Genomic DNA, 65,499 nt, shown 5'->3' on the forward strand with positions numbered 1-65,499 from the left:
CACACATTTTACATCTTTTCTGTAGGCAGGGAGATGTGCCATTTTCTGTTGGTTCACTTAGGGAGCTTCGGACAATTAGTTGCTGATGGTTTGGTGGTGGTCTGTATGCCAGGAGGGGAGGTTCAAGAAATACATTTCTCAGTGTTTGGTCGTTGTTTAGCATTGGCGGAAGTTCTTTTATAATTTTTTGAAGTGTTTCAAGATGTGGGTTGTAGGTGACAACAAGGGGGATGCGGTTCTTGTTGTCTTTGTTTTTATTTTCCAGAAGGTTGTCTCTGGGTATGGCAGTAGCTCTTCTTATTTGGGTGTCTGTTGTTTTGGGGGTGTCACCTTGTCTGATGAAATCTTGTCTGAGCTCCTGCAGTTGTTTATCCTGGTCTGTCGGGTCTGAGCAAATACGATTGTACTGTATTTCTTGGCTGAAAATAATGGAGAGCCTTATATGCTTGGGGTGGAAGCTGTCACTTCTTAGGTAGGTCCGTCTGTCTGCTGGTTTGTGAAAAACATGTTACAAGTCTTTCAGTTGAATGGTGGTGTCAAGGAAGCTGACTTCTGTTTTTGAGTAATTCACCTTCAGCTTTATGTTGGGGTGAAAAGAATTTTATTCGCTATGAAAATGGAGGAGGTCCTTCTCACTGGCAGTCCAGATTATGAAGATGTCATCTATGTAACGGAGATACAACATTGGTTTTAAGATGCACATTGACATGAAATCTTCCTCCACTTTTGCCATAAATAGGTTTGCATAGTGAGGTGCAAACCGACAGCCCATTGCAGTCCCCATTTGTTGCAAGCAGCAATCTTGTCCAAAAGAGAATAGATTACATGTCAGAGTGAATTTTATCATTTCTTTTACTGACTTTGTGGGTAAATCATGCTGTCTCAGGTACGTTCCACATGCCAATATGCCATCATCATGGGGGATGATTGTGTAAAGTGCCTCAACATCCATTGTGGCCAGTAAGGTTCCCTCAGATAAGGGGCCTAAAGCAGAAGTCAGTGGTGTCCTGGATGGTGCTGGTTGTGTTGCAGGTGAGGGGTTTAAGGATGTGCTTGACCCAACCTGAAACATTTTCTGTTAGGGAGCCAATTCCAGAGATTAGAGGCCTTTTTGGGTTCCCTTCTTTGTGGATTTTAGGAAGCATGTAGAAGTAACCCGTTTTGGGGTTCTTAGGAATTAAACTGTTTACATGAAAGCTACTTACTGTCTTTTTTAGTTCCCTTTCGTAGAGATCTGTTGTGTCTTCTTGCTGATTGTAATAATGCATAGTAATGGACAATTGTCTTTGTGCTTCCTGTATGTAGTCTGACGTGTTCGTGATGACTAAAGAACCCCCTTTGTCTGCTGGTTTGATCAGGATTTCTGTATTTTCCCTTAGTGAATGTATGGCTTTCCACTCATCCCCAGTAATGTTTTCTATCCGATTTTGCTGCCTGTTTAAGATCCCTGTTTTCACTTTCTGTCAGAAGCAGTCTATAGAATTATCCAGGGTGGATTTTTTACCAGCTTCTGGTGTCCATGTGGATTTATTGGTGGGGTTGTTGTAACTGCTTGTTGTTGGTTCTGGTGTGTTACTGTTTACTTTCTTGTGGAAAAATTCTTTTAGTCTGAGTTTTCTGAAGAATTCTTCCATATCACTGCAGAGTCCATGTTTATAAAACTGATGTCTTGATTTAAAAATGAGTCATTCAGTTTCTTTACTTATTAAGAGGTTGAGTTCTAAATGCAGAGCCTATCTTTTCATATGAAGTGCCTCACTTGGACACCTGGCATGTCCTTCATCTATTCTGGTAATTTCACCGATTAGCTCTGATACCTTCATGGTTTCCAATTTACTTCTGCGGGAAAGATATGAGATAATCTGTCTTCTTTTGAAAGCCTTCAGAGTTTCCCAGAGTGTTCCTGCAGAAACCTCCAAGGATGTATTTGTCTCTAAAAAAGAATTGATTTGTTTGGATATAAATTCTATTCATCTATTTCTATATAGAGTGTTTGCACTGGAGTCCATGGAAAGACCCCATGAATACATTTTCTTAGATGAAGCAGGATTCAATCTGACAAAAAAACAGATGGATAGGCAGGAACATAATTGGTCAACATGCCCTTGTGGAAGTCCCTGGCCGGTGTGGTGGCAGCCATAAGTAACTGGGGGGGTTCTCCATCGTCATGCAAACCTGGGGTCATATAACACCACACATCCCCTTACATGTCTGGGTGGTCTACAGGATATTATGGCTGTGCATGAGCAGCTGTATCAGCAAGCAGTGCATCCTGTATATGTCGTAGTTTGGGACAATGTGAGCTTTCTCAATGCTATCCTGATACAGGAGTTGTTCACCTTATAGCCCCCTTCATAAATCCAATACAGGAGTTCTTCTCTGCATGGTGGTGGAAGGTCTAAGACCGACAGCCCTACAACAGGGAAACTTTATTGGAGGCAATGGAACATGCCTGTGATGATATAATTGTGTCTTGTCAAGGCTGGATTTGGCACACCACAGGGTTTTTTCTCCCATTTCCTGGAAAGGGAATATATTGCCTGTGACATGGATGAAGTCCTCTGGCTGGGTCACACACAAAGACATGATGTTGGAGAATGAATTTCAGTGGCAGTGATTGCACAGTAATGTGCTTGTCCTTTTGATTTTTTCTACTTTTTGTTATGAAAGTGCTGAATGTAGATATAACTTTGCCTACGATCATTTTATGCTAAATGTATTTACAATAAACATTCTCTGTTACCTACATACCCTGGATGATGTGTCCTACATTATTTTGTGTAGTGTCTGTGGTGAATATATTTCTAACCAGTGACGGCACACTGCATGATAACGTGCAGTGAATACACTTGACTTGAGTATTCCTAGTTTTCATTTTTTTTCTCTGCACGTTTAGCACTCGTTTGCTCAGAGGTTGATGCACTTGGTGCTTCCTGAGCAGCTGTTCTTCTCTCAATGCTAGCGGCCTGCTTCTTCTCTACTTTTTTTAGCATCTTTTCACGTTAAAACTGATTAAGTCAGTGTTTGTGTTGCAATGACTTAGTATGTTTTTAGTTTTTCATTTAAGCTGGCACTCAAGTCTTCAATCTGCCTCAAGAATGATTTAAGATATGAAGAGGTAGGGGAAGTGACGGCGAAGGTGGGAGGAATGAGAATGTTACCCGTACGCGTGCACCACAAGCTAGCCCTACTGGCCACTGCTGAGAATTGATTTTACAATAAAATAAAAATAAAAAGAGGAATAACTTTGGAAGTCAATCATCATCCCGATAGCGGATAGTAGATGTCACGTAGTATGTGTACGAAATTCCAGGTCAATGGGTCAAACAGTTTGTGAGCTGCAGGTGATTTAAAAACCTGAATAGACAAACAAACAGCCATGGTATGCTGCTGCTGGAGTATGTGAATTTCCCTTTGGGATTAATAAAGTATCTATCTATCTATCTATCTATCTATCTATCTATCTATCTATCTATCTATCTATCTATCTATCTATCTATCTATCTATCTAAGAAGATTGCTGTGTGTATGATCTGGACAAATTGTTTGGTTTTGAAAACAGGATTACTGGTTTTGAGGTAAACATTTGGTTCTGATAGCAAAGTCTGGAGTTTTTTGAATGCAGTTTGAATTTTCAGATTTGTGTTTAAGGTTTTAAAAAAATGGGTGGAGGTTTCAAGAAATGTTTTAGCAATTGGGAAAAACAGCTCTTTTAGTACTCGGCCAGGTCACGAGATGGCAGCAGCGCACCTCCGCCGCGTAACCGCAGGTGAGGCGGACACAACAGAGATGCTCAAGGGGTGTCAGGTGCATCCAGCCACAAGTAGGCGCTTCATATCTCAGCTGTCAGACTGTTAAACCTGAAGAGCAGGAGGCGGCGATGAGGACAACGACATGAACTCTTGGTGGTCTGCAAAGATTATCTGATCTTCGCCTCACTTTCTTTGTGTTGCGTGCCCAAGTACCCCTCACTGTGGATGCGGCCGGAGCCGGGGTCGTGTCTATATGCGCACACACATGAATGACATGTGTTGATGATAGATATACACACGTACTGTATGTATAAATATATGTGTGTTTATCTATGGTGTTTATTCTCACAGCCTAAGTCGATATTGACAGACCCGAGTGCTTAAGGACATGACTAAGGGGTGGAGTAAATGTCGATCAAAGCCAACATTAGTGAATCATGTTCTTGCTATCACACCCGCCTACTGTGCTCCAGTCTCGCATTAGCCATTTCGAATAATCTGCAGGTAATATGACCACCGGTGGGGTTCACAACCTCACATGCTGTCGTAACTCTATTATAAATGAATGAATGAATGAATGAATAAATTCATGCAAAAGGTGGCGGCGTGGTCACACTCTGAGTTCGTGACGCAAGTTTGTTTGTATTTGTGTCTTTCAACTTAGTGAAAAGTTAAGCAAAATGACACATTTTATTGGCTAACTAAAAAGATTACAATATGCAAGCTTTCGAGGCAACTCAGGCCCCTTCTTCAGGCGAGATGTATAATCGAAGTCACCTGCGATCTCTATCAATTATGTAATAAGGTTTCTCTTCTAAGATGGATGGAATCCTTTTTGGGAAGAAAAAGAACTGGATGGAAGCAGATTTCTGTTCCAAATACAAGCTGTATTCTCTGCAGCTGCTAGCACACGGTCAGGCCAAAACAACACAATACCAATCTTACTTCCTCTCACATAACGTCCCAGATCTTGAATGCTTGACTTTATAAACACTACTTCCTAACACATTACAACTTAATAGAGAAATGAACATTGGAGATCTAAATGTAGGTATATTCCTATTCCCATTCTAATATAATAAACATTTACTTCTCTAATTGAATGCTTAAGTGACAACATAACTTTACATTACTCCCTCCCTCAGGAAAGAAACGTCCACGTTTCTGGCCTTGTAAATCTACAACTTAGAAAATACATCAACAAGTTAACAATGTAATATTTTAACACATTACAAAGTCTTTAAAACGTTTTGGTAGGATAGTAGGACAACAAAGTCGTTGCTGAGTTGGCTCATGTGGAACATCTTTAACAGGAGAAAGTTCTTCCTGATTTGTCCCAGATTCCAGCTGAACAGCAGGATTAGTATTTGTGTCGTGTCCAAATGGAGTCAAGTTCTCTTTACCCAACTGATCCTCAGCTTCCTGTTACATCTGAGTAGCTGGTACAAAGGGGAGCAAGCCAGATAGTGCAGTCAGTTTAGGTAACTTTCCATGAGGTGGTCTTGGAATGAGTGGTATAGTGGGTGAGGTGGTGGGGAGTGGAGAAGTATATCTCTTCAGATGATTATAATGGACAACTTGTAACTTGGTAGGTTCAAAAGGGCACCTTATACGATAAGTTACACCCGAGGCATCCCCAGAAGAACCTATGCGCTCCACAATTTCAAATGGTCCTTTCCAGTGAGGGGACAGTTTCTGACGTGTAGAAGTAGGGTCATGCAGCCAAACAAGATCTCCTGGGGAGTATGGCTCATGTCTGACAAGGCGATCATGAAAATGCTTCTGTTGTTTGTGAGCCAACTGGTTATTCCTAGCAACAGTCTGGAAAGCCACTTGGAATTTATTGCTCAGTTGGTTAACATAGTCCACAGGGGTCCCGGAAGCAATTGTAGTGGTTGTTGAACCCGATGAAAATAGAAGGTCAGCAGGCGTTCGAGCTTCTCTACCATGCAAAAGAAAGAAAGGCGTATACCCTGTGCTAGAGTGTGTGCTGGTGTTGTATGCAAATGCCACCGGGTTCAAAAATTCATCCTATTCCCCTGAATGTTGCAGTAGGGTTCGTTTCAACTGTTCAATTAGAGTCCTGTTGAATTGCTCTACTAGGCCGTCCCCCTGTGGATGTTAAGGGCTGGTTTTGACTTTTTTTACACCTAGTAATTGACAAAGATAATGAATCAAATCGGATTCAAACTGCCGACCTTGATCTGTCAGCAAACGTTCTGGAAAACCATGTTGAGTGATAAAGTTCTCAAAAAACATTGAGCAACTGTAGTGGCACGTTGATCCTGTAAAGCATAGAGGTTTACAAACTTTGTGAAACAGTCTTGTATAACAAAAACATATCTATTACCATGTGAGGTGAGTGGCAGTTCCAAAATGTCTGCTGCAACAATTTCAAAGGGTTTTGTAGAGGTCACTGTTTGGAGGGGTGCGCAGTGGTGAGGGACAGGTGTTCAGCATGCTGCACAACTTGGACACTGCTCACACCATTTTCGGATGTCACGAGCCATATAAGGCCAGTAACAAAAACGATTTGCTCTGTGTAAGGTTTTGTCAATGGCGAAATGTCCAGATACTTTGTTTTCATGTACAAATTCCAGAGCTTCTGGTACAAGTGATGGGGGGACGACTACTTGATATACTGGATCTGTGGCAGGAGAAAGGTATACTTTACGGCAGAGCAGGTTATTATGGATAGTGAGGCGATGAAATTCTTGCCAAAGTTTCTTTAGTACAGGTACAGCCTGTTTGATCTGCCAGTAAGGAGGCTGATGGCCAACAGTTATCCATTTAATAACCTCTGATAGCATAGGATCACTTTGCTGATGTTCATAAATGGTGTGTCCATTAGTGGCTAGGGTACAAGAAAACTCTGAAAATGAGTCAGACTGTGATCCAGGTGGCAGAGTTGTAGAATGGCCAGGATCCGTCAAAGGAAGATGGTAACTACATCCACAAATCGAATGGTGTAAATCAGCATCTGTATTATGGTGAGACGGGTCAATAGCAGATGACAGAAAGGCACCTGCATTTGCCAAATCTGTATCTATACAAGTGACCGGCCGCCGAGAAAGTGCATCAGCATTCTTATGAGCATTACCCTCTCGGTGTACTACAACCCAGTCAAAAGTTCAAGAGCCCATCGAGCATGTCGGCCTGTCCTGTCCCCATCAATGGGTATTTGCCTCAAGCCAAGTAGATGTGGTCCGTTATGATTTTAAATGGCAGTTTGTAAAGGTAGTGACGGAACTGTCGTACAGCCCAGACGATGGCCCACAGCTCTCTGTCATATGCAGACCACTTTTTCTCATTTTTTGTTAACACATGGCTGGCATAGGCCACAACACGCTCTTGCTTATCACTGATCTGTGCCAGCACCAATTGCAGTCCCAGATGCATCTGTGTAAAGCAGAAAAGGTTCTGAAAAATCAGGGAATGCAACAATAGGAGGATTAGACAAAACATTCTTTAAATAACAAAAAGCTTCTTCACAGGCAGGTGTCCATGTGAACACAGCATATTTTTCAGTAAGAGCATGGAGTGGTGCAGCATGGTGTGCAAAGTTTTGTATAAACTTCCTATAATAGGAACAGAGCCCAAGAAATGCACGTACCTCAGTCTGTGAACCAGGAGTAGGCCAGTCTCGGGTCAGGCTCAATGCCCTGTCGGGATATAATGTGGCTCAAAAATGTAACGTGATCTCTAGCAAAACTGCATTTGGAAGGGTTTAGCTTAAGTCCACTCTTGTAGAACCTAGATAAGATCTCCTCCAAGTGTTTCAGGTGGTCATCAAAGGAACGAGTGAAAATTAAAATGTCATCCAAGTACACTAAGCAGGTCTCCCATGGAAGATCACGCAGCACCATCTCCATCAGCCTCTGAAATGTTGCTGAAGCATTGGTCAGTCCCATGGGCATCACTTTGAAATGGTATAGTGCACATCCTGTTGTAAATGCAGTTTTCCCCCGGTCACATTCCTCCACTTCTATCTGCCAGTAACCTTGCTGCATGTCCAGGGTGGAGAACCATGCTGAACCTGCTAAGGCATCTAAAGCATCATCAACTCTGGGTAAAGGATGTGAGTCTTTAATTGTGACTGCATTGAACTTACGGTAATCAAGGCAGAAACGCCAGGACCCATCTTTTTTCCGCACGAGTACCGCTGGTGCTGCCCAAGGACTGAAGCTTTCTTCAATAACATCTACTCCTAAAAGTTTGTTAACCTGTAGTTGTATTTCAGCCCTTTGGTCAGGTGTCACACGGTAACCTCGTGTTTAACAGGTGGGGCATCTCCTGTGCGAATGCGATGGGTAATGATGTTTGTACATCCCTGGTCCTCTGGGCCTTTGCTGAAAACCCCTGCATACTTTTGTAGTAACATCTCAAGGGACTGTGCTTAAGTATCCGTCAATATTGCTCGGTCCAATTGCACTGGAGGTAAAGTTGTTGCAGGAGCAGGCAAAGTGGTACAACAGGAAGCCATCAGTGGTAGGGGTTCAATAGCAGGCACAGATAAGAATTCCCCTAAATGTTGGCCTGCATGTAATTCCAAGTCTTCATTAGAAGGGATAAGCACTCGTACAATAGTAAGTCCATTCTGTACCTGACTGAGAGTGCGAGCTACAACAACATCACAGTTAGTTTGAGGTTCTAACACACCAAAGTAGTTGTCAGGAACTGAAGAAGGTAATGTGGATGTGCCCACACTGGCAGTCATGATAATTTCACTCCCTGCTGGAACAACCACTGTGCTGAGCACTGAAACATTGCAGCAAGTAATGACTTCCTGTTGTTTTTGACAAAATGGAACTTCCCAGTCCCACAGTGACAATTTGCCCTCTGCAAGGTCCACCACAGCATGATGCCTTTGTAGAAAGTCCCAACCTATAATAACTGGCTGGTGGCCACCTCATACTACATGAAAGTCATGTTGTAAAAGTTCTTTTCCAATGCGAATGCCAAGTGTCAGACTCCCCAAAATGTCCAAACTTTGTCCATTAATAGCTCGAGCTAGCATTAGATGACTTTAAAGGTCGCTGTTTCAAAGATGTGTGAGACATGCGAAAGTTCTCACTAATTAAGGAAATTGATGAGCCAGTGTCCACTAGAGCTAACACTTCAAGTCCCTCCACCACAGCCAGCACATTAGCTGTGAGGGATAGTGGAATAGCTTCTTGTGTATTATTAACATTACTGCTATTTGGCTTGTGCGCAGCATGAGGGGCTGCTATTGTCAAAGCTAATGTGTGCCCCTCAACACTAGCTACTGATCGTTTCCCGACCTCAGAGAATGAGAAGTAGGGGAAGATGGTCTTTGTGTGGGAGAAAAACAATGAACAGAGCGTGACTGGGGTCTTGTAGAACTAACTCCCCTATGTCTTCTCATCATTGGGCTAGGACTGCAGTGCCTGTACTCACCACAGCTTGATCGTTTAGCATAGTATCGCTCTTTAGGCCGCTGTTTGAATTCTGGTGACACAGAACGAGAGTCAGGACTAATCGAAAATTTCTCATCATCATAACCTGTATATAATTGTGAAGCGACAGTGTGGAAACGGTGTGGACTCCTAGAGTAATGCTGGAGCTGTCTATCAGGTAAATGATGGAATGGATGTTGATAAGAGTTATCCAGAGTTGAAACAGAATGGTCTCCCTTGTTACGAGTGGGTTTCAAGTAGAGAGGATGATGTCCTTCAGGAGTAAATCCTAACTGTCTGGCAAGCAGATGATTAGATTCCTGTAGCTGGTTTAGATGTGTTTGTAAAGAGTCCACCTTCAATGTTAGATTTTCCATAGCACGCCACAGATGGTGGTCACTGTTTTTAGTGGTATTCACCATAGAAACAGATGGCTCAACAGTGGTAGTAGTACTAGGGGAGGAATACGCTGGCTGAGATGCAGAAGTGGAGGTCATATTTAGTAATTCTCTGGCTCTCTCACAATGACTAGCCACTGTAAGGGCCTCTTCAATATTTTTTGCACCCATTCCATGAATTCCATGCAACATGGGGTCTAAACCAGCAACAAAGCGATGAAATTTCTCACCATTTTGTGCATTAGTGTCATAATCTAGAAATGCCTCAAGAACAAGACGTGTTATTTCAGCTCCATAAACTTCTAAACTTTCATTAGGTTTTCGTGGACGAGCATTAATGTAGGTCTGAAAGAAAGGCAGGAATTGTTTAAACCCAAAAACTTCCTTCAGCTTAGCTGAAACTGCAGTGTAATCTTGTTGTAAAGCTGTGGGGAGACTATCCCAATACAAAAAGTCTGTTTCTGATAAACGTGTGGGAAGTAGAGCTGCTAACACTGTGTCACACACGTGTGAATAGGAGGACGTTGTGTGGACCAAGTAATAGTAATTCCACGCCAGGCCAGGGGAGGGCGGGGTGCAATAAACCTTCTCTTGCTATCTCTGCAGACCAGCCGCGGAAAGCCTATCTGAATCAGGAACATCACTTCCAGTTCCAGCGCCCAGAAGAACGTCACTTCCAGTTCCGGCACCCAGAAGATTGTCACTTCCTGTCCCGATTCCCAGACTGATGTCAGAGAGACATCACTTCCGGTCAACCAACATCACTTCCTGTTAATGTCACTTCCTGTTTGATCATTTATAACCGCCATCTTTGCAACCCTTGAGCAGTTCTGTTTTGGACTCCGTACTGATTACATCAGTGCTGAAACTTAAAAGACTCCTTTGCAGCTAGGAATATTATATGGGTGGCTGCCCCAAACCTTTTATACGTGTGTCGAGTGGCTTCATTTTACAGTGGCGTAGTCGGCAGGATGATAACCTCCAGGAGAGAAAGGAGGATAAACCTCAACCTAGGCTCGACACACACTCTTATACCAACAGCCTGTCAGATGGGTAAGTACCGCTCCCGAGTTGCCGAGTGGGTGTCAGTTGGGGCGTGTTGGAGAAAGCTTGACTATGCTTCGACCCATCATCCTTTTAAAGGTCTGGGGAAAAATAGTCCCGGGAACCACAGACTAGAGCCAAGTGCGTCAGGGGACGCCTTGGGTTCTTATTTTGGCCACCTGGGTGTGGGACTGCCTCATCATATCCCACAAAGGGCAAGCCCTTTAAAGGTGGGGAAAACCCAGGCTGGCAGGTGAAAAACATAATGGCCTGGACCTATAACCCAGCTAAGGCAACCAGGAAACAGGCCGTGGCTTTATGGGCTAAGGTGGTTGGGTGGCTAAAACCCCATAAAAAGTCCAGCCACCAAATAGCGGAGCAGGTGGCCTGCGCTTTGTTGCTCCGAAGCCTACCCGAAAAATTCGCCCAGCCGGCCTGGGAATATAATAATATTATCTCATTAATTGAGATGATAGACCTCATAAAGGCAGAAACCACCTTAGGAAGGTCAGAATGGAACTCGGGTGAACCCGGGCGTGCTTGCGTCCCTAACACAGAGTCCCGCGGCTGTAATCCGAAGCATATTCGAGTGGAATCTGATACGCGCCGGCAGGCCCTGCGAAGCAGCAAAGGGGTCTGCGGAGTAATGTGGGAGGAGGCACGGTGCGCTCTCGCTAATCCACTGGCTTGTTCGCATACGGAGAAGTACTAGTGAATGGTATTAAAGTAATCGCTCTATTCGATACCGGCAGTAACATTTCCATTGTTGCTCGCCATTTGATATTACCGCGACAATGGTGTAAAAATAAGACCTGCATTACCTGTATCCACGGGGATGTTCGGTATTATCGATCCGCCAACTGCTTCATCTGTCGGGACGGCAATTTAAAGAAGTTAATGGTGGCTGTGATGGATAATCCTCCTTTTCCCGTGATACTAGGGAGAGATTGGGTCAAAATAAATAGCGGTAATTCAGGCGCTTCTCCCCGATCACTAGGTCTAGTCACGACGCTGATTCTGCGCCTCAACTTCCTCCACGCCGTGTTTACAGCCGGCAGAGGAGCGGACTTTGGCCTCTGGTGATGACGACGAAACGCCAGGGACGTCGCAACCCGAGACGTCATCAGTAAGCGCTACGACGGCTCGGGATGAAAACACGCCCCTTGAGGTCGAATCCAATCCTCTCTCACGTCTGCAGTTTCAATTCAGACAGACGCCGGCTTCATTTAAAAGGGAGCAATGGAATGATGACTCCCTTAAATTTGCAAAGAATGCAGTCGTTCTGATAGACGGCCAACGCACCTCGCATCCAATGCCACAGGGTCCTCACTTTGTGCTTAATAATGATCTGTTATACCGGGTAGCAGAACATGAGGGGCAGATGAGGTCACTGTTGTTAGTACGCGGACTTACGGCGAGAGGTCTGTGAACTAGCACATACCCATCTGCTGGGAGCCCATTTGGGTCCCGAAAAACACTAGAGAGAATTAAACTCCGATTTTTGGCCCGGAATTAACGAGGAGGTTAGCCGCTTTTGTACATCCTGTCCAGAGTGTCAATTGAGGCAAATTCCTAGGAGGGACCGTGCTCCTCTAATTCCCTTACCCTTAATAGACATCCCTTTTGAACGGATTGGGGTCGACCTGGTGGGACCCTTAGAACCCTCAGCCAGAGGTCATAAGTATATAATGGTCCTGGTAGATTATGCTACCCGGTTTCCAGAGGCTGTTCCGCTGCGCTCAGCTACTACAAAAGCTACCGCACGGGAACTAGTGGGAGTATTTGCGCGTTTGGGATCCCTAAAGAAATCCTGACGGATCAAGGGACTCCTTTTACCTCGCAGACGTTCAGGGAGACTGCCAAGCTACTTCAAATAAAACATTTAAAGACCACGGTATATCATCCTCAAACCGATGGTCTTGTAGAGAGGTTTAATCAGACTCTCAAACAGATGTTGCGTAAAGTAGTCAATGAGGATGGAAGGAACTGGGATCAGCTCCTCCCCCTTGTCCTTTTTGCATATCGGGAAGTTCCACAAGCCTCCACGGGGTCCCACCATTTGAATTGCTATATGGACGACAGCCCCGGGGCATATTAGACGTTTTAAAAGAAGGATGGGAGGAAGAGGCCCTCCCATCAACAAATATATTGGAATATATCGCACAGTTACGCGATAGATTTGAAAAAATTAGACCCATATTAAAAACGCATATGGAAAAGGCGCAAGCAGCTCAGGCCCGATGCTATAACCGGGGTACGTCTCTGCGGGAGTTCCACCCGGGAGACCGTGTCATGGTTTTGGTTCCTACCTCTCATTCCAAATTACTGGCTCATTGGCAGGGCCCCTATGAAATTAAGGAGAGGAAAGGGCTGGTCGACTATTTGGTGAAACAACCAAATCGTCGACCCAGCGAGCGGATTTATCATGTCAATCTGCTGAAACCGTGGAAGGACAGGGATTCTGAACCCTCCTCCGGACAGCCCCGCTCTCTCTTTGCTCATCAATTACACCTTAATTTCTGAACTAATTTGACTCGCCAACAATGTCAGGAGCTCGAAGCAGTTATCCTGTCTGTCCCTGAGGTAGTTAGTGAAAAACCAGGTCGGACCTCCCTGATTGCGCATGACATTGTGACGAAACCTGGGGTTATAGTCCGAGAACGCCCATACAGAATTCCCGAGGCAAAAAAGGCTGAAGTGGAGTTGGAGATCAGACGAATGCTGGAGCTAGGTGTGATTGAGGAAAGTTATAGTCCCTGGTCCAGTCCTATCGTTATGGTCGGTAAGCCCGATGGAAGTTGGAGGTTTTGCAATGACTTCCGTCGGCTTAACCAAGTCTCCCAATTTGACGCCTATCTGATGCCGCGAGTGGATGACCTCCTCGAGCGGCTAGGACATGCCAAATTTTTGACTACTCTAGATATGACTAAAGGGTACTGGCAGGTTCCCTTAACGGACTCCGCTAAGGAAAAAACAGCATTCAGCACCCCTAGTGGTCACTGGCAATATCGTGTCCTCCCATTTGGATTACATGGGGCACCTGCGACCTTCCAACGTCTGGTGGATAAAGTGCTCCGTCCTCATAATTCATATAGTGCTGCCTACTTGGATGACGTTGTCATCTATTCCAACACCTGGGAGGAACACATACTGCAGGTTGAAGCTGTATTGCGGACACTAGCAGAAGCTGGACTTCGTATCAACCCGAAAAATGTTATTTTGGGTTGGTCGAAGCCAAATATTTAGGCTATCTAGTGGGCCGGGGTATGGTGAGACCACAGTGTTCTAAAATTGATGCCATTGCAAATTGGCCCCGTCCGATAACCAAGAGGCAAATTCAAGCATTTCTCGGTTTAGCGGGTTACTATCGCCGGTTTGTACCCCGATTTTCCGAGAGAGCTACACCCTTGACAAACCTCACAAAGAAGGGTCGACCTAATCATGTGGTATGGGATGAGGAATCAGAGGCTGCATTCAGTGACTTGAAACTGGCCCTTACGTCAGCTCCTATATTAAAGGCACCAGATTTTTCTTTACCTTTTATTCTCCAGACGGACGCTTCGGACACAGGTCTTGGAGCCGTGCTGAGCCAGAGCGTCGATGGAGTTGAACACCCCATTATGTACCTGAGCCGGAAACTGTTGGATCGGGAAACTAGATATGCGGCAGTGGAGTGGGAGGCTTTGGCTATTAAATGGGCGATTACTCAGCTGAGATACTACCTCTTGGGACGTGAATTCACTCTTGTGACGGACCATGCACCCTTACAGTGGATGGCCTTGCACAGGGAGTCCAATCCGCGGGTCACGAGGTGGTTTTTAGATCTACAGCCGTATAAGTATTCGGTCGTTTATCGCCGTGGTGTTCTGCAAGCCAATGCCGATGCCCTTTCCAGATGCCACGACTTCTCGGACCGGTACGCCCGACCCGACGGGTCTGGGCTGAGGGGGGGGCCATGTCACACACGTGTGAATAGGAGGACGTTGTGTGGACCAAGTAATAGTAATTCCACGCCAGGCCAGGGAGGGCGGGGTGCAATAAACCTTCTCTTGCTATCTCTGCAGACCAGCCGCAGGAAAGCCTATCTGAATCAGGAACATCACTTCCAGTTCCGGCGCCCAGAAGAACGTCACTTCCAGTTCCGCGCCAGGAAAACGTCACTTCCAGTTCCGGCGCCCAGAAGATTGTCACTTCCTGTCCCGATTCCCAGACTGATGTCAGAGAGACATCACTTCCGGTCAACCAACATCACTTCCTGTTAATGTCACTTCCTGTTTGATCATTTATAACCGCCATCTTTGCAACCCTTGAGCAGTTCTGTTTTGGACTCCGTACTGATTACATCAGTGCTGAAACTTAAAAGACTCCTTTGCAGCTAGGAATATTATATGGGTGGCTGCCCCAAACCTTTTATACGTGTGTCGAGTGGCTTCATTTTACAACTGGTTTTAACTCAGAAGCAGCCAAAGGGTGCAGTGCTGCCACAGCCACTTCAAACTGCCGAGCCCAACTTGCAAAAGATTTAGACCCATCACCTTTAAAAACAGGGGGCAATGTAATAGGGAACAAATGGGAACTGTGTGGTCGCTGTGCTTCAGTCATTCTCCAAAAGTCACTTAAAATATCCCCTGAGTTTGCTGAATCCGCTCCTATAGACATCTTAATGAGCACAAGGTGTCTTAAACAGAGCTTCACAAAGGGGGAAAAAAAACTTAAACTTGAAAGTCCATACGTGCCAGGTAACAGAACAGAAAAAAAAATTATGTTGCCTCTTACCAGTGTTCACAAATAACAGAAGTCCGTAGGAATACAATCTGTAAGAGACGTTAGTTGTCAGAAAAACCCGTCCTCCGTGCAAATCATCCACCAGAAAGAAACAGAAGAAAGAAAAAAAAAAACAAGAATTGCCACACCGCTGGTCACCAAATAATATAAATAATCGAAGTCACCTGCGATCTCTATCAATTATGTAATAAGGTTTCTCTTCTAAGATGGATGGAATCCTTTTTGAGAAGAAAAAGAACTGGATGGAGGCAGATTTCTGTTCCACATACAAGCTGTATTCTCTGCAGCTGCTAGCACATGATCAGGCCAAAACAACACAATACCAATCTTACTTCCTCTCACATAACCTCCCAGATCTTGAATGCTTAACTTTATAAACACTACTTCCTAACACATTACAACTTAATAGAGAAATGAACATTGGAGATCTAAATGTAGGTATATTCCTATTCCCATTCTAATATAATAAACATTTACTTCTCTAATTGAATGCTTAAGTGACAACATAACTTTACAATACCATAAAGAGAAACTCAGATTCTTGCCTCGTGATTGCAGGAAGTCATATTAATATTGTCTTTTAGGGTTACAGGGTAAATCAACGTTACTAGTTTTTCAACGAAAGAGATGCGACAGAAGACGGACGCGAATGCTGGGGGCGTGGTGTGGAACGGTGAGTCTGCGACCTGCAGCCGGATACAATTGTATGACAGGGCCAGGCCGCTTCGCGGCTTGTTTCAAATGCGCCCATCAGCTGATTTTGAGGCACGCTAGCGTCATGACGTCATTAATATCTGCGCAGTCAGCAGCCGATTTGGTCATCCCGTCTGCAGCAATATCTACGGCACTTGGAACAAATGGTTTGCTGACTGCGCAAATATTAATGACGTCATGACGCTAGCGTGCCTCAAAATCAGGGGAGGGGGTGCATTTCAAATAAGCCTCAGAGCAGCGCTTCGAAACCTCGTCTAGTCAGTATCCAGAAGCACATCACTAGTTTGCTTTTATGAGACCCTCGCGCTCCGACTTCTTCACGGCCATAAGATCAAGCAAAGGTGCGGAAGGTGAGACAAAGTCGAACTTGGCAATCGCGTACGGGTGGGAATGCCAGCAGTGAGGAAGACCGCGACATGCTGCGAGACTTTAAATTTGAGGAGGTCCCCTGACGCCGCGTGGTTCGCTTTTAAGTGTTGGGGATTGAGCGCTACATGGAGTAGGAGGTGGCATAGCAAATCGCACCTTCACGAGTTTATTGTGGATGACGGGGTTCGTGCACTTTTAGCTGCTGCTACGTTAATTTATTTTCCGGTCGGTGTCCCGTGAAATGTAATGCTACATCTGACTTGGCGGATGCGCGTTAAGTCGGGATTGCTTCTGTTCTCTAGTGATGGGCCGCTCGATACTCCGGTTTCGACACTGTGTCGAGCTATTGAAGCACTGGAGATCGAAGCACCGCTTCGAGGCTTGCTTCAAATGCGCTAGTGATGTGTCGTTCGCGAACGAGCCTGCTCTAGGAGCCGATGCTTTGAAGCGAACGAGAGGAGCCGATGCCCGTCGAGTAGAGCCGAAGCTTCAGCCGCAGCCGCTCCTGCTCAGCTCTGCTGAAAATCCATTCGGCAGGGTCGGGACTTTATTTATATGGGCACACAGAACATTGGCTCATAATGCCGGCTCGTTCACAAACGACACATCGGACTAGGATCGTACCACTATGTGAAAGAAGGAAGGGGGCAGATGCTCCGAAGACAGCGAGTGTTGGTACACTGTCGCTCTGTGTACCTGTCGATGCGACAGACGAGGAGCCAGATTTAAATGCAAGCGCATCGTGAAGAAAAAAGAAGAGTAAAGAAATGAGTGAAAGCCGAAAAAGAAGCAGCATCTGGCTGCATTTAAGTGATATTGGAGACTGCAAAGCTAAGTGCAGAATTTGCAATATGAAAATATCCGTTAGAGCAGCAGGGTCAACAACAAACCTGCACAGACATAGACTATAAGATCCACCCACCCATCCGTGCAACTGGAGGAGAGCGTGCCCTCTCTCCTGCCATCCACCGACCCTGGAAAAGAGACAAGTACTTCTGCTGCAGCATCCACTGTCTTACCGAAAACTGCAGGTATAACACGGTCTTCAGTTCAAACCAAAATAAGCACATTTATTCCAAAACAAATGACGCCAGACAAACAAATAAGTGCCGATGAGGAGCTGGCTAAAATGATAGCAAGCGACTTTCAACCATTTTCCATTGTGGAGGACATTGGATTTAAAACTTCTGTACAGGCCTTAAGCCCCATGTATGTTCCTGGCCTAAAAACCTTTATTCAAAGAGTCAAAGTGTTGTGTTGTTGTTGAGATTACCCTTTATTTGTTTGCTGTGGCTTTGTGTTAAGTTGATCATTTAAAGCTTTTATTAAAATGTTAAACAATAGTAACGGTGTATTTTTGTAATGGAAAAAATGCATAAAAATACGCAATGTCTGAAAACAATGAATAAGAAATTGCTTATACACAAACCATTCATAATTGCTTAATTAGGCTAAAATATAATCATCCAAGTGATACTAAACGAAGAGCCATTTGGGAGCCGTAAGAGCCGGCTCTTTAAAGGGAGCCGATCCAAAAGAGCCGGAGTTCCCATCACTAAAATGCGCCAGTCACGTGATTTTGAGCACGCTAGCGTAATGACGTCATTGATTTCTGCGCAGTCAGCAGTCGATTTGGTCAGCCACTAGTCTGCTGAAGTGCTTTGGCTCAAAGCGAAAAAGCGGTTGTCTGTGCTATATTGATAAAATACGCTAACCGAGTTCAAATCCTAGTTGGGGCTCGCATATATTGAAAAAAGGATTTTGTATAAAACAGTTAAGTAGTACTTGTTTGAAAGTTAACAAATATATTTTGGAGACATTATGAACGATTTACATGGGGCACCTTTTTCCTCGGTGTTGAATCGTGTCCACCAAGAATCTGTAACAAATCGATGAGCATATTTTGCGTAAGGTAGCACGTATTGTAACAATCCAGAATCTATTCTACCCCATGTCGATTATATCAGAGAGGCTAAGAAACGCTTCAGTAAAGCCGACGTGGTCATTACACCAGTATATGCGCAAGACATTCCTCATTAAACGTTTTTACTATTCAGTGATTCCCAGATCTGTAGTTGATTTGTATTATTGATTTCCAAAAAGCAATGTGAGTAAAAGCGAGCTCTGCAGAACTAATCACAACTGTCTTTAAAACAGAATCAGCGCCATCAACAGTGTCTTCTGCAATTTTAGGAAAGCCTCGGGATTTCTGCGTTAATGAGACAAAAAATTATAAAGAAACTTTGCGAATTCATCCAGAGGTGAACGTAAAGATCACTCAAGTACTGAGAAGAAGGAGCAGCTGGATAAGCACATCTGGAGCCAAACTTTCAAAAAAGCATCTGACTTTGTCAGCAACATCCTTTCTTTGTGAATTCATCTTATCAAAGGCTGCGCGGGGTAAATAAGTAATCTTCCGAAGTGCAGCACAACAAAGTAAATAATTGACGTAAATAGAATTACTGAAAGACTAAGCTTTTGTCGTTTCTGTTTTCTTAAACCATCTTTCAGTTACACAATCCCCCGCAGTCACTGTCACATTCAATGTTCTCTGCTCCTTAACCTGTCTTGTTACCCAAAGCATCAACACTCAGTTTCATTCAAGGCATCCTTCCTTTCATAGACATAAAATAAAACACATTTCCTCTACATGTCCAATAATAATAGTAAACTTGCAGGAATGAGAAAAAGCACAAGATGGGAATATTTATGACAAGAGCCTGGACATCAGGATGAGAATGTGCCTTGTCACCCATTACGTGAGCTCGTCTGCCATCCCTCGGTTACACTGGCACACGTTACACTCGGGGGCAAATGCAATGGAGAATACCGACAATGTACACCTTCAGAAGTGGAATAAATCGACTGTAAAAGTAGAACATTCCAGATAAACGATGAATTTTGTTAATCATAAACAATGCAACGTAACTATTATATGTGTTGTTACTTTTTATTTATACTCACCAAACGTTACATTTCTACATTGGAAATGAATCAGAATGTAGTTTAAGTTAATTTGTTTTGGTTTCAAAACATGTTTTTTTCATATTTTTGATTCTTGTTTTCTTTTTTTCACATCTTCGCGCCCCCCTTTTTGTTACTTCGCGCCTCACAGGTTGAGAACCACTGCCTTATTCAATGGAGGGGTTCATGGACGTCAAATGGCAGTGAATAAAAATGGATTAATGTAAATACGTGAGCTGCCATCCGCAATTAGACATCGCATTTTGATGATTCCCGAACAGATCTCTTATGCGATCCTTCCACAGTATCTCTCAGAATTATTTAGTTCAAATTGGTTATAAAGATTTCAGTTCTGATCATTTTTTTATTATTATTGTTAATTTTGATGAGTCTTTAAGTTTGATCGAACTCGGGCTAGCACTACGCTCTGAATTTGAAAAGCAACCACCTTAGTTAGTTGAGCCATTGACGGCGTCATTTCTTTGTAGCTAATTCGTTACTTTCGTGCTCCACAAAATATTGTAAAGTATTAATAAATGAAATATTTCAATACTTGATCGAATAATAACAACTGATTTAAGGATTTCACCTTTTCTTTCTCAAATGTGCTTACCTATACCATGGCAATGTACAGGGATAAACCTTTATGTTCCGTCTACTCCGTTTTAATTAAGTCAAACCAAAGAAAACATTTCAGGCTATTAAATGTGATCTCAATAAAAGATGAGGGTTAATTCTAATACTAATAACAGGAGCGATTATAATGATACAGTGCAAAAGTAAATACTAATTGAAAGAGCCGGGAATCCATGCGTGAGGCGTCTTATTTTGTTTAACTCTTGCTGTTGTATAGTGCATTCTGCTTGTCGGCGTTAGTTATATATATATATATTTTATTAGACATCATGAAGTTGCTGTAGAACCCTTCTCTTCGTTGTCAGTCTGTATCAGCGAAAAAATAAAAGCAATAAGAGTTATAACAAACGTCATTGAAGTGGATCATGAGTTTGTTAAATGTTAATGGAAATGGCCAGGAGGGGTCACTAGAGAGGTGAGTGTCAAATGCTTCGAAGCTTCGATACGATTTCCGACACAATTGCTTCAAACGTTTTGATGCTTCATGAGGCTTCACTCCGCCCATCACTACTTGGCGGAGGCGCGTTAACTCAGGATTGCTTCTTCTCTCTTCGCGCTCGTGCACTTTTCCGCGCCGTTTCTCCTTTTGATTTCGCGCATGCTCCGAACTGTGCTGTCCGTCGGGCACGCGCTTGTTCAGCCGCATGGCCCCGTCGTTCATTTCTGATTTTTCTCGAGCTCTGCGTGTTCTTTGTGTTTTTTCCTTTTTCCTCTAAAGCCGTCATCGGCAAACTTTATTAAAGTGGCGTCGCACGATGTAACTTTACAGGGCGCGTTCAGGTTTCATTGCAAGCAGTTTGTCTCATACTGAGACCTACTAGAAATAATTAAAAACATTTTTTTTCTGTTTTCTTCTTGGGAAAGATACTCGTGCTGTTTCACTGTAACAGGGAGACTTTGATTGTTAAATGGGCAATAAAAAATACAAACATTACACAAGCTAGTGCTGCTGGAGGGATACCGTAAAAACTACAGCTGGCATGGCATTACGAGTACATTTTTCTGATATTTGAAGCGGTATTGTTTTATCTAATGTCTTTTATCCTTTACAACTACTTTAAGTATTTCTGTACACTTTTATATTTTAGTTTACTAGAGATGGTCGTCTTACATGAAGAACGGGACTCAAGCCAATCGGGGCTGAGCTCATTAGAGTCGCGACTTCACTATTATGGGCTGGAGCTAAACTGTCTCTCCTCACTGTTTAAAGTGGCAGTGCAGCTTCAGCACTCCGCGAAGATCAGCAAAGTCAATGGAGGCTCTGATCGGGGCGCTCGAGAGACTGAGTGAGGAGTCTGAGTGTCTGGGCTTGTGAGTGTCCTGGATAAAAACCAAGATCCAGGCCTTTAATGACCTCTTGGGCTAGGCCATCAGTAGTGTGTCTGTTTGCGGTGAGAGTGTTGACCTCGTTGAGAGGCTTACTTACATTGGCAGTGACATTCATGTCTGTGGTGAATCTTCCTGTGAAGTCAGTAGACGGATTGGGAGAGCATGGGCGGTCATGAGGTCGCTGGAAAGGGGTGTGTGGCACTTCTGATATCTATGCAAAAGGACGAAGGTCCAAGTCTTTACAACAACAACAACAACATTTATTTCTATAGCACATTTTCATACAAACAGTAGCTCAAAGTGCTTTACATAATAAGGAATAGAAAAATAAAAGACACAGTAAGAAAACAAAATAAATCAACATTAATTAACATCGAATAAGAGGGATTCCAGACCATGAGACCGCCCAGTCCCCTCTGGGCATTCTACCTAACATAAATGAAACAGTCCTCTTTGGATTTAGGGTTCTCACGGAAGGGCTTGATGATGATGGTCACGTAGACTTCTGCCTTTTAATCCGTCCATCAATGTTGGTGCATCATGATGCTTTGAGTAGGTGGAGGTGGCGCAGGCCGCCACCACAAAGAAACCGGTAAAAGAAACAGAAGAGAGAGTAGGGGTCAGTACGGATTTTAGAGCCACCATGAGTAGTTATTTTGAGGAAATTGAACATATAGAGTATCAGGATTAAGTTAAATTGAAGTTATAGAAAGGCCGTGTTACAGTAATGTGTTTTCAGCAGTGTGTTAAAGTGCTCTACTGTATCAGCCTGGCGAATTCCTATTGGCAGGCTATTCCAGATTTTAGGTGCATAACAGCAGAAGGCCGCCTCACCACTTCTTATAAGTTTAGCTTTTGGAATTCTAAGGAGACACTCATTTGATGATCTAAGATTACGATTTGGAATATAACGTGTCAGACATTCCGATATATACGATGGGGCGAGATTATTTAAGGCTTTATAAACCATAAGCAGAATTTTAAAGTCAATCCTGAATGACACAGGTAACCAGCGTAGTGACATTAAAACTGGAGAAATGTGTTCGGATTTTCTTTTCCTAGTTAGGATTCTAGCAGCTGCATTCTGCACTCGTTGCAAATGATTTATGTCTTTTTTGGGTAGTCCTGAGAGGAGTGCGTTACAGTAATCTAGTCGACTGAAAACAAAAACGTGAATTAATTTCTCAGCATCTTTCAATGATATAAGCGGTCTAACTTTACTTATGTTTCTTAAGTGAAAAAATGCTGTCCTAGTGATCTGATTAATATGCGATTTAAAATTCAGATTACAGTCAACAATCACCCCTAAGCTTTTTACCTCCGTCTTGACTTTTGATCCTAATTGTAATGAAGAATTATGTTGGTTCGGATTAAATTACAACCACTGCACACATCCGGTCAGGGATGAATGAAGATGTCCAAATTCTATTTATTAATTTCTTCCAAACTTATACAATGTGAAGATATGGTCTAAATAAATAATAATAAACATAAATTAGCTATCCCACTTTCTTTCCTTTCAGTTTGTCAATGTTAACATTAGTCATTTAACAGGTACTTCATTTATCCAGTAGATGGCGTACTACACCCCAGATAACATCAATATCAGAAATTACTAGAACGTTAAACAAAGCATTTACTCAACTTAAAAAGTAATTATTCTTAATAGATATACATATTATATACGAGGAAACGATAATATCGCAATTCCATAACAAACAATGTGAGAAACTCCATATAGCGTCTGTTCAACTATACTTTAACTTCTTCAAACGTCAATATTTAGAAACAGTACTATATATATATATACATATATATATATATATATATATATATATATATATATAAATATATATCAAATTACAAATGTAAACATATAAACAATATACTTTAAGGATAAACGAATTCCACTTACTTTATAATCAATTACGCAAACTTTCACATTTAAACGAAGCTCCTACTCTACTGCTCAGACGCCACCAAACTAATCTAAATGTTCAAAGTGAAGCCCCGTGATTGGCCAAGTTCCAACTCACCACGGGCCAACCACAACAACCAATAAACCAAGGCGGAAGACAACTAATTAAGGGGGTACAACACATAAATAATATATTGCCTTTTCAACAGCGCCCCAAATTTGTTATTCAAATTTGTTACATAGGAAAAGGCTATAATGAAACACCATCCATCCGTTTACGAATCAATTCTTTGGAACGGCTGGAAGTTGAATAAGATGAGTGACTGGTCTGATATATGATTTATCGTTTACTTGCACTTCAGCAGTCCTGACTGTCCCATCAGTTCCTGGTATTATACGGACCACTTTGCCAACAGGCCAAAAGGCCCTGGGAAATTGTTTATCCCAAATCATAACAACCGAACCTAATGGTAAATTTTCCCTTTTACTTTGCCATTTCTCTCGTGATTGTAAGTTGGGCAAGTAATTTTTAATGAAGTGAGACCAAAACTGATCCGCAAGGATTTGGCTGTGCCTCCATCGCTTACGAGTTAAAAGTTCAGACTCTGGGTAAACAACCTGAGGTAGTGCTGAGTCCGCCGCCCCATTAGGAGATAATTTGGTGTTACGGGATCCAAATCAGTAATATCTGATGAAGTATAGCCAAGTGGTTTTGAGTTTATAATTCCCTCAATTTCAATTAATACAGTCCTGAACACTTCTTCAGTAACTGTTTGAGTCCCAAGTGTTACTCTTAGCTGCTTTAATAGATCTGATTTCTCGCTCCCACACACCTCCAAGTGTGGAGCTCCAGGAGGGTTGAAATTGAATTTAATTCTTTGTTTTGCCAAAAGATCTTGAAGATCAGGGCACATTTCTTTAAATGTATCACTTAGCTCTGACTCTCCTCCACGGAAATTGGTTCCACAGTCTGAAATCAGCTCAGAAGGTTTTCCCTTCCGTGATATAAATCTTCTTAATGCCATTAAAAATGAATCTTTCTCCATAGTAGATAGAACGTCAATATGAACTGCTCTTGTTGTTAAACATTTGAATAAAATACCCCACCTTTTCTCATTTCTACGACCTATCTTAACTAAAAATGGTCCAAAACAGTCAACACCTGTAGAGAAAAATGGTGGTTTGAAAAGTTGTAATCTACAAGGAGGAAGATCTGCCATCTGAGGGGTTTGTGGTTTTGCTCTCCATTTCTGACATTCTATACATTTACGCTGGTGTTGTTTTACAGCCTCTCTGCCCCTGATTATCCAGTAATGCCTACGTAATTCTGAGAATACTCTTTCTTGACCAGGGTGTTTTAATTTTTCATCAAATTCAGCTATTATTAATTTGGTAACTGGATGTTTAGAATCTAATATTATAGGGTGTATAGCTTCAATATTCAATTGCTCACTCTGGCAGACGCCACCCACTCGAATAAGTTTAATATCAGAATCATACTCTGGAGCTAATTTTATGAGGCGGCTACTTGGTAGCACAGGTTTACCCGACTGTAGTAGGCCGAATTCCTCTGGGAAGCTGTCTCTTTGACTCTGATGTAGTATTGTCAGCTCGGCATCTCTGTAATTGTCAGCTGATGGGGCATTCGTAAGGCCCGCCGCCCCATGATGGGATATTGTTGTCTCTTCAACTAATTCTTGGAATGTATGACACTCCTCAGCCTTAGGAATGGAATTAACAGTTGTTGAAGTGAATCCACAGAAATCAGTTTTCTTCATTTCAGTGTCATCTGCAACACTTGCTGTATCAGGCAGAATGGGCCATCTGTCAGGTGGATGAGCTAGGAATGCGGGACCCTGATTCCAGCGATTCTTTCCTGCAAGTGCCTGAAGTGATCTCCCACGTGTAATGTCATCTGCTGGGTTGTTTTCAGACTCCACATATCGCCATTTTCGCACGTCTGTGAGTTCCTGGATTTCAGCTACCCTTGTTCCAACAAATACCTTGTATCTGTATGACTCAGACTGAATCCAATTCAATACTGTTGTTGAGTCGGTCCACATTACAACATGATGTACTGTATATGATAGTTCCCTGGTCAGCAGTTTCGCAAGTTGAGCACCAGTGAGTGCAGCGCAGAGCTCAAGCCTGGGAATGGACTGCTGCTTTTTTGGAGCTACTCTTGATCTTGCTGTCAGAAAAGCAATCTCCACGTTACCTTCATTATTTTCTGTCCTCAGATATGCAACTGACCCATATGCTTGACTAGAGGCATCACAGAAAATGTGAATATCTCTAGTAGCAACAGGAGTGTCCATTCCTGGGCTCACATAACACCGTGGAAAGCTTATGTCTGGGAGAAACTGTAATTCTCTTTCCCACATACACCAAGCTTGAAGGAGGCCCTCTGGTAAATTAGGATCATCCCAATCTCGTTGTTTATCCCACAGGCTGTACAATTAATTTGGCCCGAGTTGTAAATGGTACAATATATCCAATTGGGTCGTACTGCTTTGAGGACTCTATAAATGTGCCTCATTGTAGGTACTGTACTCTCTATTGTTCTACACCTGTAACTAATGTTGTCTCCTTTACAATCCCATACTAATCCAAGTGTTGATTCTTGCTGATCAAACTGCTTGTGATTAAGCCAAAGATCACTGTTACAAGCTCTAGCTTCAACTGGTAAATGGGCTATAACTTCAGGCACATTACTTGCCCACTGCCTTAGTTCAAAACCTCCCAGTGACAGCACACTTCTTAATTTGTCAACCAATTCCTTTGAGTTCTCCAATGATGCTGAACTATATAGGCAGTTGTCGACATAAAAATTATTTTCTACACATTTACTTTGGTCTTCTTCAGGAGAACTGTGATTTCTGATATGCCGCTGTAAAGCATAAATTGCACAACAAGGGCTACATGTCGCTCCAAATGGCAAAACTTGCCACTCTAAAACAGTGGGTGGCTCGTCTACCTTTAAATCTCGCCATAAAAATCTAAGAAGTGGTCTGTCTTCAGGGAGCAGACGAACTTGATGGAACATACCTTTAATATCACTGCTAATTGCCACGGTGTGTTCTCTGAATCGCAGTAACACTCCCAGTAAGGTAGGGCCCAGAGTGGGTCCTGGTAGCAGAAAATCATTCAAATTCTGACCTTGGCATTTAAAGGAACAGTTAAACACAATTCTGTTTTTCCATTGTGTTCTACCATATGGTGTGGAATATACCAGGTCTCCTTGGCTTCTTCAACACTATCATTTCTTAATCTGGCAACATAGCCTGCCTTTTCCAATTTCTCAATTTCAATAGCGTATGTCTTTGCTTTCTGTTCATCTTTAGCTAATCTCCTTTCTGTACCTCTTAGCAGAGAAATCACTGCTTCTTTAGGTGCCTGCAACTGAGGCATATTCTCAACCCGAAGCAGAGGAGTAGCATACCGCATAACTCCATCCACATTAACTCTCACAGTTTTCTCCTCTAATAAATGTATTGCCCTTTCGTCTTGTTTTGATCTGCTCACCTGTTTTCACTTCGTAAGGTAAAACATCCAACTGCCAGAGCCTCTCAATCTGTTGAATCAGATAAGCATCAGAAGCCAATACTGAAGTGAAATGACAAACCATTACCTGTTCAGACATCTGCTGCTTCAGTGCTCGGCATGGTCCCTGAAGTGTCCATCCAAGTCTGGTTCTTACGGCAGCAGGTCCTCCAGGGAGACCTAAGCGAATTGGTTCAATTGGGGTGATGAGGTGAGGGTAGTCAGATCCTATGAGGAGAAGTGGCTGTGCATTTTCAAATGACTGAAGAGGAAGACCTTGCAAGTGTGGATATTTACTTTGTAATATGGCAATAGAATATGAATGTTCTGCTAATCCCAGGTGATTTGCAGTAAAGGCTCCACAAATCTGAAATTTCTTATTTGGCTGGAAAGCGGGAGATACAGAAAAAGATACTGATTGTCCCTTTAGCACTTTAAGGTCTTGTCTTACTGTTCGAAGTGTAAGATCTTGGGATCACCATTCAATTGAAGATAATCTGCTGCGCTTGGAGCAGAATAGTTCTTTCGAACCATCATCCAATATAGCGTATGTTTCTAGTGCTTTGTCACCACTTCGTAAAACAACTTTGCTTACTTTAAGAAGAACCCTTTTTGAGGAGGTAGGCTTGTCAACATAGAGTACTTCACTTGTGGAGCTGGCTGGCTCTTTATTCTCCATTCGTGGCTTAACATTCACTTTACCATTACAAGTTTTGCACGTAATTCTCATCCTGCACTGGGCAGCTTGATGATTTCTTCCACATTTCCAACATTTCTTATTAGATCGAATCCAATTCTCCTTTGTTAACTGACTGAAATTGGTGCATTGGTTAAGAGAATGCTTATTATTGTTGCAATAAGCACAATACATTTTAGGTCTCTCAGTAAATGTGGATGATTCAAATGGTTTCTGAGCCTCTACAGGGGGAATGGGAACGGCAGCAGGTGAATCTATACTAAGGAGAACAGTTGAGGCCTTAGGTGGGGGCTGCCTATGTGGACGGCCTTCCCTTTGCTCTCTTCGTTGACTGGTATGTGCCTTGGTTCCAGTACTGGTTATTTCTATTTCACCTTCTTGCACTTGAACCTCAAACTCAAGCCAATTTGAGAAATCATAGAGTGTTGGAACATTAATGTACCTTGACAAGATATAGCGACGGAAGTTAGCTTTCAAATCGTGAGGTAGCTTGGAGGAAAGTCGACTTACGTGTGAGCCACAATGCAGTTCAATTCTGCCCTTTTCACCTAGTTGGTCAAGCATCCCCACTAAAGCACGGATCTGCAAGGCAAATCTACGGAAGGACACAGTATCACCAGTTCTGATATTTGCACCATCCATTAGTTCAGCTATTCGTTTTAACGCCAGTTTATGAGGCTGACCATATTGTGCAGTTAAGGAAGCCATAGTATCACTATAAGGATATGGAGAGTTGCTATAAGAATCTGCAATTAATAGTGCATCCTCCAATTTAAGGTGATCCATAAGGATTTGATACTTAAAACGTTCAGTAGCATCACTTGGGAGGAGATTCTCGAGAGCTATCTTCATTCTAGAGAATTCTCTTGGATCCTCATGGACGAAGTAAGGTATCGTAGGTTTTGGTCCTCTGTAGCTTTTCTCTTGAGATTGACGTATTAGTGAAGAATAAGGATTTCGATACTGGCCTTCAGCTGGTGGCACTGAATATGTCTCATTCTGAGCGTTTTGATACTGTTGTGCAGGTGGATAGATAGTGGGGCATAATGGATTGAATTTATTCTGCATCGTGTCCTGTCTGACAAATCGTACTGAAACATTCTCTGGACTACTTTGTCTTATAAGATCAGTGCCTAAAGGGGTTTGTACTCTTTGGATTAATGGAGGATCTCCAAAGAATTTTAAATCTTCTGACCGGTATCCACGGTCACCTGCAATGTTGGCAACTGGGCTGCTATAAACTGAAACGGGCCTACTCTGGGAGACAATTGAAGTATTGGCCTCTTTTACCATTTCAATAACTGAAGGAGACTGAGGTTGTTTATCAGGCTCCTGTGCAGGGACTACATCTCCATGAGGCTGCAACTTGCTTATGGCATTGGTAAGATGCATCATATTCTCACGCAAATACTTATTTTCAGCTTGCATCTCTCTAATTGCTGCAAGGACCTCATCACTAGCTCCTGGGTTTGGAGGGTTAGGAGTTTTTCTCTCAGCAGCAATCCGGACCTCACTTTCTTGCTCAATGTCAGAATTGGGAATGTGACAGGGAGAGGGGAGGGGTGTCATCTTGGTCCTCTTCCAATAACTTGTAGGTGAATGATAAATCTCAGATTCTGGATTCACCCTTCTAATTACACCTTCTTGACTGAGCGTACAATTCTGCAAATCGGAGTGATGTGCTGTCTGAGGTGGAATCACAACTAACTGATTCGGTAATATGGGTGCACTGTTACACCAACTCACATAGTTCACATCAAAATCTTCCAAATACACAGGGTGACGTACTTGGCGCCTGGGTCTAACAATGGCTTCATTATCATCTGTAGTATTTGTTGGAAAAGACGAGTACATCTTCTTTACAGTGTAGCAGTTGTCTATCCGGCTCGAAGGACCATAAATTGTAATGAAGAATTATGTTGGTTCGGATTAAATTACAACCACTGCACACATCCTGTCAGGGATGAATGAAGATGTCCAAATTCTATTTATTAATTTCTTCCAAACTTATACAATGTGAAGATATGGTCTAAATAAATAATAATAAACATAAATTAGCTATCCCACTTTCTTTCCTTTCAGTTTGTCAATGTTAACATTAGTCATTTAACAGGTACTTCATTTATCCAGTAGATGGCGTACTACACCCCAGATAACATCAATATCGGAAATTACTAGAACGTTAAACAAAGCATTTACTCAACTTAAAAAGTAATTATTCTTAATAGATATACATATTATATACGAGGAAACGATAATACCGCAATTCCATAACAAACAATGTGAGAAACTCCATATAGCGTCTGTTCAACTATACTTTAACTTCTTCAAACGTCAATATTTAGAAACAGTTTTGATATATATATATATATATATATATATATATATATATATATATATATATATATCCAAATTACAAATGTAAACATATAAACAATATACTTTAAGGATAAACGAATTCCACTTACTTTATAATCAATTACGCAAACTTTCACATTTAAACGAAGCTCCTACTCTACTGCTCAGACGCCACCAAACTAATCTAAATGTTCAAAGTGAAGCCCTGTGATTGGCCAAGTTCCAACTCACCACGGGCCAACCACAACAACCAATAAACCAAGGCGGAAGACAACTAATTAAGGGGGTACAACACATAAATAATATATTGCCTTTCAACACTAATGTATCCAGTTTATTTCTAATAGCCTCATTGTATCCATTATTGCTAATCACTAAGATTTCAGTTTTCTCTTTTTTTAACTTGAGAAAATTACTATTCATCCATTCTGAGACACAAGTCAGACATTGTGTCAGTGAATGAAGAGAATCAGGGTCATCAGGTGCTATTGATAAGTACAGCTGTGTGTCATCAGCATAGCTGTGGTAGCTCACGTTGTGCCCTGAGATAATCTGACCTAACGGAAGCATGTAGATTGAGAAGAGCAGCGGACCCAGGATAGAGCCTTGTGGAACACCATATCGGATATCATGTGTCTTTGAGATTTGATTACCACAACTAACAAAGAATTTTCTCCCTGTCAGGTAGGATTCAAACCAATTTAAGACCCTGCCAGAGAGGCCCACCCATTGACTAAGGCGATTTCTAAGAATATTATGATCAATGGTGTCAAATCCCTCACTCAGATCTAAGAGGATGAGAACAGATAAATGGCCTCTGTCTGCATTTACCCGCAAGTCATTTACTACTTTAACGAGTGCAGTTTCTGTGCTGTGATTTGTTCTGAAACCCGACTGAAATTTATCAAGAATAGCAGGTTTATTTAGGTGGTCATTTAACTGCATAATGACTGCCTTCTCTAGAACTTTACTTAAGAAAGGCAGATTAGAGATGGGTCTAAAATTTTCAAGAGCCAAGGGGTCAAGATTATGTTTCTTAAGTAGGGGTTTAACTACAGCAGTCTTAAGACAGTTTGGGAAGACCCCCGTATCTATTGACGAATTTATGTCCAGAACATTGTCAATTAGCACGGCTGATACTTCTTTGAAAAACCTTGTTGGTATCGGGTCAAGGATGCAGGTGGAGGGTTTCAGTTGAGATATTATTTTTTGTAAATCAGGTAAATTTATCCTAGTGAAAGAGATTAATTTGTTTATAACAGAATGCTGGGGTTTAGGAGGATCCTTAGTGTTGGAGGGATATATTATGTTATTTCTAATATCATTAATTTTTTGATTGAAAAATACAGCGACAGCCTCACAGGTTTCACTGGAAGCACTTAGGAGGCATTCCTTTGAGCTACCTGGTTTAGTAGGCGATCAATTGTAGAAAATAAGACTCTGGGATTACTAGCATTGTTATTTATAATCTTGGAGAAATAGCAGCGTCTCTCAAGACGGACAGTGTTATTGTATTCTGTTATTTTGACTTTTAATATTTCATAGTGGATAGTAAGTTTAGTCTTCCTCCATTGACGCTCAGCTCTACGGCATGTTCTCTTTAAATCAGACACTCTTTGGGTCTTCCATGGTATAACAATGCTAGAAGATTTTTTCACTGTCTTTTCAGGTGCAACTATGTCAACAGCAGCTCTTACTTTAGAATTAAATCTTTCCACTTTACTATTTACATTATACTCGCTATTATAGCTGGCACTATAAACGGACTGATTGCTTAAAATGTTTGTAAGTTTTAAAGCTGCTGCCGAGTCAAAGAAGCGTTTTTTAACAATATGCTTCTCATGAGTGTTTTTTATCATTATTTCTATATTAAAAAGTAGAAGAACTTGGTCTGATAGACCAATATCAGTGATCTGCTTTATATCAACTTTCAGTCCTTTAGTAATCACTAAGTCTAACGTATGACCTGCTTTATGTGTAGGCTGATTTATGAGCTGCCTCAAATCAAAAGAATCCAGGAGGTTCATAAATTCTTTTACTTTTAGATCAAACTGATTATCTATATGAAAATTAAAGTCGCCAACTATTAGGAGTGTGTCATAGTTAGTAATTAAAATTGACAATAAGTCAATTTTAGAGCCCTGGTGCTTCCTGTCTTGCTATATGGTTGTGAGACATGGACTGTATCCAGTGACCTGAGATGAAGACTGTACTCTTTTGGTACTGTGTCTCTCCGGAAAATCATTGGGTATTGTTGGTTTGACTTTGTGTCTAATGAGCAATTGCTCATGGAGTCCCGAATGAGGCATATTACCTGCATTGTGAGGGTGCGTCAGTTATGGCACCACGGCCATATGTCGCATTTCCCTGAGGATGATCTGGCTCATAAGATCATAATTTTTGGGAACCCTATGTGGCTGGACCAGGCCAAGGGGTCACCCACATAACACCTGGCTGTGGCAGATAGAGGGTCGTTTCCGAAGTGTGGGACTGGACCGCGTGTTTGCCTGGGGGGTTGCCAACTGGGATCCCGAGCTGTTTCGCCATGTAGTGGATGCAGCAATGCATTGCACTAGTGCATGCTCCCCAACTTGACATGCAGCCTCAGAGACCTTGGTGAGCAGATTCTGATGCCCATGTTGGTGAATGCCTGTTGAGCCCACTCCTATCTTGCCCCTCAGACCCTCGTGCCACTAGGTGGTCTTTAGGTACAATTCCTGCTGAAGTCTCTTTGTACAGGGCAAATCCATCTTGTGGTTTTCCACTTCCTCAGATGCTCCATTTCTTTCCCAGCTGCTTATCTCTTCCTGCTTTGCTGACTCAGCTGATATCTCCGTGATTTCCACACACAAATCCCGTCGTTGCAGTTCATTAGTTTCTGGTTCAACTTGCAGATTATCCACACTTGATGTCTCGACAGGCGCTAATCTGGCACTAACCAGTCACATCCAATATTCTTTATCACTTTCTGTATAATTTCTGTGAGTGACTGGTTGTGTCTCTCAGGTAGTCCATTACCCCAGGGATTGTATGCAGTGGTGGTCTTTGTTTCAATATTAAAATTCTGTGCCATCTCTCTGATTCTTCACCATTATCACTAAGTAGTTTCTGAGGAGCTCCATGTACTCTTATCTGAGAACAAATGAATTAATTATCTCACAATTTCTGATGGTCTCTTTGTCTTTACAACACTTCCTGCACTGAAACGTGTGAATGTGTCAATGAGGTGAAGACCCCGTACTTCTGTTTGACGTACATGTCAGTCTATATCCAACAAAGCCCTAAATATGACGTCTTTAATAGACCTACCATTGCTGTGTCCAAACATGATGGTGCCGTGTAGATAAAGTGTTGTCATATCTACATGGTGGCACTGAAATGTATGCAAATCCCCTTTAATGAAGGTCTGCAGTGCACTTTGATCACATCTGAATTGTTTGATTTGTAATTTTAAACTGTGAGGCAGAGGAGGAAATCAAGACAAATGTGTCTTTGACCAAACCTTATGGAGGGCACTGTGACCCTGAAGTGTACTCATTATTTTTACTGATTTTATGAAGTTAATTCTACACTTTTATTTTCACAGGGCTTTCCCATTTCACTTGGCCATACACTGAGGTGTCTATTGGCCTCCAGCTCAGGGCTGTCCATGTGAGAAGTGAATCTGAGAAGAGAAGGGCTGTCACTTAAAGAGAGAGAGAAGAGTTTCCCACAGAACATGGCCTCTGCCAAAGAAGATGTCATGGATGAAAGAACGGTGGACATTAAAGAAGAGGACTGTGAGCGGCTCACACCAGAGGATGTGCGTGTGAAGCTGGAGGATCACGAAGAAAGAATTTCAGTTTTTAAAGAGGAGGAGGAGTGCAAAGGGGTGACTGCTGCCATTAAAGCTGAGGATTTGAATGATTTCTCAGGTTGTCTTGAACTTCAAAAGCATGAAACTGAGGATATTTTCAAGCAAGATGCGTGTGAAGAATCTCCATCAAGTTTACATCCCTGGTCCAGTAATACAGGACGAGTGGCTACACGGGAGAATTCTGCAGAGCTGAAATCAGAGTTATCAGAGTCTGAAGAGAAAATCACCGAGGGAAATGGGAGAGAAGGAGAAGAGTCACCTGGGAGTGTTGGAATAAGTGAGTAATGTGATTAAATATAAAAGAAAGAGAGCGTTTATAAATTCTAACGGTGTGTGCTTTGATGTTTTTAGAAGATTGAAATGAGAGTGGAAAACACGGTTAATTGAACTTGGATAAAGACCACCTGCTCGGGCCCATGATAACAAACAATAGGTTACCTAATAAAAGATTAATTAGAAAAACTTGGGTGAATAAGGAAAAATCTAAAGTGTTGAGTGCATGACTTGAACATCATGAAGCTCTAACTGAAGTTGTGACGTTTGTTAACAGCGCATTACATTCAATGAGAATATAAAAAGGCATATTTTGTTAAAGACATCTCAGCAAAGTGAGTACACCCCTCTCATTTTTTAAAATATTTTATTATATCCTTTCATGGGACAACATTGAAGATAAGACGGTTTGATCCAATGTAAAGTAGTCAGTGTACAGCTTGTATAACAGTGTAAATTTGCTGGCCCCTCAAAATAACTCAACACACAGCATGTAATGTCTAAACCACCTACAACAAATGTGAGTACACCCCTAAGTGAAACATGTCCAAATTGTGCCCGAACTTTCAATATTTTGTGTGGCCACCATTATTTTACAGCACTGCCTTAACTCTCTTGGACATTGAGTTCACTAGAGCTTCTCAGGTTGCCACTGGAATCTTCTCCCACTCCTCCATGACGACATCACGGACCTTGCGCTCCTTTACCTTACGTTAGAGGATGTCCCACAGATGCTCAATAGGGTTTAGGTCTGAAGACATGCTTGGCCAGTCCAGCACCTTTACCCTCAGTTTCTTTAGCAAGGCAGTGGTAGTCTTGGAGGTTATCATGTTGGAATACTGCCCTGCGGCCCAGTTTCCGAAGGGAGGGGATCATGCTCTGCTTCAGTATGCCACAGTACTTCTTGGCATTCATGGTTCCCTCAATGAAATGTAGCTCCCCAGTGCTGGCAGCACTCATGCAGCTCCAAACCATGACACTCCCACCACCATGCTTTACTGTAGGCAAGACACACTTGTCTTTGCACTCCTCACCTGGCTGCCAACACACATGCTTGACACCATGTGAAACAAATAAGTTTATCTTGGTCTCATCAGACCACAGGACATGGTTCCAATAATCCATGTCCTTAGTCTGCTTGTCTTCAGCAAACTGTTTCCAGGTTTTCTTGTGCATCATCTTTAGAAGAGGTTTTCTTCTGGGACGACAGCCATGCAGACCAATTAGATGCAGTGTCCGGCGGACATATGGTCTGAGCACTGACAGGCTGACCCCCTCCCCTTCCCTTCAACCTCTGCAGCAATGCTGGCAGCACTCATACGTCTATTTTCAAAAGACTGCCTCTGGATATGATGCTGAGCATGTGCATTCAGCTTCTTTGGTCGACAATGGCGAAGCCTGTTCTGAGTGGAACCTGTACTGTTAAACCAGTCGCTGTATGGTCTTGGCCACCGTGCTGCAGCTCAGTTTCAGGGTGTTGGCAATCTTGTTATAGCCTCTGCCATATTTATGTAGAGCAACAATTCTTTTTTTCAAATTCTCAGAGAGTTCTTTGCCATGAGGTGCCATGTTGAACTTCCAGTGACCAGTATTAGAGAGTGTGAGAGCGATAACACCAAATTTAACACACCTGAGACCTTATAACACTAACAAGTCACATGACACCGGTGAGGGAAAATGGCTAATTGACACGATTTGGACATTTTTCACTTAGGGGTGTACTCACATTTGTTGGCAGCGGTTTAGACATTAATGGCTTTGTGTTGATTTATGGGGGGGCAGCAAATTTATTCTGTTATACAAGCTGTACACGGACTACTTTACATTGGATCACAGTGTCATATCGTCAGTGTTGTCCCATGAAAAGATATAATAAAATATTTTCAAAAATATGAGGGGTTTACTCACTTTTGTGAGATACTGTATATTTCTTAAATTGTGCGGCAGTTAAGCCAAACATGTCCACGAAAAGAAATAAGTAAGAATAAAATCCTCACCCCTGTGCACTAAATAAGAGTGAATTTGTTCCAGCCAGTGCACACCTAATATGTGCCTCATCGTTTTAATGGAAATCTCGTGCACGTTGATGTTAACAATGACAAGAGCTACCTGTATGAGCCATGATGACATTCAGGGCTCTCAGGGTCTTCTTTCAGCATCTGTTCTGCTCTCAGTATGAACTTGCTGGGTCAGCATGTCCTGGACACGTTGGCAGTGGTGTGAAATCTTCACTTGGAGATGATCTTGGGCCCTTCCATCTCCCAAAGTCACATTGGGTCAATTTGGAGTCACTACTCCACTTCACCTGCATGTTTTTAAGGATGAGGGGAACAAACAGAATAACCAGAAACGCCATTCATAGTCCCTATGTGGAACAACTGTGGGCAGGATTTGACCCCAGGACACCTGAACAATAAAGCAGATGTGCTAAACACTGTGCAACATAGGAGGACATATTTGTATGTTTACAGTGCATCCAGAAAGTATTCACAGCGCATCACTTTTTCCACATTTTGTTATGTTACAGCCTTATTCCAAAATGGATTTAATTTATTTTTTCCCTCAGAATTCTACACACAACACCCCATAATGACAACGTGAAAAAAGTTTAATTGAGGTTTTTGCAAATTTATTAAAAATAAAAAAAAACTGAGAAATCATATGTACATAAGTATTCACAGCCTTTGCCATGAAGCTCCAAATTGAGCTCAGGTGCATCCTGTTTCCCCTGATCATGCTTGAGATGTTTCTGCAGCTTAATTGGAGTCCACCTGTGGTAAATTCAGTTGATTGGACATGATTTGGAAAGGCACATACCTGTCTATAGAAGGTCCCACAGTTGACAGTTCATGTCAGAGCACAAACCAAGCATGAAGTCAAAGTAATTGTCTGTAGACCTCCAAGACAGGATTGTCTCGATGCCATAAATCTGGGGAAGGTTACAGAAACATTTCTGCTGCTTTGAAGGTCCCAATGAGCACAGTGGCCTCCATCATCTGTAAGTGGGAAAAGTTCGAAACCACCATGGGCCTCGTGTATAAACGTTGCGTACGCTTAGAAATGTTGCATAAGAACTTTTCCACGTTCAAATTGCGATGTGTAAAACCTACACTTGGCGTAAAGCCACGCACTTTTCCACGGTACCTCATACCTTGTTGTACGCAAGTTCTCCGCTCGGTTTTGCAGACTGGTGGCACCCAGCGTCAAAGCAGTGCTACTGTTCCTGTGTGGTTACTCTTTATTTTCCTGATGCGGCTTTATAAATACACTGAAACTAACCACATATTGTTTATTAGTGTAATGCATCTAATTGTAATTAACTTGTAACCATATAATGGTTTAGGGAACAGCCATAGTATTCCAAATACCATAACTGCTTTAGCGTTGTTACTCTCACTGCACCTTCTTCTTCTTCTTTCAGCTGCTCCCGTTAGGAGTTGCCACAGCGGATCATCTTTTTCCATATTACTCTCACTGCACCACTCGGAGTATTTATATCACTGTATCTGAGTGTGAATCACAGCAGCAGCTGATCAGAAAGAGAATTATCGGTATTACATCATCAAGCATATGCTGCCAAAGCCACGGCAAAACATTTTAAAGCCTTTCCTGTACGGACCTCGCGGTTTAGAAACAGTTTCATCCCAAGAACTATAAATGCACTCAATCAAGCGCTCCTTGTAGAACTGTCTGTACTTATAAGTACAATCACCTCACTGTAAACTTGCACTAGAGTTATAATATTACACAACCTGAGCCACGTTATAAAGCGCGTATTTACATATGATGACGATATCATTTTTAAGATGAAATGCAGCAAAATATCTTGATTATATTATACAGATAAAACTTTAACTTCATTTAAATAATCTATATTCTTCACTGGGACTGGTGTGAAGGATAGAATAATTAAATATGTACTATGAAGATATTTCGATGTTCCTTAAACATTTTGAAGAATCGGCGCTGTAAACATACAGATGGCTTAACGTCTATTACAGAACTGATTGTGTGGCGATCGGTTACTTGGAGAAAGAAAAGCAAGGACTGCAGGGGCGGCCACGCCAATATATATTTAATACAAAACAGAAAGAGAAAATAATGATGCAGCTAAAAATGCAGCGGCAAATTTCGACAAAAGTTAAATGCTTGTGTCATGAGCACGGGGCGGCTATGCAGTGTCCACAACAGATTTGGCCATCCACTGTGCATAAGATACCATATTGACATTGACTGGCGAAGGAGCCACTGATTTCTTTCTAAGCCCAGGGTCGCCACAAGCCTAGAGCCGCCCATGAGTACTGCTGCAATAAATAATTTCATCGAAGGTCGCGCACAATCACTGTGCCATGAAACCCATGTTTAATAACGTGCTTAAACTCCTATCATCATGAAAATTATATCACATATACATCTCAGTATTTTAGTTATTCAGAGAGATGTAATATCACGAATGTAATGGCTGGCCGTCTAAACTGAGCGATTCAGAGAGAAAGGCTTTAGTCAGGGAGGTTACCAAGAACCCGATGGTCACTCTGTGATAGCTCCAGTGGTCCGCTGTGGAGAGAGGAGAACCTTCCAGAAAGACAACCATCTCTGCAGCAATCCACCAATCAGGCCTGTATGGTAGAGTGGCCAGACGGAAGCCACTCCTTAGTAAAAGGCACATGGCAGCCTGCCTGGAGTTTTCCAAAAGGCACCTGAAGGACTCTCAGACCATGAGAAACAAAATTATCTGGTCTGATGAGACAAAGATTGAACTCTTCGGTGTGAATGCCAGGCATCACGTTTGGAGGAAACCAGGCACCGCTCATCACCAGGCCAATACCATCCCTACAGTGAAGCATGGTGGTGGCAGCATCATGCTGTGGGGATGTTTTTCAGCGGCAGGAACTGGGAGACTAGTCTGGATAAAGGGAAAGATGACTGCAGCAATGTGCAGAGACATCCTGGATGAAAACCTGCTCCAGAGCGCTCTTGACCTCAGATTGGGGCGACGGTTTATCTTTCAGCAGGACAACGACACTACGCACACAGCCAAGATATCAAAGGAGTGGCAACAGGACAACTCTGTGAATGTCCTTGAGTGGCCCAGCCAGAGCAGAGCCAGACTTGAATCCGATTGAACATCTCTGGAGAGATCTTAAAATGGCTGTGCACCGACGCTTCCCATCCAACGTGATGGAGCTTGAGAGGTGCTGCAAAGAGGAATGGGCGAAACTGGCCAAGGATAGGTGTGCCAAGCTTGTGGCATCATATTCAAAAAGACTTGAGGCTGTAATTACTGCCAAAGGTGCATCGACAAAGTATTGAGCAAAGGCTGTGAATACTTATGGACATGGGATTTCTCAGTTTTTTTTTAATAAATTTGCAAAAACCTAAAGTAAACTTTTTTCATGTTGTCATTAGGGGTGTTGTGTGTAGAATTCTGAGGAAAAAAATTAATTTAATCCATTTTGGAATAAGGCTGTAACATAACAAAATATGGAAAAAGTGATGCGCTGTGAATAATTTCAGGATGCACTGTATTTTTAGGCCAGATTAGGTTCTAGAGGATGTAAATATCATCACATACATTACAATTAAGAAGAGAACACCCAAATTCAGACTCATTTTTGGGTAAGAAGGCTCTGATCGGAGTCTTTAGAGCTGATATTGATCACTCATTCCATTAGGATCTGCTAATATCAATAATAATAATACCGTTTTTATTTTTTAAATAATATATATTTTAGCCATACATTATTCCATAATAAAGTGCTACAGCATACAGCATTCACAAAGAACATTTACCCATAATGCACACATAATGGAACAAAATCAAGCTGAACAAAACCAAAGGCATGTCTTAATCATACTCCACATTTCTAATCAAACAAAATGTTCAATTAGATATTTGTAGACGTCTACTACAACAAGAAGTAAATAAGACAGTCTTGGTGAACGTTTCAGGTTCTTATCTAAGAATATTAGCATCTCTGCATATTTTGAGGACAGTCTGATCCTCCTGTCATCCACGACGTGTTCTGCCATACTGAACAGACCCTCACTGTCACCACTCGTATAAGGAGGGCACAGGTAGGATGACGACGACTTTTTTTGGCCCTCCAGAAAGCCAGTGACCCAGCATCTCTTATGGTATGAGGTTCACAGAGGTAAAGATTCACCTCTGATACTGCTGACTGAAATATCGTTTTTATCTTTATTGACAGTTTCTTCATGCATTCTGCAGTTCTGTTGGCGGGAAGTTTCTTTGGATCTCTCAGCTGTCGTCCGAGTGCGTCTGTGTGATCGAGACACCGGCACTAAGCAGTTTGTGTTCTGAGATTTGCAATCATCTGTGAAATGCGTGTCTTTGTACTATCGTTTAATTTGGGGGAAAAATTCATTATGATAATAATATGTTACAGAATTCCTAACTGTGTAGTGACTATTCTCACACAATGCTTATTATGTGTAATTAGAGTTCTTTTATTTATGTCTTAAAACTAGGCTCGTCCCATTGTACCCAACAAGCCACTAAGAGGGCCGATTGCAATTTCTTACTAATCGACGTCCACTTGATGATGATTTATATTTATGTACCAGCTCAGTAAAACTCTGCATCCCTTTCCTCCCATCTACCTACACATTCACTGAAAGGCTAATCAAAGTAATTTTAGTCAAAACATCTAATGTCTGGTAAATTAATTATACAAATATATCAATCAACAAACACTCACTGGCAGATGGAATCGTGGATCTAACTAATCTACAAGGTGACATCTTCCAGAACTGAAAGTGTCTGGTTGTCCAGCTTACTAATTCCACTGTTTTTGCTGTCACAGTAAGTCTTTGGTGTTCTTGCTGTCAGTATTATAAGGTTGAGTTTTCTAAGTGCAGCCATTATTGGAGGCCGAGTGAGAGTAGGCGACTGAGCTAGACTAAGCTTGCTGGTCACCTCAGCCTTTGAACATCTTGTTCTTTACACCAGTCCATTTTATGTTGTCATCTCAGATGCTGAATAAGGTTTGTATTGTTGAAAATGTTAGCAGAGAATCATTCATGACTGACTTCTTTTTGCACAGATATTACAAACCGCAAATTTGTTATCTCTTCTTGGAAGTCAATAAAACTGTTAGACCTGTGAGGATGTGTTTCTGTATTTTGGTAATGTTGGAACTTTGTCTTGAATGCTTTTTATCATTCAAGATAAGATGTTAAGATCAGCTAATTTGCTGACCTTGGTCAAGTCATTTGGAGTGAAAATTGGCTGATTTTGATTTGTGATCGTTGGATCAGATTAGGCCGGTTTTTCACATATGAGAGAAAGTTGGAGAAATTGAACTGACAGCAGCAGAACATGGAAAGACCACACATGGAGTGGCAAGACCATAAATGGCACCTCATTGTGAGGAAGGAACTCCAACCAGTGGGCCACCACTTTACTTGTACTGTTTCCTTTATTTTAAAGGCAAGTAGTGGTTAGGAGTTTGGACATCAAATCCTGAAGTTGCAATTTAAAATTCAGCTGCTGACACCATGTGACCTCGAGCAAGTCATGCGACCGGTCTGTGCTCCAGTTTGAAGAACAAGAGAAATGTAACCTGTTGTTTCTCAAATGTTGTAAGTCACCTTGGATAAAGGTGTCAGGGGAAAAACAATAGGTAAACTGTTTGTATTCTTTCAGATTTACAGAAGAATGGCAGTTTCTCTCCACCTTCATTTGGTCAGCCCTCTCTTAAATACAATGAGAAAGGTTTGAATAAATCAGCAAGACGATCAGAGAACCTGACAGCAGCCTTTTGGTCGTGCAGTTCTCTCCCTGCTACTGGAGCAACACAGACAGAAGCCATCAAAACTGATCGACAGGAAGTGGAGAAAGAAATCCAAATTCACACTGGAAAAAAATGTGTGGAATGTGGCAAACAATTCACACACAAAAGTAATCTTAATAAGCATATAAAGATTCACACAGGAGAAAAACCTCATTGCTGTTCAGAATGTGGTAAGACCTTCTCAAGGAGAACCCACCTTCAGAGGCACAGAAGAATCCACACAGGAGAAAGGCCTCATTGTTGTCCAGAATGTGGTATGTTGTTCTCAAGCAGAAGCAATCTTCAGAGACACAGAATAATACATACTGGAGAAAAACCTCATTGTTGTCCAGAATGTGGTACTTTGTTCTCAAGCAGAAGCAATCTTCAGGTCCACAGAAGAAGCCACACAGGAGAAAAACCTCATTGTTGTCCAGAATGTGGCAAATTGTTCTTAAGGAGAAGCTGTCTTCAGAGACACAGAAGATTACACACTGGAAAAAAACCTTATTGATGTTCAGAATGTGCCAAACAATTTTCTGGCAAATGCAGTTTTCAAAGGCACACAGAAATTGATACTGGAGAGAAGCCATATTGCTGTTCTCAATGTGGAGAAAGGTTTAAAACATTAGCTTTGTTCAAGTAAACACACAAACTCCCACTAAAGTGAAAATACAGTATGTACGTTCTGAATGTGGTAAATGTTATACAAACCAAAATGCCAAAATCCATACGGAAGACAAATCTCATTGCTGTTCTGAATGTGAGAAACGATTCTTATATTTATTCTCACGTCAGTGCCACGTCAGAACTCATACTGGAGAGAAACCTTATTATTGTCCTGAATGTGATAAGCAGTTCTCACAACAAAGCACCATAAAAAGTCACTGACGACGTCACACCGGAGAGAAACTTGGCAATTGTCAAACAATTCTTACACCTCAATTTTCTTTATAATCATAGGAGAAGTCATACTGAAGAGAAGCCTTATAGTTGTAAGGAATGTGGAATGCGATTCTTATATAACAATTCTCTTCACAATCATAAAATAATTCATTCAGGTAAGAAACAAAGCTTTTCTGACTGTGGAAAGCTTTTCTCAGACAGCATAACTCTTAAAGATTACATGAGAATTCACTCTGAAGAGAAACCTTTTTGCTGTCCGTAGTGTAGCAAACGATTCTCACATCAAAGCGCACTTAGGTGCCACAGAAGGATTCCCACTGGACAGAAGCAGTACACCTGTTCTGAATGTGGTAAAGGGTACTCTTCCAGAAAAAGTTTTCAGAGACATGAAAAGTCATATTGAAGTAAAGCCTATCCAAGAAATGACAAATCATCTTTATATTTGCTCCTTAGGCAAAAAAAAAAAAAAAAATGAAGAACAATTTTCTGAATGCTTTAATAGACTCCAGTTTAAAGTAGTTAATAAGTACATAAGAATAGTGGAAAACACTGAAACTGGCAAGCAGATTGTAGATGTAAGGTCACCTCAGAGCCACAAATGAATTCACACTGGAATGAAGACACAGGAATACAACACATACTTCATAAACAGCAAGAATCTTCTTCAACAACTTATAGGTGCAAGAAAAAACCTCAGTGTTGTCCTAAATGTGGTAAACACTTTTCAGACCGTAGTGGCCTTCATAGTCATAAATGACTGGCTTACTTGTGATAAGCCTCTTAGCTGTTCTGAATGTTGAATGTGGTCCTCCTGTATCAGCCGTCATCAGTGACACATAAGATTTCATGAAGGACTCAAACTGTACTGCCAGGACGTCAGCCATACAGGGACTGATCATCTCTGCACCAGTGCTGTGACATAAGATGGTGAACAATAGAAGCACCAGACAACAGAATGAGGTAGCAACAGTACTCTGCGGTGATGACAACTTCAATCACAGAACACAACTGAAAAAGTTCAATGTAATAATAAAATAATGGAGAAGTCAAATCAAATCCACAGTGCAGTGCCAACTACCAGGCGGTGCCACTGAAAACGAGGGGGATATTTTTGTTTTGGAGCTTTGGAGATGGGGCCTTATCTGAGGAGCAATGAACTTGTACCGTCTCTGGGATATCATCTGATGGCTGACGCCTGGGCTGAGTGCAGACAGCCGTTCTTAACCCTGATAATGAAGAAGTCATTTAGTGACGTCAGCCGACAGCCAATGCTGTCCAATCAGATACTGGGGAGGGACAGTCGAGGAGGACAGGAGACTAAAAAGAGAGCCGTCACATGACAGACCAATGTACAGGGGCTTTATAAGACTTTTACACTAATTTAGGATATCATTTATAAATAAGAGTCTTTACAAACGAAACACATTCATCAGCTGTCTGTCAAGGGTGAGTCCAAAAGTGGGAATTTAAGAAGATCGAAATACAAATAAAATGAAACATTCAGGGTTCAAAGAGAAATGTTTAAGACCTGAAGAGGGAGTCACAACAGCATGCTAGGGTTAGCACGGGGGACCAGAGCTGTGAAGAATATCAATTAATGTATAGAAGAAATATTATTTAAAATAATAATAATGTTATGAAAAATAGGACACCATAATGAAAATGAAATGAAATGATTTTATTGTCTGATATATATAAGAGAAAAAGGGTAGACAAAGCAGAAACACACAGGGATCTCTGCTGACCCAGCTGATAATTTGATAAATTAACCTAAAAATATAATGGATGTCACTTTGCTCCATGTCAGTATATCCTGGGGTGGTGTGTGAAGGACGCTCTATACTCTGAATGTGTTGGTTCAGGTCTGAGTTTGAGTTCAGCACCTTCTTCATATCGATACCCAAGACAACGTTTCTTCACGTCGAGACTACAAGCTGGAGGCCACAGGAGCTCAATAAACTCCAACAGCAGGATGGACGATTAGAAAGCTCTGCTCTGAGAGAGTGTCAGCTACACAAAGCTTTGTTTCATTTACTTGACAGAAAACTCCAAAATGCAGAAGTGGCCCCTTCTGTACCCCCACCACTGAAGGTCACATTTGACTCCCTTAATACTCATTGTTGGTTCACTCTGCTGGGACTTTCTGTATTTTGTAAGTTTATGTTTCATTTCTTTGCTACACTCTTTTTACATTTCATTTAATTGATGTTCTCAAATGTGTGAGTATAGCTTGACTCTTACGAGGACTTATCTAAAAAGGGTACATTGGCCATGAAATGCAAGAAGGCAGAAAAATATAAAAAGTCGAAACCACAAAATTAGGAGATGACATCGATGAAATACACTCAGTGGCAGAGGTGACGTGGACAAAATCAGAAAGGACAGCACAGAAAAGGCAGGTACCAACTGAAAACAAAAGAAGAAAGCTGATTGGTGGAAAGAACTGTCAGTCACTCCTAAATGGACTGTTGAGGACAGCTGTGGCATGCAGACTTCAAAGTTCATGTGTTTCTGATTTCAAATCTGTGACCATGCAGTGAATAAGTCGGTTATTTATCAGTTAGCATGTTCTGAAACTGTAATGTCATCACAAAGATCACACAAACACGTAATGTGACATTTGTGATCAATCGCTTTTGTTGATTTTTATGGCACCATTCATCCGCCCTGTATAGAGTGCCACTTCCAGATCGACAACCCCACTGCACCCCGTAGCACATTTGGAGTTTGGGACTGGAGCACAAAGTGGATGGCACTCTGAGAAGGACAGACTTGTAAGACGTGAACAAAGCCAGCTGCCCTCCCTGGTCTGTCTTCATTCAGAAGGACTCACCTGAGTGGTGGGATTGTTCTGTGGCGCTCCTGTTAGCTGACATTTCATCAGCTTGCTTTGTGCGTTTCATCTGATAACCAGCAGAGTTAATCAAAGATGAGTCAGGCCTGTTACAATGTGAACATTCTTACATTTTGGTTTGCTTTAAATATTTTTTCTGCCTCTTTACTTTGAGTTCCTGGAGGCCTTGTACATTACAGATTATTAATACATGAACATTTGGTGTTAATAATGAATTGACAATTAATAAACTGTTTTTATTGCTAAATTGTAAGTGTGGCCTGTTGCCATTTTGTAGCTTTATCCTTCTTGACTGTGTTGCTAGGACGTGTTGCACTGTTGCCTCCCAAGAATTAAGTGCCACATTACCGACGCTCGGCCTCACACCCTTCATCACACGTGAGGCAGAATCCAAGATTGCTGATCCAACTGTTAATCCCATTCCCTGCTTTGCCAGTCCCTTGGCTGTGTGTGTATCGAGGCGTATGGCTGAAGCAAACCTCTCCTCAAGGAGTCTACAGCACCGGTCAGATGAAGAACTTGACGCTTTGTGTTTAGACATAAAACTGAGAATACCTCATGCTGGATATCCTGTAGACGAGTGAAAGGGTGTCCGGTGGGATATACTGAGGTAATAAGGTAAGTACTGTTAGACACGTTCATAGTCATTTTATCTTTTAATATTTATTTATTTTTTCCTTTGTTAAGCAAGCTACAATATTGTGCTGTTTGGGTAGATAGATGTCTTCTCCTGAATGGTAACTCTTCATTACACACACACGCCTGCTTGCCATCACCATTTTCAAGAACACACAAGGCACATGGAGACTTGACTATTTCCTTGTTTAATTTAGATCAGGGGTGTCCAACATCGATCCTGGAGGACGACAGTTTTTCATTCTGAACATTTTCTTGATTATTGACCCATTTTTGCTGCTAATTAACTTTTTTCCCCTTCATTTTAATTGATTTGCTATTTAAGACTCAGAACCCTTGTCTGTTTTTTTTTTTATTCCTTAATTCGCAACCAAACCGTAATGAAATACAAAATGACCCAACACATGACCAGATAACCTTTGCTGTCTTACAGTATCAGAAAATAAAGAAAGTTGAAGGTCTCAGTGACACTGATCTGCTTTCTGCTGCGGTCAAACGAGAGTACAGCCATGGAAGTAAATAACGAGTTCAATTAACAACAACAATCGGCTTCTATTTAAGAAACTGGTTAGAGTGAAACTGGTGCAATTTTAACAACACCAACTGGTCATGTTGATACCCCCTGGCTGGTCAATCGTTGGTTCACTTCACATCTCATTTTTATTTGACTGCCATTTAGGGGTACAAAAGTAACAATTCAGAGGATTCTTCAATTAACAAAGGTAATGGAAAAGAAGTCAACTAACAGCAGAAATTGGTTACTGATTAAGAAAGTGTCAGGAAGGAAAACCTGCAGCCACAGGTATCAGCAAGAGTGAAAGGGAAGGTCTACAAGATGGTAGTGAGACCAGCTATGTTATATGGGCAGGAGACGGTGGCACTGTCCAGAAAGCAGGAGACAGAGCTGGAGGTGGCAGAGCTAAAGATGTTAAGATTTGCTGTGGGTGAGACGAGGATGGACAGGAATAGAAATGAGGACATTAGAGGGTCAGCTCAGGTGGGATGATTGGGAGACAAAAGCAGAGAGGTGAGAGGTGAGGTTTGGACATGTGCAGAGGTGAGATGCTTGGTATACTGGGAGACAGATGATAAGGATAGAGCTTCCAGGTAAGAGGAGAAGCGGAAGGCCTAAGAGGAGGTTTATGGATGTGGTGAGAGAGAGGACATGCAGGTGATGAGTGTGACAGAGCAAGATGACGAGGACAGGAAGATATGGAAGAAGATGATCCACTGTGGCAACCCCTAAGGCCGGATTTATACTTCACGTGACGCATGCTGCAGCGGACGCACCTGCTACACAAGCGTTGTAGTGTTTATACTTTCGCTCGTACCTTACGTAAATCTGGATTAATCCGCCAGGTGGCAGTGTGAGATATTATCACGGTGAGAACATTTTCGGCTTCCCTGTGTTGTGAACTGCCTAGAACACCCATTAAATTCTGATGACACCTTACCACAATATCTCTGAAAAGGATGTTTTGTTTATTGATTAAATCCAGGGATGTGTCCATTCCAGCAAGCATTGTGAACGAGTGAGAAACAATCCCTGGATGAGGCCTCAGCTCATCGCAAGGTGAATACAAGCACACACGTACACTAGCGTCATTTTAGCGGCACCAAATCCCCATATCTGCATATCTTTGGAAGGAAACTGGAGCACACTGAGGAAACCCAGCAGGAAAACATGGAAACTCCAGCAAGGGAATATCAGACTCCCTGCAAGACAGCAGCGCTAACACTCTGCCACTGTGTCACCCCCATATGTGCAATTATTAACAGCATTCATTATTTAAATGAAATTACCGATTTATCTGTAAAATGTAATATACATATTTTAATGCTTTTCATCATGAAAGTGATATCAAGTATAAATCTAAGGGTTCTAAATGTGCAGAGAGTTGGAATATCCTACATTTAATGTGCTCAGTGTGGTGATCTTTTGCTGGCGATTTGCTGCTGCCAGGACCGGAGGAAGCCCTAGAAAAAAAGACGGCACAGCATACAGTATGTGAGACTTTTCAAACGTATCGTGTCATTACGATCGGGAATATGTGACGCTTGAATATAAAAGCACCACGAATACATCTGTATGACGGCATTTTGCTTCACCACATCGAACCATTTATCAAACATCGAAGCACGCACACTGCTCTCGTAGGATCCGTAAAGCTGCGTTCTGTCACATGTAGATAGTAAGTACATAAGGGTAGTCTGTCAGTTCTGCGATCCAAATTCAAAGAGTTAGGTACCAAGCTGAGGAGCAGAACTGACAAGGTAGTCTTCTCCGAAGTTCTGCCTGTGCCATGCGCCAGTCCAAGTAAGATTGAGGAGATTAGAAGGCTTAACGCGTGGCTCAAATCTTGGTGCAGGGTAGAAGGGTATAGGTTTAATGGGCATTGGGACTTCTTTTGGAACAGATGGGACCTGTTCCGCCGTGACGGGTTACATCTGAACCGGAGGGGCACCAATGTATTGGGGAGGCGTATGTGTAGGCTAGTCGAGGATTGTTTAAACTAGGGAATGGGGGGGCAGGGAGTTTAGGACAGGCCAGATTTAGATCTATACATGGAAGAACAAACAATGGTGTAGAAATAAAAATGCATAGTAATGTAAATTTTAAGCAAACACGTAAAGATAGAAGGATTAACACATTAAAAATAGCTTGCCTTAATGCTAGAAGTATCAAAAATAAGGTAAGTGAGTTGGAGTTGTATGTAGCAGAGCACAATTATGATATTATAGCAATAACGGAAACCTGGCTAAATAACAAAGATGGGGATGAGTGTAACATAGAGGGATACACATTATTAGGAAGGATAGACAGAACAGAAAAGGAGGTGGGGTTGCTGTTTATGCCAAACAGGAATTAAATGTAAGTCATCTTCAGTTGGATGATGAGCCCCATCTTAGTGAGGACATGTGGCTTCGCCTGGAAAATATTAGGGAAAAGGTCTCATTTTAGGAGTGTGTTATAGACCACCCAATTCAGACAGTAATTTCAACACACATCTTTTAGTAATATCAAAAGGCAAGTTTACAGGGGATATTATAGTCATGGGGACTTTAATTATCCAAATATTAACTGGGATAACCTTACAGATGGAGGAGCACAAGAGCAGGAGTTTTAGAAGTAATCAGCGACTGTTTTTAACACAGCATGTTAAAGCACCAACAAGGGGTGAAGCCTATCTGGATTTAGTATTCTGTAATAATCAGGATAGAATTGAGGGTGTAGAGGTGATTGAACCACTAGGGTCAAGTGACCATAATGTAATACAATTCTCAGTATTTTGTAAGAGTACAGATGCAAAGACTAAAATTGTTAAGTTGAACTTTAGTAGGGCTAATTTTGAGCAGATGCGACAAAGTCTAAGTAGGATAGACTGGGATAAGCTTTTAAATGTGGAGACAGTCGAGGAGCAGTGGAACAGGTTTAAAAATGTTTTACATGTAATGCAGGACAGATACATACCTAAATTTGGAAGTAATAGGAAACTAAAAAAATCTCCACGATGGATTAATAAAGATTTAAAAAGAAGTTGCAAAGGAAAAACTGCTGTATAAGGCATATAAGACTAATGACTGCAAAGAGAACCGTAGCGTATGAGAAATGAGGGCAACCATTAAGAAGGATATCAGAGAGGCTAAAAGACAGTTGGAGAGGAATATAGCAGATAAGGCGAAAGAAGACCCCAAGAGATTCTTTCAGTATTTTAGTAGTAAAAGAACAGTTAAGGAGGAGGTCAAGTTCATCAGGAATAGTAAAGGGAATTAAAAGATACAGACAATGAAATAGCAGATGCCCTAAACTTACATTTTTCTGAGGTGTTTACAAGTGAGCAAGTGGATAACCTGCCAGAGGTAAACACAACTACTAAGGAGGTACTGAGGGATTTGGAAATTGTAGAGGGAGAAGTGCTGCTCAGATTAAATAAGATGAAATCAAACAAATCACCAGGCCCAGATAATATTTATCCTCGTGTTCTTAAGGAGGCTAGTGAGTACATATATAAACCCTTGACACATATTTTTAGGAAGTCACTGTGCACTGGAGAGATTCCAAAGGACTGGAAAATGGCAAATATCATCCCATTATATAAAAAGGGTGACAGGGCAGATCCAAGCAACTATAGGCCAGTAAGCTTAACAAGCATCACAGGAAAATTAATGGAAGGAATTATTAAGGATAAGATTGAGCAACACATGACAAGGACAGGAGTTATTCTGAACAGTCAGCATGGGTTCAGAAGGGGAGGTCGTGTTTTACTAACATGTTGGAATTCTATGAGGAGGCAACAAAAGGATACGATCAAAGTGGAGCTTATGATATTATTTATCTGGACTTTCAGAAAGCATTTGATAAGGTGCCACATGAGAGGTTGGGCATCAAGTTAAAAGAAGTGGGAATTCAGGGTGATGTTTTTAGATGGGTGCAGAATTGGCTCAGACACAGGAAGCAGAGGGTGATGGTGCGAGGAACCTCATCAGAACTGGCGATGTTAAGAGTGGTGTTCCACAGGGGTCAGTGCTAGGGCGCTGCTATTTTTAATATATATAAATGATTTAGATAGGAATATAAGTAACAAGCTGGTTAAGTTTGCAGATGATACCAAGATAGGTGGATTAGCAGATAATTTGGAATCCGTTATATCATTACAGAAGGACTTGGATAGCATACAGGCTTGGGCAGATTTGTGGCAGATGAAATTTAATGTCAGTAAATGTAAAGTATTACACATAGGAAGTAAAAATATTAGGTTTGAATACACAATGGGCGGTCGAAAATCGAGAGTACACCTTATGAGAAGGATTTAGGAGTCATAGTGGACTCCAAGCTATCAACTTCCAAACAGTGTTCAGAAGCCATTAAGAAGGCTAACAGAATGTTAGGTTATATAGCACGATCTGTGGAGTACAAGTCCAAGGAGGTTATGCTCAACCTTTATAATGCACTGGTGAGGCCTCATCTTGAGTACTGTGTGCAGTTTTGGTCTCCAGGCTACAAAAAGGACATAGCAGCACTAGAAAAGGTCCAGAGAAGAGCGACTAGGCTGATTCCAGGTCTACAGGGGTTGAATTATGAGGAAAGATTAAAAGAGCTGAGCCTTTACAGTTTAAGCAAAAGAAGATTAAGAGGTGACATGATTGAAGTGTTTAAAATTATGAAGGGAATTAGTACAGTGGATCGAGACTTGTATTTTAAAATGAGCTCATCAAGAACACGGGGACACAGTTGGAAACTTGTTAAGGGTAAATTTCGCACAAACATTAGGAAGTTTTTCTTTACACAAAGAACGATAGACACTTGGAATAAGTTACCAAGTAGTGTGGTAGACAGTAAGACGTTAGGGACTTTCAAAACTCGACTTGATGTTTTCTTGGAGGAAGCAAGTGGATAGGACTGGCGAGCTTTGATGGGCTGAATGGCCTGTTCTCGTCTAGATTGTTCTAATTCTAATTCTAATTCTAATTCTAAACAGAGACTCTGACGTCACATTCCAACTTTTAGCACACTGTGCCCCCTGACTTTTAGCTGGTACTGCAACTCACGCACGCGTCGCTTTAATTTCTGAGGACCTGCTCAGAGGACGCATCAAATGAATGCTGAGAACGTGTGGCTGCCATGATGCAGGCGCGTATGCTTTCTGAGCGTGAAGTATAAATGAGTAGATGATAGTGGGAAGCAAAGAAAACGTCTACCTGAAAGCTGCACCTGGTAACGCGACCACAAAAACCCTGGCATTTTTGGAATAGGCAGTTTTAAGGTTTAAGCGAGGTCAGACTTTAGTGTCTTTTAGCCCTTTGTTTATACGTTTAATTTGCTGCATACTTCGTCCAATAATATAAAAGAAAATTAGATATATCTTCTGTGGACACAGAGCTGCTGTGACTTACTGTAAAGCTCCTGTTTAGTTGCATTATTCCAAAGGACCTTCTCCAGCACTGTGGCTTGTCAATATTTGTTTTAGGAAATCCAGAAAGTGTACCTTGATCTCGGAGGTCAGCCTGAGTCTCTCTTGATGTTTCTTGTTTTTTCTCCTCCATTTAATCTCTCCTTCTGTTCAATCTGGGGTCAGATTTACTCTGGTATTCTCATCAGGGAGGAGGCTACAGTTCTGCAGACCCTCAAACATCTTGAGAATATTAGCAGCTGTGCTCACTGGAACATGAAGCTCTGTGGAGGTGGTCTTGTAGTCTTCACCTTGACCACCCTTGGCTGTGACCTTCTCTTGTCCTCGTTCAGTGTGAGGCACACAATGACACAACACAGCAGAGTGAGGACTTAAATGAGTGACTGAAGACCCCAGTGACACTCAGTAGAGCAGTGTTTCTCAAACTCGGTCCTGGGGACCCCCTGTGGCTGCAGGTTTTTGTTCCAACCAGATTCCTAATCAATGACAACATCTGATAACACTGAGCTTATTTAATTAGCTGGTATTTTTTTTCTTTTATTCGACATTCATAAAAGCATGGCAGCATGATTTTTACATTTATAAGACATTTATAAATATTTCTGCTTTTGCTAGAGATTTCTTTTGTTGATTTCATTATACTTTGCCCTTTCTCTGTGCAGTTTTTCCCCCTTCATTGTATCTTAATAATGACTTAACTTAAAACAAGCAGAGCAGACACGCTGGCAAACAACACTGAATAATCAAAGGCTGCTACATTAGAGTCAGACCCACTAATTAGTAAATAACGGATTAATTAAACAATTACAACACCTAGAAAAGTAGAATGAAAATCAAGATGAAAATACTGTTAAAAAGAAAAAAAATACATTATTCCTATATAACTGCTTGGTACATTTTAATTTTTTTTTTTTAGCAAACTTAGTTTTCTAATTTCTATATTGTTCCTTAAACACAGATACCAGCATAGGTGAGACATCCCCACCCACAATTACAGTAGCGCAGGTGAGCAGAGAGCTGAGGAGACTTCGTGCCAGCAAAGCAGCAGGTCTAGATGGAGTATCGCCATGACTGCTGAAGGCCTGTGTGCTGGATCTGGGGAGTCCCCTACAGCGCATCTTCAACCTGAGCCTGGAACAGGGGAGAGCCCCGAGGCTTTGGAAGACATCTTACATTATCCCAGTCCCAAAGGTATCACGTCCTAGTGAGCTTAATGACTACCGGCCTGTTGCTCTGACGTCACATGTGATGAAGACCATGGAGCAGCTTCTGCTTCATCACCAGAGGCCACAGGTCCGCCACACCCTCAACCCTCTGCAGTTCGCATACCAGGAGAAGGTGGGAGCGGAGGATGCCATCATCTATATGCTACACCGATCCCTCTCCCTCTTGGACAGAGGCAGTGGTTCTGTAAGAATTATGTTTCTGGATTTCTCTTGCACCTTCAACAACATCCAACTTCTGCTCCTTAGGGACAAGCTGACAGAGATGGGAGTAGATTCACACCTGGGGGCATGGATCGTGGACTATCTTACAGACAGACCTCAGTATGTGCGTCTTGGGAACTGCAGGTCTGACATTGTGGTCAGCAACACAGGAGTGCCGCAGGGGACTGTACTTTCTCCGGTCCTGTTCAGTCTATATACATCAGACTTCCAATATAATTTGGAGTCCTGCCATGTGCAAAAGTTCGCTGGCGACACTGTTATTGTGGGTTGCATCAGGAGTGGGCAGGAGGGGGAGTATAGGAAGCTAATCAAAGACTTTGTTAAATGGTGCGACTCAAACCACTTACACCTGAACACCAGCAAAACCAAGGAACTGGTGGTGGATTTTAGGAGGATCAGGCCCCTTATGGACCCCATGATCATCAGAGGTGACTGTGCAGAGGGTGCAGACCTATAAATATCTGGGAGTGCAGCTGGATGACAAATTGGACTGGTGTGCCAATACTGATGCTCTGTGTAAGAAAGGTCAGAGCTGACTATACTTCATTAGAACGCTGGCGTCCTTCAACATCTGCAATAAGATGCTGCAGATGTTCTACCAGACGGTTGTGGCGAGCGCCCTCTTCTACGCGGTGGTGTGCTGGGGAGGCTGCATAAAGAAGAAGGACGTCTCACGCCTGGACAAAGTGGTGAGGAAGGCAGGCTCTATTGTACACACGGAGCTGGACAGTTTGACATCCGGGGCAGAGCGACGGGCATTAAGCAAACTCCTGTTAATCATGGAGAATCCACTGCATCCACTGAACAGGATCATTTCCAGACAGAGGAGCAGCTTCAGCGACAGACTGCTGACACCGTCCTGCTAACTGACAGACTGAGGAGACCCCACACTATGCGACTCTTCAATTCCTCCCTGGTGGGGGGGGGTAAACGCTAAAATTATTCAAAGTTATTGTCTGTTTTTACATGCATTTTTATTACTCTTTAATTTAATATTGTTTTTTTTTTTTTGTATCAGTATACTGCTGCTGGATTATGTGAATTTCCCCTTGCGATTAATAAAGTATCTATCTATCTATCTATCTATCTATCTATCTATCTATCTATCTATCTATCTATCTATCTATCTATCTATCTATCTATCTATCTATCTATCTATCAGCTCACTTAATTAGCCCAGGAGTTCAATTAAGCAGTAGCTGGTTGGAACAAAAATCTGCAGCGACAGAGGGTCCCCAGGACCGATGAGAACCCCTGCATTAGAAGGCCAGTCAGCTTGAGATGTCACGACAGTCCAGGTTTTTGAACTTCTGAGGACCCCCAATAATTTTCTCTGCCAGTTTCTTTTGTTTTAATGTTCAAAATTAGTGAAGTCGAGAACTCAAAGCAAAGTGTCTTCTCAGTGGAGTAAAGAATGGAGGATGACGAGGACTTTTGTCAGCTTTAACTCTTTTCACATATAATTGTGCTTCATTTTTAAATCAATACTTTTGTCCATGTCTGAATATTCCAATTGTATCCGGCTGCAGGTCAAAGACTTCCACACCACTCCCCCAGCATTTGCGTCCGTCCTCTGTCACATCGCTTTAGTTGAAAAACTAGAAACGTTGATTTAACAAGTAACCCTAAAAGACGATGTTAATATGACTTCCTGCAATCACGAGGCAAGAATCCGAGTTTCTCTTTATGGTATTATTCTCGTATTTACTTTTAGAAACAAAAAACAGTTTTATAATTTATGAGTCAGGAATCGATAGTTAAAATAAAGAGGACATAACATATTTTTAGATTAAGGAAACACCTTACTAAATATGAATGTGTTTGCTCTAACTGATATTTGAAATGATTTTTTATGGTACTTGTGTACTAAACGGCATGTCTGACATTATTTCTGGAACCTTGTTCAATAAAGGAAAATTCTGTTAATGACATTAATTTATTAAGTTACAAAATAAATGATGATCAATAACACAACAAAGCAATCAAAATGCATGAAAATGAATGTCTAAACTTTTGAGTTCTTAGTAAAAGAAACTATTAAAATGGTTTATAATGAACAATTTTTAAATGATCCAGCTTACTATACAATTCTTCATTTCCATTGTCTGTCTGGAATTGTGTTTTCTTAGTTTTGTTCTACGCTGCTGCTATAATGTTGATAAATTTCAAGTGGAGTTATTAAACTTTCAAATTTGTCCTGGTTTTTAATTTTAATGCATAATTGTTCTCCCTGGGACCCTAACTTATAAGTATGTACTTATTAAAAAAGTGAAGTTAATCTCTTAAATTGCTTAATAGATATTATATCGTTTGTTTTTCTAAAGAAATGTAAACATTTACATTATTGAAAGTTGCACTTCCATAAACCGTCTTTTTAAATTATTTTGGAACTGAACTAACGATTTTAAGCTTTAAAAATGTTTTGTTTGGGTCGATGCAATAATTACAAATAGATTTTTTATTGATTTTAAATCCTTTAATTGTCATATGCAATTTCTTTTATTAGGAATTTGTCATTTGTCGCATATCCCAACTTACTCTCCAAACAGAGATGTACTTTTTGTAAACAAGATTACCGTTATTAGCTCATCGGTTTCACTGCTTGCTCAGATTCATCTCTTCCCATCGTGTGTTCAGCTGTCTTTGACCACTTTGTGTCTGCGTGTGTCATCGTCTCTGTTGTCTGATCTGGTGCAACGCCTGAATCCTACAAATTGCCCCCTGGACAGCAGTGTCCTCTCTCGATTAGTTAAGGTGTTTTTGATTCTGTCAGACCAAGTATTGTTAACTTAATAAATGTTAGCTTGATTTCTAGTTGTGCCCCTGCTACCTTGAAACACGCTGTGGTGCAGAAACGTATTATAAAAAACAAAATAAGGACCCTCTAATGTGTCAAGTTTCAGGCCAATTTCTAAACTGCCTTTTTCATCTAAAATCTTAGAAAAAGTTGTCCTAACTCAAACATTTCTGGATGAAAATAGTAGTCTGGAAAAATTCCAATCTAGATACAGATGTTCTGCACTAAAACATCCTTATTAAAGGTTTACGATGACCTCCTCTTCCCTAATGCTGGTGATTCTGCAATTCTTGTACTGCTAGATCTTTCCCCAGCTATTGATATTGTGGATCTTACAATTCTTATATCCTGTCTTGAACAGTATGTAGTCATCCAAGGTGATGCCCTTAAATGGTTTAAATCTTATCTAAGCAATAGGAGCGTTTCTTTTCATTTGGGTAAGTTCTCAACCTCTGTAACTCCTCTTACTTGTGCTGTTCCATCCTTGGACAAGTTCTCTTTTTGATATGCATGTTACCTTTAGGCTTCATTGTTAACAAGTATGGCTTCTCTATGCTGATAACACTCAAATATACACAGCCTGGCCAAAAAAAACGTCGCCACCTGGATTTAACTAAGCAAATAGGTACAAGCCTCCTATTGGATAATTACTGCATGGGCGATTATCTTTCAGCTGGCAACAAGTTATTTAACCCCAACTGATGCTCCATATTTCTTAAACAACAATGTCGAAAGACACATCTCGTGGTCGTGGAAAAGATGTTAGTCTGTTTGAGAAGGGTCAAATCATTGGCATGCATCAAGCAGAGAAAACATCTAAGGAGATTGCAGAAACTACTAAAATTGGGTTAAGAACTGTCCAACGCATTATTAAAAACTGGAAGATTAGTGGGGACCCGTTGTCTTCAAGGATGAAATGTGGTCGGAAAAAAATCCTGAATGATCGTGATCGGCGATCACTTAAATGTTTGGTGAAATCAAATCAAAGAAAAAAAACAGTAAAAATCAGGTCTATGTTTAATAGTGAAAGTAAGAGCATTTCCACACACACAATGCGAAGGGAACTCAAGGGACTGGGACTGAACAGCTGTGTAGCCGTAAGAAAACCACTAATCAGTGAGGCAAACCGGAAAAAAGGCTTCAATTTGCTAGGGAGCATAAAGATTGGACTCTGGAGCAATGGAAGAAGGTCATGTGGTCTGATGAGTCCAGATTTACCCTGTTCCAGAGTGATGGGCACATCAGGGTAAGAAGAGAGGCAGATGAAGTGATGCACCCATAATGCCTAGTGCCTACTGTACAAGCCTGTGGGGGCAGTGCTATGATCTGGGGTTGCTGCAGTTAGTCAGGTCTAGATACAGCAACAGTATGTGCTCCAAGAATAAGGTCAGCTGACTACCTGAATATACTGAATGACCAGGTTATTCCATCAATGGATTTTTTCTTCCATGATGGCACGGGTATATTCCAAGATGACAATCCCAGGATTCTTCAGGCTCAAATTGTGAAAGAGTGGTTCAGGGAGCATGAGACATCATTTTCACACATGGATTGGCCACCACAGAGTTCAGACCTTAACCCCATTGAGAATCTTTGGGATGTGCTGGAGAAGGCTTTGCGCAGTGGTCTGTTTGTATACTGTTTGTATGAAAATGTGCTATATAAATAAATGTTGTTGTTGTTGTTGTTGTTGTTGGTCAGACTCTACCATCATCAATGCAAGATCTTGGTGAAACATTAATGCAACACTGGATGGAACTAAATCTTGTGACATTGCAGAAGCTTATCGAAACAATGCCACAGCGAATGCGTGCCGTAATCAAAGCTAAAGGCGGTACAACGAAATATTAGAGTGTGTGACCTTTTTTTTGAGTGGTGACTTTCTTTTTGGCCAGGTAGTGTATTTGCCACTAAAATCAAAGCGAGAAAATACAGACCCTCCATGCGTGCTTGAATGATATTAAAACCTGGATGGCAATGCATCTTCTTAAACTAAATGATAATAAAACTCTCATCATGGTGTCCAAACGTTAAGAAAGTTTGAGTGTCTCTGATGTTGCTCTTGGACTCCTTGCCATATACGTATCATAGAGCTTCAGTTAGGAGCCCAGACATGATCTTCAACAGCTCATTCAAACTTGACAAACAGATAAATTGTGAAGTTAAATTAAGCTTTTTTCAGCTGAGACTTTAAGGTAAAGGCTTTTCTTTCTTTCAGTGATCTTGAAAAGGCCATCCAAGCTTTTACAGCATCTCATTTGCACTATTGTAGTTATTTGTAGGTTTTGTTTGACAAGTTTTTGTTACAACACCTAGAACTAGTCCACAACTTTGCTGTTCACTTATTGAAGGCTCTCGTAAGTGTGGCCATATTTCACCGATACTTACCTTGCTTCACTGGCTTCTGGTCCGTTTCAGAATTGATTATAAAATTCAATTTTTTGTTTTCAAATTTTTGAATGGATCAGCCCCATCTTGCCTCTTGGAACCTCTTCACTTGTATGTGCCAACAAGAGCCCTGCAGTCTACTAGCCAGAGGCTCTTAGTGGTGCTGAGTTGAGGCTGAAGCAAAGGAGAAATTGGGCGTTTGCAGTGGCTGCTCCTTTTCTCTGGAATGGCTCACCTTATTATGTTAGGTCTCATTAGAACATTAGAACAATCTAAACGAGAACAGGCCATTCTGGCCAACAAAGCTCGCCAGTCCTATCCACTTGTTTCCTCCAAGAAAACATCAAGTCGAGGTTTTGAAAGTTCCTAACGTCTTACTGTCTACCACACTACTTGGTAGCTTATTACCAAGTGTCTATCGTTCTTTGTGTAAAGAAAAACTTCCAAATGTTTGTGCAAAATTTACCCTTAACAAGTTTCCAACTGAGTCTCCATGTTCTTGATGAGCTCATTTTAAAATACAAGTCTCGATCCACTGGACTAATTCCTTCATAATTTTAAACACTTCAATCATGTCACCTCTTATTCTTCTTTTGCTTAAACTGAAAGGCTCAGCTCTTTTAATCTTTCCTCATAATTCATCCCCTGTAGCCCTGTGATCAGCCTAGTCGCTCTTCTCTGGACCTTTTCTAGTGCTGCTATGTCCTTTTTGTAGCCTGGAGACCAAAACTGCACACAGGACTCAAGATGAGGCCTCACCAGTGCATTATAAAGGTTGAGCAGAACCTCCTTGGACTTGTACTCCACAGATCGTGCTATATAACCTGACATTCTGTTAGCCTTCTTAATGGCTTCTGAACACTGTTGGGAAGTTGATAGCTTGGAGTCCACTATGACTCCTAAATCCTTCTCATAAGGTGTACTCTCGATTTTCCGACCGTCCATTGTGTATTCAAACCTAATTTTTTACTTCCTATGTGTAATACTTTACATTTACTGACATTAAATTTCATCTGCCACAAATCTGCCCAAGCCTGTATGCTATCCAAGTCCTTCTGTAATGATATAACGGATTCCAAATTATCTGCTAATCCTCCTATCTTGGTATCATCTGCAAACTTAACCAGCTTGTTACTTAAATTCCCATCTAAATCATTTATAGATATTAAAAATAGCAGCGGCCCTAGCACTGACCCCTGTGGAACACCACTCTTAACATCGGTCAGTTCTGATGAGGTTCCCTCTGCTTCCTGTGTCTGAGCCAATTCTGCTCCCATCTAAAAACATCACCCTGAACTCCCACTTCTTTTAACTTGATGCCCAACCTCTCATGTGGCACCTTATCAAATGCTTTCTGAAAGTCCAGATAAATAATCTCATAAGCTCCACTTTGATCGTATCCTTTTGTTGCCTCCTCATAGAATTCCAGCATGTTAGTAAAACACGACCTCCCTCTTCTGACCCCATGCTGACTGTTCAGAATAACTCCTGTCCTTGCCATGTGTTGCTCAATCTTATTCTTAACAATTCCTTCCATTAATTTTCCTGTGATGCTTGTCTGCTCCAACACAGGCCATTTTTAAGTCATGATTACAGTCTTATTTCTTCTCGCTGCTATTTGACCCTGCAAGAGGTTGACATTGTTTTTATATGTTGGCTCCTGTACATTCATGATTATATATATGTATGTATGGGTATTTTAAGTTTATCTTTTATGTAATGGTTGGTTATTCTTGCAGTTTTGTGCTGTGTACATACGGTATATTTGAACTTCTTCTTTACCCTTTTTTGTACAGCACTTTGGTTCAGTTCTGGCTGCTGTTGGAAATGTGCTTTATAAATAAAAATTGCCTTGCCCTGCTTTATAAAACATTATTTTAATACATAACACTAAGAAGTGCAGATCTAAGACAATGGACTGCAAAGATGAAGTTGGTTTGCAAGATTTATTACAAAAAGGTTTAAGAATATATACAATATAGAACAAGAGTTGTAGGTTGTTACTGGACAATGAGGGACATGTTTGTTTGTTAAATTTTCTGACAAAAAACAGTCATTTTCCTTTTTCTTCTCACGTTATCTAAAAACAGATGCATGTCTTCCATATGTGAAAAAGGACGATGAAAGGTCTAAGGACATACTGTATTCCCTTTTGTCTTCTTCTGGAAATTCAGATAGCAAATCCCATTTCTGAAGGGCCTCCTCGATGTTGTCTTTGTCCATTGACAGTAATGAGGGAGTGAGATGTGCCCTCTGAACACAGAAATGTTCTCAGCACACCACTTCTCTGCCTCGGTAAGAAGCTGAAGGATTCTGTGTTGCTGTAATACATTTTATTAAAAATATTTTAAAAAAATCTTTATTTGGTCATTATAAAGCTTATAGCCTTTTCCTCCACATTTACAAGGAATGTAAGAAAAGGTAGATAAAAAAAATAATGTGCATTACATTCTGAATTTTTATATATTATTAACATTACTGCTTTCAATCACAGATTCTTCAAGTCTTCAATGTTTCTTACCATACACTATTATTAACACAACACATAATGTATTTCAGATGTTTTAAGGCTTTTAAGAGTTGTACTGTCACTCCAGTTTGTCAAATGATGTAAAACAGGCTGTTAGTCTTTTGGGCTTTGACTCCTACTGGTTAACAGTCAACATCTGAGACAAGCATTAAGTCTTTTTATACATTTTATTCACTATACCATAGGCATTGTAAGCCAGCATCAACAACATGTAATTCATCTTTCTTATTAATGTTTATAAAGTGATGTGTTTGTACCTGCTCATCAGTGCCCTGTGCTGGATGGTGAAGGGTGGCTGACGTTTCTTCTGAAAGAAAAGACCTGAAACCTGCAGAACGCAGTGCTATGGAACAGAATAGCAAGACTTTTTTTTTTTTTTCATTTCAGATGTAGTGCCAGTCTTTACTCTGTCTTCTGATTAATGGCTCAATAAAGTCTAAACCTGAAAATAATATTCACCTAAGGAAATGTTAAAAAAGAACCAAAAGAATAAGCACAATAAATGACCCTGTCCTGGCTCTCCATTATTTCTGTACCTTCTAATTTTTTGTTTGGCTCTTGGCCTTCATTTAGAAAGGCGTTTGCTCACTCAGTCCGATGTGAGCAGTTACTTCAGTGATTTTAAAAAGAAGCACTAAGTTTATAATGGGAAACACTGTGACTATTTGTCTTTGATTTACAATATGGCTAAGTATATTTGCCACATTACCGCATAACTAAATTATACTTATTAAAGGAAATTTAAATGTCATTTACCTCTTGGTGCTGGAGTTCTCAAGTAACATTTTACACCAGCACTTCATCAAAGCTGGCCTGTCATTCTAAAGAGTACTGAGCAGAGTCACGTTGTTAAAAGGAGTTTAATGTTACAAAAACATTAATGCAAACCATTATAAACATACATTTAAAATATCTGGATTTTGAAAGGTAGGCATTTCTAGAACTTCAAAACCACTGTGGACAGTATGCTGAAATAAAAAAAAAAAATACAAATATAATAAAGTAAAATAAACATAACACAAATATCCAACACAAATTGTAGAAGGTAACAATAATGGGAACCATCAACCAGATATAATTCTCTCCTCTACAAATACTACAATGAAAGAAGAGAGGACTAAAGTTAAAATTGAAGGGGGCCTCGAGGATGAAATACAGAGAAACCACAAAATGACCCTTTGGAAACCTGGACACAACATTAAATACAGACAGACACAATAATGATAGTTACAATATGAAATGGTCACACCATCAATATGATAATCCCACAGTTATGACTATTCATCTGACTTGGAAGGCCCTAACACAAGGGGTAAAAAAATAATCAAAGACAGATATTAAATACTGACATACAGTAAACTGTTGACAATGCCTTTTAAACAAAAACAACAATAGAACTGCCCACTTGTTACACACCCTGTGTTGTTACATCTGTAAATAGTAAAACCTGCCAAACAACAGATAATGCTCAGCTTTTTAATCTGTATTTTAAATAAGTTCCAGTTCAGAAATCTAAACGTCAGTATTGTTTGTAAGCACACACTCGTGGCACACACACACTACCTGCACACTTGACACGGTGGTCTTCATGACTCTGACGGCAGGCAGCAGGATGCTGTGGTTTCTGTGCTTTTTACAAAGAGGGCACTTGGACTCGTTTTGATATTTAGTCAATGTAATCAAAGTTGGTTTTATAGTCTCTGCCTTTATGGAGAAATGTGACTGTGGAAATCAAGACAAAAATAATATGGAATACTAATTTGGCAGAAAGCGCTAATGTGCTTTTATAAATTCATAACTTAACTACAAAAAAATCAAGTTAAATAAGATATTTAACAAACATTAATGGCGATAATAAACATAAATACCTTTTTATATTATACACTGACATTGAAGATTCTCTACACAACATCTCATAAATAAGTGAAAAAGTTAGTATAGATGAAATAATATGGCAAATATTAAAAAGAAATAATACAAGAGGTAAAAAAATAATTAAAACGCTATGCTTAAAAATAGGATATGTCAGTAATGACGATAAACAGAGAACACTTGGATTCGCTATACAGAATATAATCGTACATCTCATTAGTTTTGTTTAATGAATCTAAAGTTTCTTTAAATATACTGAGCTTTTTATTCTGTGAGTCCATACCTGGTTCTGCTGTGCCTTTGTTCCGTGGTGGAAAACGTTTTCAGCTCCTTTTCTTTTTCGAATTGTAAAAACTGTACAGCAGCTCTTCACTTTCTACGGACTGTGGGCGGTCATAGGGCAGACTGTGGAATGCCGGACGCGCGGAAGACCAAGTCTTCGACCTGAATCCGGACCATTCTCAAAGAGAGATGGGGAATGAAATGCAAGTGCATTGGAAAAAAAGTGAAGAAATGAGCGAAAAGGAAACAGCATCTGGCCGCATTTCAATGATATTGGAGACTGCAAAGCTGAGTGCAGAATTTGTCAAATGAAAATATTTGTCAGAGCACCGCAGGGTCAACACCCAACCTGCACAGACATCTAAGAGGCGCTCAGCCATCCGTCCAGCTCGCCCTCTCTCCTCAGGCTGCCATCCACTGACCCTGGGAAAGTGTCCTGTTTTGAGCCACGAACCTCTGCTGCAGCATCCACTGTTTACCAAAACCTGCAGGTATATCACAGCCTTCAGCCACTCAAACTTAAATAAGCACATTTATTCCTAAATAAATGACCCCAGCCAGACAGATAAGTGTTGATGAGGAGCTGGTGAAAATGATAGCCTGTGACTTTCAGCCATTTTCCTTTGTGGAGGACAAAGGATTTAAAACTTTCATCCAGGCCTTAATCCCCATGTACTGCATGTTCTCCCCAGTAGAAAAACCTCATCCCAAACAATAACTTCACAACTATATAACACGGAGCGTGCATTGTGGCAAACAGGGTCAAAAAAGCTTCAGCAGTTTACCTGACAACTGACTGCCGGACATCCAGAACGACCTGCTCATAAGTGTCTGTCACTTGTCACTTTATTGGAAACTTTCAGATGACATCCTGCCTTCTTGGCTGTTGTGAGTTTACTGAGGCGTACTGCAGAAAACCTGGCAGAGGAGCTGCTGAGAGTGACACCAGAGTGACAAGTAGACGACCCAGTGGCGTGCTGTGTTACTGTGTATATACTGTATGTTACGTGGAGAGGCCTGTCCGCCATCAGCAGACATCACAATTCAAGTGCAGTCCTCTCTCTTACTGTTAGACGGCACTTCTGTAATCACTAATATGTCACTTATTGTTTTAGAAATAAGATGTGATAGTATTCTTAGCAGTGTTTAAAATGTGTTTAATTTAATTTCTATTATTATACTGTAGAATGGAATAATTTAAAATATGGAATTATTATAATTACTAATAAATTTCATGAAATTTAATGAAAACCGAAGAAATGTTTGAATTTTACGTATATTTTATCACATGGATTTTAATTTTAACGTGTCACATGTGTGACTGTTTATTTTGATTATAAAAAATATTAGTGATGTCCCAGTCTGATCAAGACTTGAGCACTTCTGCCAGTGTTGTTTGGTGGATCTCAATATAATCAAAAATCTGAAAATGTGCTTAAAAACTTTAGGGTGGGGGGCACAAAAACTAATATGAAAAAATGGGGCACACATGGATAAAGGTTGAGAAACACTGTATTAGACACATGAGATACTAAAGTTGGCACAGCTTCTCTAATAATAACATGAAAGGACAGTGAATAGGGGGATGAGAAGAAGAAGTTTCATTGTATCCTTCATGCCATTTCACCATCCACAGTGTTTACTGTGTTATTCCTTACAGATTCAGACAGCATGACCTTAATGTCCACTGGATTGTCACCCCAGAGCCTAAACATGTACCCCCCCTTCACATTACCTTGTACAGCAGGTTGGCACTGAAGTTCTGAACTGGACCAGTTGGGGTGACATTCCTTAATGGTCTCTTCACAGCTTTATTTAACTCCACAGCTTAATGTGTTAAATTTAGCGGTCAATTCAGCTGCCTCACAGATCCACTGTCCTCCATTCATTGTCCATGTGGACTTTTATCCCTTCTTCCAATATATTTTGTGTTTTCCTCCAGCTACATGTTTGATTTAGTTGACTGGCAGCGACTCTAACGTGGTCCTGTATGACTGGCAGTGTAAGTTTCTTTAGGTCCTGACC

The 65,499-nt window shown here is 41.2% G+C and overlaps 1 protein-coding gene across 1 annotated transcript; it reads left to right on the plus strand.

Annotated features, from left to right (window-relative positions):
• Positions 1-33,642: 33,642 nt before the first annotated feature.
• LOC120529018 (zinc finger protein 160-like) lies at positions 33,643-43,227 on the plus strand. Its single transcript, XM_039753079.1, has 3 exons — positions 33,643-33,703; positions 33,815-34,057; positions 41,723-43,227. The coding sequence occupies exons 1-3, from the start codon at positions 33,643-33,645 to the stop codon at positions 42,361-42,363; spliced, it is 945 nt and encodes a 314-aa protein (XP_039609013.1). The 3' UTR covers positions 42,364-43,227.
• Positions 43,228-65,499: the final 22,272 nt, after the last annotated feature.

Source organism: Polypterus senegalus, chromosome 4, assembly GCF_016835505.1.
Source record: "Polypterus senegalus isolate Bchr_013 chromosome 4, ASM1683550v1, whole genome shotgun sequence".
Taxonomy (NCBI): Eukaryota; Metazoa; Chordata; class Cladistia; order Polypteriformes; family Polypteridae; genus Polypterus; species Polypterus senegalus.

Bases quoted from the DNA above. Each gene is read 5' to 3' on its own strand.
- LOC120529018 (XM_039753079.1), top strand. From the start codon at position 33,643: ATGGCCTCTGCCAAAGAAGATGTCATGGATGAAAGAACGGTGGACATT. The intron at 33,704-33,814 runs GTGAGCGGCTCA...CTGCCATTAAAG, and splicing joins GGACATTAAAGAAGAGGACT to CTGAGGATTTGAATGATTTC. The intron at 34,058-41,722 runs GTGAGTAATGTG...GTATTCTTTCAG, and splicing joins ACCTGGGAGTGTTGGAATAA to ATTTACAGAAGAATGGCAGT.